The sequence below is a fragment of the Megalops cyprinoides genome, chromosome 2 (assembly GCF_013368585.1).
Source record: "Megalops cyprinoides isolate fMegCyp1 chromosome 2, fMegCyp1.pri, whole genome shotgun sequence".
NCBI lineage: Eukaryota > Metazoa > Chordata > Actinopteri > Elopiformes > Megalopidae > Megalops > Megalops cyprinoides.
The window spans coordinates 34,731,715-34,790,000 of NC_050584.1; the positions used below are offsets into that span (position 1 = coordinate 34,731,715).

A 58,286-nucleotide genomic window follows, 5' to 3' on the forward strand; every position below is an offset into this window, starting at 1 on the left:
TGCCGTTCGGTGGCAGAGCATAGTAGTCGGGAGGGAACATAGGGTTGCAGCAGTGATTTCAGGTACTTAGATGCAGTTTTGTTGGTCACCCTGTACATTCATATCCCAGATGATTGAATGGGAGCAAAATACATGAAATAACAGAGAAACTATACATGATAATGATTTGATAAATGAGTGATTCTAATGATTTTTACTAATGTTTGATATTGATTTCCACAATACATTTTGTAGTAGGATAAAAACAGAAACAATTGCACAAAAAGGCTTAAATACATTTGGTCCCACTTTATTATCCATTGGCATTGATTTTGGGGTATAAGAATACAATCCCAAAAAGTGCCTATTGTTGTATATATTTACAAAGCTTCCTAAGACACACAGCATAGATGCTTTGCCTCACTATGTAGGGCTGGGGCAGTCCTTATGATTGCAGCTATGGTCATTCCAAGGAGATAAGAGGCATGGGAGCAGTCTTGAATGTAATCCTGGCCAGCATGATGGATAAATACATAAACATTACATTACTGGCATTTAGCAGACTCTCTTATCCAGAGTAACTTGCATCAAGAGACAATTGTGGGTTAAGTACTTGCCCAAAGTTACAGCAGCAGTGCCCCCATGGGGAATCAAGCTGGCAACCTTTCGGTTACGAGTCCTGCTTCTTTAACCACTTTGCTAAACTGCCACCTCAAACATATGGTATGTCCAACAAATCACTCCCTCTTTTTGCTGAGGATAATCCTACTGTTCACTATTGTAGTCATAGTAATGACAAGCAATAGGCAGAATGCTAATATCCTCATATTTGTTAGTTGAAGCTTCATTCTTAGTGAATAGCAGAGGTTTTGGTTTCTAGTATTGGTGAATATGTAGAGCCTGATGCTCCATTAGCTGCAGTAATTCTAGAGCTTGATAAATCCTTAAATAATATGACTTTGTTAGAAGTAAGTAAGTAAGTAAACTGAGCAAAATAAATGACATGGGTGTTTGTTCCAGATTGCTGTGATACTGTTATCTCCTGATTGCATTATGGTGGGAAAATGAGGACAGCTGTTTTACCCCTTTTATATCCAACTTTGATAATTTCCAGCTGTAATACTTAAACGTGTCTCACCTCGATGAGCTTAAGGATTCTGTGCTTATTCGTGAGAGCACAGGGTGAGGCAATCCTGAAATGCAATCCTCCGACGCATCTGTATGCCAATGTGATTACTTTTGACATTACAAGTCCCACTACACACTACAGTGAATCGGGTGCTTATGGAGGAAAGGCAATACTCCACTGATGTCATCCAAGTGGATCACAGGTGGCCGAGGAGTTGCAGGGTGCAAAGAGAGGGATGTGACAAAGAATCCCAAACTGACCTAACCCAATACCCAGAGGAACAATATGTTCAACATTATGAACTCCAGATCATTGTCAGAGGACGCCACAGTTGGTTTTGAATCCCAAAAATAGGGCTCAGTCTGCACTCAACATGTGTACCTTGCTAGCTGAAGCCACCCTGGAGCTTACATACACATGTGAGTCAACTGGTGTACGAGGCATACATTTTGTATCGATTTTTAAATAAAACTTGCCAACAAATGTTTTTATATGTCAAAATGTATTAATGTAATAAAAACTTATGATAGTAGGGCACATATGATGAAATCTTAGGTATTCCATAAATAGTCTATTTATAATGTTAATATGCCACTGATAACATACAAAGATGTCCAGGGGAAACTTAAATATTTTAAGATGTTTATCATCTTATTTGTAAAAAATCAACATTTTCTATTAGCATAGCCAGCATAGCATATGTCATATTGTACATTTACATCACAAATGACATTTTTTCTACTTCTCATACACACATTCTTCAAATTAATTTTCAAAACTGTTGACACAACATTCAAAAACACTAATGCCATTTACAAAAGTCAGTTTGGCATGCAAAACCCAACTCTTATGTTGAATTTCTTTAAGACATCGTAGAAAAAAAGAAGCTATTTCAAAACAAAAACATTCAAAGAAATGACAATACATCATTCATTTAATCATCTGAACATGATACAATAATTTCATTATAACTAAATCACTCAAACCATAAAGTTTTCTGTCAAAATATACAGTAGTAAAAACAGTGAGATTAATGCATTTTGGTATTACTTCTATCATTCCTGCTGGTCTTCGCTTACATTCAAGTACATCCTGCCATGTTTACATACATTACAGCAAATGTATTCATTTGCCATACACCTTGGAATGTTTTACCCATGTCCAAAAAGACCTGAAGGTCTTAACTGAAGGAATATAATGTCAAAAATTGAAAAGGGGACTTTCAATTGCATTTAAATTTTTGATGTAAACTAATTACATTACATTACGTTCATTTAGCAAATGCTCTTATCCAGAACGATTTGCAGCACAAAAGAACAGAGGTGTATCCTTTCAAGTTCAATGAGCAACAGTGTCTAGGCTAACATCACTCCCAGACCAGTGAGTGTGAGCATAACATTATTCAAGCCCCACCACAAGTTAATGTGTGCAACCTGGCTAATCAAGGGAAGCCAAGTATACTACCATGCATTGCTCACTAAATCACAGAATCCCAAACACATTGAAATAGTACACGTAAAATAAACAGCAAGTAATAGAAGTAGCAGATGTTAGGAGGTGGGGACTGTGGTTGAACCAAGATGCAGTCTGAAGAGGTCGGTCTTCACTGTGGTTCAGAAGATGGCCAATGATTCCTCTGTCCTGACCCCTGTGGGGAGTTCATTCCACCACTGAGGGACCAGTATAGACAGGGACTGAGGACCTTCAGTGAGATAATTAAACTGTAAAAAGTTTTTCACATTGGGTGTTCAGTTTATAAATGGTGAAACTTTGCATATCAGGACAAGAATGCAGTACATTTTGACATTATAATCAAGCTAGCTAGCTAACAATTTCACTGACTGACTAGTGTAAGGAAAAACAAGGCGCAATTCCGATCTTCGCAGAAAAGACTTCTTTATTTACAGGAACGGCAGTTGTCAGAAATACGTGAAAATGCACTCTGGGTTCAGCTGAGTCGATCTGACCCAGAGCCCTTAGTGAAAGCATTCTTTATACTGATACAGAGCTTTGATCAGGATAGACAATAATCAAATAACTATCAATAAGGGTGGGAATACATGTGGTGAAATACCGGGGGTTTGGTAATGAGATTATTTCGTCTTTGATCAGGATAGACAATAGAGTACCGGTGGTGAAATACCGGAGGTCTGGTAATTAGATTGTCTTCCCTAGCAAGAACACTTCTCAATCACCCATCGCTGGTTCCTTTAGAAGTGTCAATTGTCGCAGCAACTAGCTGCCGCTAAAGTGATAGTTGAAGTCTATGAGCAGGACTGTGGTTACAATAAGGCCATCTTAGACAAATGAATACAGGTATTAGCATACCTTAAGTGAGAGGATCTGTGCTATCTTATGCTGCACTGAGTGAGCTGGTTTAGGGATCTAGACCAAAATCTTACACTAGTGAGCTAACTAGTAAGCAAGAGTAATCCACTGTCAACCTATTTTCTAGCTTGATGGTCAGAAAACTGTCTGTTTTGAAGCCAATGAGCTAGCTAACCAGTTCAATGTCTATACTGTGACTGTTGTTTAATGCACGAGCTAGTAATGTATCATTCATGAGAAAAATAGCATTGTGTATTAAGCTAATGGAGAAGACACATGAATAGATACTTAGTACATGTGAGTAGCTTGATATTTTTGTACGCTGCAAGCGGTTTTTTACATTAATACAAATAATGAATAATTGACAAATGTAAGTCAGTAATTACAAATCAAAGAAGAATCATACATTTACAAAATACATAAAATTGAAACAGTAACATTAAAAGCAGACTTAAAGTGCCTTAACACTGAAGAAGAAAAATGTCAAATATTTCAATTACTGTCAAATCTCAGAAGTAAATATAATTGACAGTCAAGTCTTGTGCAATATACAGAGGCATGTATAAATGCTTTTAGTTGAATTTCAGTTTTTGCTAGAGAAAATATATTATGGTACTGTGGTAAGGTTTATCACAGTAATCTTGGCAGTCTCATTCAAATGTAGCTGAATCAATTTTTGTGCCTGAAAAAGAGAAAAGATGGCATTAAAAGCATAAAATGCTATTCAGAATGTCAAACAGAACAAAATTCTTACAGCATAACAGTAAGCTTTATGCTATATCCAGGATTTAGACATTAGGCCCTCTCGGTAGCACCTTTGACGTAACACTCAATCAATTTCATTTCATGCATATTCGATGCAAAAAAATCAAAAGCTTAATTTGCATATGACACTGCACAGAAGCTCCAATGTATGGAAACACTGCAATGACTGGCCCACTTTCTTCTAAGAGGAAAATCTTTTCTGACTCATGAAATTTCAGAATATGGGAACTTTTACACATTACTCCTCCATAACTATTGGCCTTTCAGGCTTTTGCTGTAGCTGGCCTTCTTTGTTTCTTTGCATTTAACACTCAGCATCAATATATTTGCCCTGAGGGTTATCCTTTAAACAGTGCTTGCTCTATCATCAACACAAAGTTCAAAATGAAAACAAGTGAAGCTCACATGCTCTAGTATTAGTTAACAGGACTGAGGGTCATACACTGTTGCTTTATTCAAATCCACTTACACATTGATACTATCAGAATAAGGTCCATGTCACTAATATTGTAGGTATTAGCTAGAATTCTAATAAAAATTATTATTATAATTTGTGCAGTTAAGATTTCCCCCATTTTTTGTATATGTTGACTAATTCATAAACCTACTTCAACTTGAATGAGTACAAATTCCTAAATATTTATTTTACTAAAAAAGAACAGTCATAACAAAGTTTCTAATATGGATTACAAATGATGACAGTTATCAGTTAAAGTATTATTGCTAAAACGGTAATGATAAATGACATCCCAAATGGCTATGGTAGCCTTGTAATAGAAGTGCTATGAAACATGCCTAAACAGATATTCCTCAACAGGTTCAATAAAAACAATACACTGAGGCTATCATTTAATAAGTCAGACAAAAATGGAGGTAAAGTGAAATAATTCACATATTGTGAACTTACCTCTTCTACAAATTGAATAACTGTCGTATTAGGATCAAGAAGAGAAACTAGGGAAACCTCTACTCTTGCAAATGTTGTCAGGTCTGTAAAATAAGAATGATATCAGATTTGAAAAATCAATGTGTCTGAAAGAAAGTAACTGAGATTAGTTCATAATGTAACATTGTAACCTCTTGCATGGTTGGCACTGATTATTTTGTTTTCTGACTTTATTTAATCATTATGAGCTGTAAAGGCACATGGATTCAAATCTGGGATCAAAGCTAAAATTACTAATAATAACTACTACGGAAAATGTCATATTGTCAGTGCACAATTCCACTTAAATTGAATGTGTGTACAAAAAAGAAACATGCTCACATACTTGATGTAGGTAGATGTACAGTTACTGGATTGTGAGTTGCATTTGCTGCAGATGAAGCTAGAGTTGTGGTTGTTGCAAGCTGTGTTGTATGAGTTGTAGATGGCACTAGAGGTATGGTTGTTGGAGCTCGAGTTGTGGTTGTTGGAGTTGGAGTTGTTGTTGTTGGAGCTTGAGTTGTAATAGTTGTAGTTGGAGCCTGAGTTGTGGTTGTTGGAGATTGAGTTGTGGTGGTTGTAGTTGAAGCTTGAGTTGTTGTTGTAACTTGAGTTGTGATGGTTGTAGTTGGAGCTTGAGTTATTGTTGTTGGAGCGTGAGTTGTGGTAGTTGTAGATGGCACTAGAGCTATGGTTGTTGGAGCTTGAGTTATGGTTGTTGGAGCTGGAGTTGTTGTTGTTGTTGGAGCTTGAGTTGTAATAGTTGTAGTTGGAGCCTGAGTTGTTGTTGTTGGAGCTTGAGTTGTGATGGTTGTAGTTGGGGCCTGAGTTGTGGTTGTTGGAGATTGAGTTGTGGTGGTTGTAGTTGGTACTAGAGCTATGGTTGTTGGAGCTGGAGTTGTTGGAGCTTGAGTTGTGATAGTTGTAGTTGGAGCTTGAGTTGTTGTTGTTGGAGCTTGAGTTGTGATGGTTGTTGGAGATTGAGTTGTAGTAGTTGTAGTTGGAGTTTGAGTTGTTGTTGTTGGAGCTAGAGTTGTGGTTGTTGGAGCTTGAGTTGTTGTTGCTTGAGTTGTGATGGTTGTAGTTAGAGTTTGAGTCATGGTTGTTGGAGACTCAGTTGTGGTAGTTGTAGTTGGAGCTTGAGTTGTTGTTGTTGCTTGAGTTGTGGTGGTTGTAGTTGGAGCTTGAGTTGTGGTGGTTGTAATTGGAGCTTGCATTGTGGTTGCTGGAGCCTGAGTTGTGGTTGTTGGAGCTTGAGTTGTGGTGGTTGTAGTTGGAGCCTGAGTTGATGTTGCTTGAGTTGTGATGGTTGTAGTTGGAGCTTGTGTTGTTGTTGTTGCTTGAGTTGTGATGGTTGTAGTTGGAGCTTGTGTTGTTGTTGTTGCTTGAGTTGTGATGGTTGTAGTTGGTGCCTGAGTTGTTGTTGCTTGAGTTGTGATGGTTGTAGTTGGAGCTTGAGTTGTTGTTGCTTGAGTTGTGATGGTTGTAGTTGGAGCTTGTGTTGTTGTTGTTGCTTGAGTTGTGGGGGTTGTAGTTGGAGCCTGAGTTGTTGTTGTTGGAGATTGAGTTGTGATAGTTGTTGGAGTTTGAGTTGTTGTTGTTGGAGCTTGAGTTGTGATGGTTGTAGTTGGAGCTTGAGTTGTGGTTGTTGGAGATTGAGTTGTAGTAGTTGTAGTTGGAGTTTGAGTTGTTGTTGTTGGAGCTTGAGTTGTGATGGTTGTAGTTGGAGCTTGACTTGTGGTGGTTGTAGTTGGAGCTTGAGTTGTGATGGTTGTAATTGGAGCTTCCATTGTGGTTGCTGGAGCCTGAGTTGTGGTTGTTGGAGCTTGAGTTGTGATGGTTGTAGTTGGAGCTTGAGTTGTTGTTGTTGCTTGAGTTGTGATGGTTATAGTTGGAGCCGGAGTTGTTGTTGTTGGAGTTTCTGTTATGGTGGGTGTAGTTGGTGCCTGAGTTGTTGTTGTTGGAGCTTCATTTATGGTCATTGTAGTTGGAGCTAGAGATGCAGTTGTAGCTACTGTATTTATTGGAGCTTTAGTAGAAGAAAAAGCATTAGCATTTATAGTTGAAACTGTGGGAGATTTGGTGGCAGTTAAGGCGTACTCATATTTACTGGGGATATTGTTAATCTTTTAATCTTTTATTTGTATTGTTTATCTTAAATTTATTCCTGTTTCTCCAACTAGTTTTTGATATCCAAATCATCTCATACACTGGAACTGTAGAAACTTGAAATATGTCATTGAATGTGCAGTTTGAAAGGTGTCATAACCGGTGTTGCAGAATATGCTGTGTCAATGTACAGCTCATTGATCTCTAGAGACAGCGCTCTTTTTGTGAAGATGAGAGATGAGTACATGGACAGCTGCCATTTAGGTAGGCCTACAGTTACAAAGAAAGCACACTAACTATACTAGCTGTTTTGGACATTGCAAACGCCCCCCAATCCGAAAAAAATGTCATATTGATATTTATGCGTGTAGAAGGCTCCACCCCATATCTTTGCAAAACTCCATATATACTAAATCTGACGTAAACTAGAAGCTGGGCTGCGTTATCAGTTACCTGTACTGTCTTCCAGTTGTGACACTACTGGCCTCTACCTGCTCAAACAATTGCTGTTTCGTTCTCAGCAATGTTCGTTATGCTTCTGCTGACTGTAGTGTTGAACAAAGGAACCACATTTTAGCGTTAAGTATCCTTGCCTAACATTTCCCGAACGATTATCGCAGATAATAAGGACGTCTGCTCCAATTGTACGTGATTTCTTGGCCTGCGAAATGTGATGTGATGTTAAAAAGATGTATTTTTCTGTGCCAGCTGGTTGAAGTTTGAAAACACTTGCGCGCACACAGCGCACATTTAGGATAGGCTAATCAAAGGGATCTTCTTCCTGAAGGAGAAAGTAATACTTCTAATACTTGATGGATTTTTTTTTGCTTTGAAAATTGACTCACTTGAACTTCATGTCTTTGTCGGTTAGCTGGCTGGAAACATGCTCACACTTCGCCTAATGTTTGTGTGTTACTTTTCCCATTCTGCTTAGGACGTCCCCCCTGTCATTCCCTCACGGACCTCAGAACTACTACTACACCAAGAGAGAACCGCCGTATGACATTGTATGATAGGCTACTTTGTGCAGCGCCGAAAAGTAGCCATATTTTTATTTCGTGTTTTATTTTCATGTGTGATTTCTTTAATTGCGCACGCAAAATAGAAGTTCCTGGTAAATCATATTCTAATTATTTGAATGTAGTCTAATCTTTAGAATTTAATTTTTTAAAACTCGACTGAAGTTTAGCAATGTCTCCTTTTGGGAGATTCATGTGACAGGTTCCCGTCAGGCCAGATAAAAATTTAAGATTTATCTTTAACATGAGGATACATGTTGTGAATAATAATTTTCTCATTTCTCACAGAAAGTTAAAAATCGCACCGAAGTTATGTTATCACCCGTTACTATTGTTAATGAGTACTCTACACAACTTTGAGTGAATATGTAAAGGGAGCGAGGACAACCTACACCTAAAATATGGTATTGTGAGTTTTGTGAGCACAAAAAGACTATGACCATTATTATACAGAAGTGTTTCATTACATCGTCAGAAAAAAAATACATTTAATTTTCTAATACACTCATTTCAGGAAAATGTATTAACATTAAGATCGATAAGAGACAGTGGCATTTTCCAAAACTGAACTTTTGAATTTTGCATGTCAGCAGATGAGCTGTGTTTAAAGGGTACGGTTGCATAGAACTTTATATTGTGTCAACAGTTGGAAAATTATGCTGACAGTACATGTGAAGCTTCATGACAGTGGATTGAAATGGCATATGCACTGAATTTAAATTAAAAAAAAAATTACTCTATCATAACATTGCACCTGTGCATGTACTGTCAGCATTTTATCCTTTAGTGACACAGTTAAAGTAAAAGAATGACTGCTACTGTTATTCATAGACACATGAAATGTATTTTGACTTGGAGAATTTTCATTGTATAACTCCAAACTGTTAACTCTTAACCATTAAGGATGAATACATTTTACATGAATACATTAACTTAATACATTTAATAGCTTACTTACCCAATGTAGTTGTCTGCCCAGAGGACAAGGAAAAACAACCAAAAAACAGGATAAAATAAAACATTGTGTTTACTTTGAAAATGTGATGTGATTGTCTCCGTGAAAGCAAGCAAAGGCTTATGCCTTGTTTAAGGAAGTAAGTTTGCTATATATCACTCCAGAGTGATGGATGTTGACATTCATTACGTGCCATTCCTTTGAAATACAAGATGATGTGATTTCAGTGAACAGCACATGAAAATGCTGCACCTAAATATTTATTCCCATAACAGACAGAATATATTTTTTAAAAAATAGTTTTCGTTGCTTACTGTTGTTTCCCCCAGTTTGGGGTAATTGAGAATACATGGTTTTAATTGAAAGGTATGGTAAGAAGCAAACTGTATTGATGTATTGCTATTTTGGTTTCCCCACAAATAAGACAGATATTTCTTTTACCAGCCTAACTTTAATCTAAGAGAATGTTTTGGAACAATATGTTTCTAAGGTGCACCAGGAGGTTTCTCATTGTTGAACTCCATCAAGGTTAAGAAAAATTCACAGAAGCTTGAAATTAAACCAGTTGAACAGGTTAATGACAGCAGTGAAACTCCATTATAAAGGTGTTACATTTGCATAATGCAAAACACAATTCTCAAATTAAAATGAAAAATGTACATTTCAAAAATGTGTATATAAATCATTTTTGATTTCTGGGTGACTATACAAAACAAGCTTCATAAAACCTGCTTCATACAAAGAACAAAAGTGAGTTCAAAATAAAAACTCAGTATCACAAATGGGGCAATAAATCCATTCCAACCTTGAAAAGTAAAGATAGATGGGTTGAAAGAGGGAATGATGACATTGGAGGTCAGTATTTTTTCACAGGGATTAAAAATAAGGAAAGCTATCAAAAATCTTTCCACGCATGTTTAATTAACACAAAGATATACTGCGAACTTTAGTAGATATTTTAAGTGTTGAGTTACTGTTTCATTGTACAGTTTCAGGACAAATCTAATTCGGATAAATCGAAGTTGCGTGAACCCATATCCCGTCCATAGAAGTGAGTCTCTAGAGGGTGACAGAAGGTTGTGAGTCTGTGTTTGGTCATGAGTAGTGAGTTAGTGGGATAGGGGTCAAACATGAGAGGATCTGTCTGTTCCTTCTCTCCGTGAAGGGCGTATCCTTGAATGTTCGCATAAACTGTAATTAAATAGGAAATAATTCTAGAATGGAAGGTAAAAGAGCCTATAGCAAAAGTTGCTTGGCCCTGAATCATAGAGAAAAATATTGTGGCAATGGGCACTTATGTTTCATGCTATGAACATGTCAGTGAATTATGCATTCACAGTTCTTAACATCTCTGGAAATATATAGCAAGATGAAGGTTAACACACATTTACACAATTAAACAATTAATCTCACAAACATCAATAGTTTTGTGGTACTGGTGAAGGCTAGTTAAGAGGCTAGCCAATAAGGCAGTTTATCAGTTTTAATTATTATTTTATAGACTTTAAGAATATTTTCTTTTCTATTTCTATTCTTTTCAGACAACAAAAGGAAGTGACTGCATACCCAGCAGTCAGGAATTTATACCAGTCTGCCTGAAGAATGAATTGCCAGTGAGTGCACACATGCAGCTTGGCAATTTTCATACTTTATTGTGAGTGCAATCTGGTTTGCTGCCAGCTTTACACTACCTTGGAGGTTGTATGAGATCTCAAAAAGCTGGTGTGGAGCCAACCTTTTTTGTGGTACCCTTTTATACCGAAGAGATGGCATCTTGAAAAGTGGAGTGAAGCTGGTTTAACCTTGATCTGGAGTATAGAAAAGATGATTTTACAGCTGAATTTTAAAAACTCCCATGGAGAAAAAAAATGAAGTTTATATATGTAAAATGTCACTGTGGTTAAAAGTGAAAGTGCTTTTCAGAATTTAATTCTCTGAACAGTTACCTGATTTTAACCCAGGGCCACCACTGCTATGTATGGAATGCAATTTAACCTGTTTACTCTGAAACAAGGAAACATTTAATGTCATCTGGGGATTTCGAAACTTACTGATAAAATATTTTCAATTTATTTGTGCAGTACTTGTATAAATCTATAACCGATGTGCAATCTGAAAATACAACATTGAGAAGTCAATGAAGTAAGAAAGGTCCATAATTCTGCAGTACTTTTAGAATGCATATATTGTAAACATATAGATTATAAACATTATAAAAAAGAATATAAACTTGTGGAAACTAAAGTTTGGTATTTAAAATAAATTTTCAGCTATTAATAAGTTTTATGAATCATTCTGTGAAATCAGATGCATGTTGGTATGACCCTCTCAGAAAGTCTGGATGTACATTTGTGTTGTTTAAATTTCACCTTTGGTTCTTAAGAATTGAAGAAAAAAAAAACTTTAACTGATGTTATATTTTGCTGGGGTGATCTACACTTGATTGCAAAAGATCACTACTGGGATAAACCACATATTACAAATAAAATACAAAATACAAATGTGATCATTTGCTTTGGTGCTTACTTGTATACACCAAAAGTACATGTATATGCCAGCTCTTTTGTGGTCAAATGTGTGGTGGCATTATGATATTGGTCTGACTCTGTTTTAGATACAACTGTTGAAGTCACTAGAATATAGCCACAACGTTTTCCCTGTTTCTCCTTGATTAAAAATGATTTTCAGTGTAGCCAGTGCTTGACTGGAACCAACAGCCCATTTCTCCTCTTCTCTTCACTGAGCCTTTTAATCAGGGAAATGATCTGATAAATGTTTAAATGAATACATTTTAATTAAATGTTGACATTTGTTTTTAATAATAACACTCACCACCAAGTATTTGTACATTCTGTATTTATGTTAGTATTTATTTAATTTTATATTCATATATATAATTAATATATCCTGTTTAGTGTTATGTACTCCACAGTAATAGTTTTCGTTTTTACAAATGCAGTACGTTTCAGTAGAGTATCACATTTTTCCATATAATTAGCTGCAAGATCACCTGCATACAGTCACTTTCAGAACTTTTGTACACGCAGTAAACTTTTTGGACAATAGCCAAAGCTGTTCAATCCCACAAGTCTGTGCGAAATCCAGTTGGCCTGGAAGAGACAAACGTGGCGGCCTTGATAGGCGTGCTCGGAACGGCTCGCATGGTGTGAATGGGGTTTATGAACTGAATGTTTTAAAAGGCAATGTGCATCCACGCAGCTGGTAGTAAGTAGTGAACTAGTTAAATTCTAAATGAACGCATTTGTGTATCTATGGATGGATGTATTGGTAAATTAGTTCCTACGCTCCCTTGTTTCCCGTAGGACTGCAACCTCTGTGACACTTAAATTTCAAGGGGGCTGTTGAGGTGTTACTTTTCAGACCATGTAACGCGAGCTTCTTCGTTAACTAGCTAGTATAATCGTTTTTTAGGGATACATAAAAGGCAAACAACCAATATCTGTTCCGTCAGCTATGAAACGGAATATTAAGAAAAAGTTCCCCGGTGACTGTAAGTATATATGTGTAACGTTAGCTAGAATATAAATGTTTTCTTTCAATTAGCTGGCAATGTAGCTAGGCAAGCTAGCTCCTAAGGGGGTGCTCCCTGGTGGACAGAGGAGGATAAATGACCAGGCTAAGCTCTGCTTTGCTGAATATCCTACTAAATTAGCTAGTTGTATCGTTATATTTCTACAGGTTGTCTAGGTAAACTAATGCTAACGTTAATTGTTTATTATGCTTCAGTCTGGGTAAGAGTGGTTGGATTAATGCAAGCCATGATTCAGAATATATATTAGCTAGTAGTTAGCTTCTGTTGACTATCATCTGGTCTAGCAAAATTTCGCTATGAATTTGTCTATGAATTACATCGGATATGAAGACAGCTTGCAAACTAACTAATCTGACATAACGCCGCGAGAAGTTAATTAAGTAACAACGTGATATGAGCTTACGTCTAGTAAATAAATTAGCCAGTTTAGCTTTCGTTTAAAATGATTGATATATTCTGTGAACTTTAAACACACGTCATGTGTAAAGGTATTGAAAATGAACTAAGTCCATTTTCCATTTCAGGACGTCGAGCTCAAAACAGACATTGAGAAGCAAAGGACTGATAATGGATAGAGATCTGTTGCGACAGTCTTTGGCGTATCATGGACAAAGCCTGTTTTCACTTCTTAAATGTGAACAGAGTGAAAATCCAGACTTTAAGATAATTGCGACAGATTTATCTAAGGCCCCCCACCCAAGGTAACTGAAATATACACACAAATACGTCATAAATAGCACTTTTTCCTTGTTGTGACATTTTTCTCTACCTTCTCATTTTAGCTACGTTTTATAGAAACCACATCCTGTCTATCACATACCACCTTCGGGATTACACACACACACACACACACACACACACACATATACATATATATATATATAATATATATATATATATATATATATATATATGTATATGTATATGTACTCAAAACACACCTACTCCTGTTGATGACTATGGTTACCATGAAGCAGTATTTTAGTATCCCTGAATTCTTAACTGGAGTGCTTCTCTTCCAAAGGAAAGACAAAAGGACTGGCAGTACTGCCTTAGAGCAGTTCATTGCAAGGAAAGCAGACCTCCTGTTTGCACCCTCATGGAAGTCAAGTGTTCCTGCAGAGGATGAGTGGCCTGAGGAGACGGAGGGTAGTAGCTCGTAATTTTTCTCTATGCACTGCTGTGATGTGGGAGGAGATGCGGCTGCAGGGTTTGTTTTTCTGTGCAGAGTTAAGAGACTGTGGTCTTCACAGAGCCCTGTGCCATCATGCCCCCGTTGGAGCAGTTCATGGACGTCCCTTTTGATGAGAGGAGAGACCTCTTCTACAGAGATGTGGAGCGTGGGGACGCTGTTATTGGACGGATTAACTCCATCCGGGACTTTGGCTTCTTCATCACTCTCATCTGTCTGGGTGGAGGGTTGGAAAGGGACATCGAAGACCTAGAGCTGACGGTAGGACACCCCACACAGAGGACAATGTGTCACACATGCAAATGTAGAATGTTCACACAGTGCAAAACCGCTGTGCTGTCCCTCACCACCCTGTTTTTTTTTTTTTTTTTTTGCTTTCTCAGGCGCTATGCCCCATTAGGGATGTACCATCGAATGGAAATCACGATGACCCACTGTCCTACTATCAGATTGGAGATTTGATAAGAGGTGGGTGTGTTAAGTGATTCCTAAAACATTTATTGTATATGTCCTGTTGAAAATAGATTGAGTAAATGAAGCTGTAATACTGACTTATATATTGTATTGCATTATAGCTGGGGTGAAGGACATTGACCGGTATCATGGGAAGCTGACTGTCTCACTTCAGCCCTCATCCCTCTCCCCACATCTGGCAAAACTGAAGCTTGGAGTCATTAATAAAGATGATCTGCCATTGCATTACATGTAAGACAAGTAAACATCGCCCTGTTACGAATATGGCACTGTTTCCATACTCATTTCCTCTTTTCCAATGTTTGGCTTGAGATGCTTGTACATTTTGCCTTTTTTCCTGCTACTACTGTTCAGCCGAGGTGTGAAGATGGCAAGTAGCTGTACAGACACCTATGATAAAGTTCTGGAGCAGTCACTGGGATTCTCCAACCCATCTAATGTGGAGTTCCTTCTGCGGAAACTTGGAATCAGTGAAACACAGCCTCCATCATTAATGAGAGGGCTACAAAGGTAAGCTCTCCATTCATACATCGTGTAACCACTAAACCTTCTGTTTTCCTTGCCTTTTGATATGTACTTTTTCACTTTCTGAATTTCTTTTACTTGCAGCAAATATTTCTTGGAAGATGATTATGGAACATCTATCAGAAAGAAACAGTCTGCATCCTGGGCACTTAAGTGGTACATTTTTTTTTTTTTCTGAATTGGTAACATTATTCAAAGCAAAAGCAAATTTGACTTTTTATGAAAGTACTTAGACAAATAAGCAGACATTCTTTAAGAACCTGTTTTTCAGAGAAGGTGTCTTCAGATCAAGTGAGTGAGTGGTGATGATGCTGATAAATTCAACCAGTTAATGTTTTTTAATATCAAATCTCTTCTAGTGTGAAAATTGGAGTAGACCACTTCAAATCTGGACGCCATGTAGAGGCAATGAATGAGTATAACAAGGCCCTAGAGATAGATACTAACAATGTGGAGGCTCTGGTGGCACGCGGTGCACTGTAAGTATTTCTGTGTGACTGAAGACTCTGGCTTGGGAATTATTTTATAGCACTTTGTACTTTGTAGTTGCAATTTATCTCATTCGTTTGTGTAAGGGGCTGTGGAATATTATTCTTTAAATGGTCTTATTTCTTGAACTCTTTGTGCTGGCAAAAAAGTTTGAAGAAAATGTGTAATATTCTCCAGGTATGCAACTAAGGGAAGTCTCACGAAAGCGACGGATGATTTTGAGCTGGCCTTGGAAGGTTGCCCAACCCACAGAAATGCAAAGAAGTATCTGTGCCAGACATTAGTGGAGCGAGGGGGCCAGTGAGTCTTGTTTAGCAGGGAGCCCTTTCATTTCCTGCATTCCACTTACTGTTTTCTTTGGGACAGGACATATTGTAATAACCTGTTAAGAGTATAGTGTTGAACTGCCAGATTTGATAAACCCTTGAACTTTTCACTGCTGAGTCACAATCTCATGATACAGATGAAATGTAGCTGAGTGATCCATGATGCTGAATGTGAAGTTCCTATGTGCTTCCTGTTGTGTGCTAGGCTGGAGGAAGAGGAGAAGCTTGTGACAGCAGAAGGCCTGTACAGAAAAGCCTTGACCTTAGATGGAAATTTCCAGGAGGCTGAGGAAGCCTTGAAGAAACTGCAGCTACGCATCCAGGTGAGCCAGTATTCTGTCACCTGATTTCTCCTCCACCAGATTGATCAGGATCTTTTCTTTATGTTGAGTAAGACTTTCCTCTTGACATCTGTGGTTTTCAGTTATTGTAAACTGTGAAAGTCAACATGCTTTCTTGCCATTGTCCTTCAGTACAAAGATATCTTTACTTGACAGTACAGGACAGGACACTGTTACCAATTGAATAATATCATTACTGTCCCTCAGAACTGGGTCAGCCTGTTTATGTACAGCTTTTCATTCAATATTTCTCATGAATATGACCTGTTATGCATATGCTTTGTAAGTCCATGCTGCGTCCTCCATCTGGGAAGGCCCTGAAAGAGATGTTTCACATTTCATTATGTTCATGTAATCATACTGCTTCTGTTGTAATACTGATGAAGTGTTCTATTGTTTACGTGTCTCTGTGATCTGGGACCTTGCTCCTTGACTGCACTGGGTTGCTGTGATTGGTGTCTCCCCAACTGCAACCAAAAACAAATTGGGACTGGACTGAAACTGGTTTGTATTGTGACCCCGGTCATCATGTGGTAAATATAACCTTTTTCCGCTTGGATAAATGCAACCACTACTTTTGACTGCTACTATTTTTAACCTTGGAACCACAATTTGGTAAATCTGTGTGTGTGTGTGTGTGTGTGTTTTATTCATGCTTGTCATTTAAAATTTTTCTTGAACGATTCAATGGAAAACGGCAATCGACATTTGATTACAATTTGCACTGTTATAATGGGGCTGTTTTCACATGGTCAACGTGGTCAAACTGCATGCCAATGACCTCCATCTGAATATATACATTTTAACTTGGTTGCAATTTCACCTTAAAAATTGACTGCATTAAAGAAATCTCTGAAACTGAGAGAAGAAGAGATGGCAAAGGAACAGAAAAAGTCTAAAAGTGTGGAGACAAGTGCAGAAAAATTGCGTAAGATCTTAAAAGAAGAAAAAAGGTAAATTTGGCATGCAGAATTCAGCTGTTGGAGAGCCACACTGCTCATTTGATCTTGATCTTTATACACTGGTACCTGCTTTTCTGTTGGACCTTAGCTTTGTGTATTAACATGTTGTTTAGTAAAATGAGTATTGAAGCTTAACTGTTGAGGTTGGTCAAAAAGTTTAGCTTGTTTTTAAACAGTAGTAGATGTTAATCCCTCTCATTTGAACATCAACTTGCAACTTGGTGATTATGAGGATTATTCTCATTTTACTTTGTTTTTTCCCCATGTAGTTCAAAAAGCTTTGCAGTAATGTTTCCTGATTTACTTTATGCAAAATTCTAGGAGTCTGAATTACTGTAAAAAGGTGTTATTATTATTATTATTATTATTATTATTATTATTATTATTTCCAGCATGGGATTTGTGAAACTAAATTGTATTCAGTTTATGGGATTTTGCCTTTTTTAGAATGAAAAGGAAAAGGAGGCGATCCTCCTCAACATCTTCATCCACTTCATCCAGTAGCTCCTCAGACTCCTCTTCCTCCTCCTCTTCGAATCGTAGAAAGTCTAAGAAGAAAAGGCGCAAGCACAGGCGATCATCACGCAACAGTAAGAAACGTCACCGTAGGGTTTCCTCTCGTGACGACAGAAGTGTCGACAGTAAGGAAGAGTGGTACCCTGCCCCAGCAAACACATCCGCTTCCTTCATGGGTCAAAAGCAGGAGATAGTTAAAATTCTGGAAGAACATACCAGGTCAGAGGATCACAGTAGGTCACAGGCTAAAGGTAGAAGGTCACACCCTTCTGTGTCCTCATCGTCGGTTGAAATTCTGGACGACTGTCGAGGTAGGTTTGAAGATGACCCTTTCGACAGTGCTTCCCAACACTCTGAAACTAGCAGAGGAAAATACAGAAATGAGGATAGGGCTTTAGCCTCTCCTCAGAGTCACCATCGTAAGTCTAGTGAAAGGAGATTGAGTGGTAGGGAGAGGGATGTGGCCAGAGTCCCGAGAAGGGTAGAGGAAGATTGTGGTGGCCAGCAAGAGGTTTTCGACCCATCTGAGAAAACGAAGCGCAGGAGGTATTTCAGTTCCTCAGCTGGCTCTGAGTATTCTCACAAGTTGGATTGGCCTGCCAAAGAGCGTTCGTCACAGAGCTGCAGCTATGGAAGGTCTGATTGCGGGAGATATGATCGTTTTTCCAGTGTTGAGAAACCAGACAGTAGAGGCATGAGAAGGTCAGGTGGCGACGATAACAGTTTACCCCGTAGAAAATCTCAAAATGATCAGGAATCTGTAGAGGGGAATTTGAGAAAAGATCTCCCATCAAACTTGCTTGACATCTTTAGCCAGATAGCACAATTTGAAAAAGAGAAGTGTGTCAAGCAGAAAAAATGAACTGAATGTGGGTTCCATCAGGGACAGCTGTGTGGTACCCCCACCATTTTTGTCCTGATGGGAAAGAAACTGATACTGTAATGTTGTGAAATAAATGGCAAACACTCCTCCAGTTCTGGGTTGGTGTGGCATATAATCTGCTGAAATACTGGGTCATTGCTCTTATTTTGTGTTTAAAAACACTGCCTTAAGCACCTGATGCAGTTGATGTGAATGCACAAGGACTTTTTTAGAATGAGAAACTGAAGGCAAGTCTGCTTTGTCCACAGTTATGCAGAAAATGAGTTTATGTGTAATCCTTGGGAAAGATAGCCCTTATCATAGTGAGACCTTTTGCTGTTTCTGTGCTGTATAAATGAATGGCAGAACTGTTATGCTACATGTTTCACTCAGATTGCAATCAGTTGTAGTATTAGTGACAAATCAATAGTCCATAGGCATTTTTAATTTTTCATTACTAGGAACTGTTATCTTTTCAACGAATCATCCTCAGTGTCAATAAATGTGCCAAGTGATGTCTTATTTTCCAGCTTTTGGTCAATAGTTTCAAACTGGAACATATGAACAGAAAATTTCAGTGTATACATGCATATCTTCTAATAAAATACAAATTTCCCTGTTCAAACTGTTTGGCTGTTGTGTATGTATTGTTTAAAGCGATTGGTGAGTAGAAGTACTTTGGTGGTAGCAGCAGATAAGTGATGCAGTGACAGTTTAGGTCTCTTGTGCCAGACGTCTGGTCCTTGTGGCCCAATTTAAGGTACTTCCTAGACCAATGCGTGCTTTTTACTAAGTAGACACAGACCACATAGCAACAGTCAGTAGGACCTGTAGATAATTCCCACTTAATATTGGAAGGATTCTCCCCCTCCTCACCACTGATTCCACTCAATTCCTGGTTTTCTTCCGCCTGGACTACTGCAACTTCGTCTTTGCTGCCCTCCCTGCTTGTGTCAACAAACCACTGCAGTGTACACAGAATGCTGTTTCCCACTGGTCCACAAAGTCTCCAAATTCTCCTGGGTCTCTCCCTTCCTGATCCCCTTTCACTACTGATGGCAACTTACATCTGCTTCAAAATGCTGATGTTAGCCTAGCAAGTGGTGAGGGAAATGGCTCCTACTAAATTTCATTTGATCACCTGATTCAGTGTACTTGCCAGACTACTGTGCCCAGCCTCTTCGGGGTGTTTGTTTGCCCCCCCCCCCCCCCCCCCCCCCCTCTCTCTCACGTCCTGGTCATGCCAACTGTCTGTCTTGAGCCCAGGTGGTGAAACTGGTGCTTCCTGTTTTCATCAGAACAGCTGGAACTTTTCATGCCACTTTATTAGAGCATCTGATAAATGACAGTAATGTAACTACTGCTACAGACTTGCAGCATAGATGGGATTTGGTTTGTTGCATGCCCGGTGCTATGGGGGTGCATAGGGGTACATTGAACCCCAGACAGACCTCAGTGCACCCCCAGTTGTCTCCTTATATCCCAATGTCTGCATAGTATTCATGACTTTTTGTGCACCCTCGTGGGTTGCAATTGCACCCATCTGTATTTTCTGAGCCTGGTCTGTTAGGATTAGACATTTAATGTTTACCTGGCAGGAGAAGGAATTTTAGACTTTTTGTTTTTTAATCCAGCGGTCTAAGTTCTATTTACGCAGGTCATGAGGAACAGGTTAGACTATGATAAGACTTTCCAGTGTAGATAAGTTGCGTAATTTGGACCTGTCCTCGTGGAAGAATATGACATGCGTTTAACCCTTTGTTCCTACTGCTAAATCACTTCCTTGTGGGTGATATTACAGTATGGCATGCTCATGTTCTATGCTTGATTCTGAGCTGCACATAATGAGAATTATGTTAACGAGTCTAGTAGTTACCATTAGCATTATGAGATCTGTGTTTGCGAATCCCTGTTTATGTCACTGTGCGAGTAGATATCTAAGTTCATTAGATAAGTTCAAGATAAGTTCACTGTGTATTCCCTCAGGAAGCCATACTCTCTCTCTCAATACTAAAAAAGGTTTCTTCTTCAAACAACTAGAGCGAATACAGTATTACCATGAGGGCAATGGCAGGGATAGAATACTAGTAACAAGTTGACAGAAAAACATCAATAATGATTCCCTCATTTCTGTTTTTGTTGTTCATTTCCTAAGAACTGCAGTGTGTGGGAATTTGTCCAGTGTTTTGACATAAAATCACTGCAAGAGGTCAAATTTCAGATGGGATTTGCACAACTTGTGCTCTGGACTCAAACTAAGGAAACAACCCTACATTTACCAGAACAAGTCCCGTGAAGTTAACTGATCAACATGCTTGAAATACCTCATTTCCAAATGGCTCATTTCCAATTCCGCTGCTGAATGCAAGTCAGGGAGTTCAGTTGCATTTTGTCTTCCAGCTGACTGCAGTCAATATTACATTCTTCTGTAATGTGTCTTTGAATATTGGCCAATCAAATGTGCTTGTGTATTTATGATATTGCTAATTATGACACAATGGAGGGGCTACAAGACAAAGAGTATGTGCAAATACTGGTAATTTTTTATCTGTTAAAATCTAGACTTAAATATTTATAATACTTTGAAGGAGGGGAAAAAATGTTGTGAGTTCAGTACATAATGGCAGAGAAGCTGTGATGGAATACCTAAAAGACAATTAGCCAGGTTGGACCTGATGATAATAACTCAATGATTCGGGGTATTGACTGGGTATCACGGGGTATCACTTTCACAATGTTTTGGTCATTATGTGCAAAATGGATTTTTAAATTTTTACTGAGCTCTGTAAAACTGCACATTTTCTTATAGCAGGGTGCTTATTAAGAAAATATGGAAGTTTTTTTTTTTGAGCTCCCTATTGCAACACTAATAAAATAATTTTTAGTGTATGAAACTGCATATAAATTAGATGTGATTTCATGTTTTTATTTTAGTATTGTGAAACTTAAGTACTTTTGAGAGTTTATGCTTATATGAAGGAATACACAAATGTTTCAACCAGCAGTTTTTTTTTAGCCGAAAAACAAATAGACTTGAAAATGAGTGGCAAAGTGTCTTTAAGCAAAGGTACCTTAAGCAATGTACTTAAGTCATATTGCTTCACTAAATACCCAGTTTGTAAACATGATGTGCAAGTTGCTATATATCTGTATAGTATGCATATTATGATTTAGTAGACAGGGTTTATGCAGTTTAAATCCCTGAAATTGTAGTTCTGTTGATAAACACTAAGCATTTTGTGAAGTATTACCAATATTTTGCACATTTTTATGCTCTCCTTTATTCTACCAGGAAGCCTAACTATGCTTTTTCACATTTACAATTTACTTGAATTCCTCCACAACTACAACCCACCTACAATTTTTGAAAATAAATAATGTGGTCTAATATGCAAATTTCATCTTGTTTAGTCAGATATTCACACCAACATTTTGTGGCATGAGCAAAATGTTTAGAAATGGTCATTTAAGTCAAATTTGTGGTGGTCTTGACCCTGTGTTCAGTACTGGTACTTGTGGATGGTGATGTCTTTGTTTGTGTAACATTTTGTGTCATTTGTTGGATGCACTTTGTGCTTGACTTTGGAAGTCACTGTGGACACAAAAATCTAAATGTATCATTAAATAACTCAAAATGTTTAGTGGATTCTTCAACAGAGGTCGCACACAGAAGGAAATATGACTATAAGCCGATCGTATCACAATATTTTCACATTTGAATGCTCACTGACTTGTCTTTCCTGGTCCCATGATCAGATTATGCTTCTGCCTCTGTTTGGCTACTTGCCGATCTACCCACAGTGTAGTGGTTCGTGTTCACAACTTCTGTGTTGAATTTCCTCATTAATTTGTCTTTTCCTCTGTCTCTCTGATCTCATAATTGACCTAGGATTGTAACTGGGTGGGACACAGGTCATGAAATTGTTAGCTTCATAATTAGTGGTTGTTGCATTTCCGTTGCAACTGGCAACCACTGGTATTGTGCAGGAAGGGCTGTGGTGGAATTAATTGATCAAATACAGTTGCAGAGACTGCTCCTCATCCTCAAAATGTTGTGAGTTCAGTGTATATAGTATGGTTTGTTTAGCAGGAAGAAGGCTATATGGTAACTACAGAGGTGTGGAAAAACAACTATAGCACAATGCAAGTTGTACAAAGTAAACAGTTACCTACTGGAGTGGAAGCCCTGTTAATGCGCAAAGCCTACAGAGTGCCCTCTGCTGGTGGACATCGCAAAATACATCCTAGCGTCCGTCCTTCCCATTTGCTCAATTGATGAATGAGCTCTCTATATTAAAGTGGTCCTTTAGAGTTTACTTTTCAGATAAAATAAAGATGTTGTTATAGGAAAATCTTACAAGATTGTGCAAAATAGCTCTTACTCAAATTTATGAATAGGCTCAACAGCACTCCACTCTTGTCGTCTTGGTCTTAGGGACAACGACAGTGTGCTTTAAAACACTTGTTCATTCATTGACATATCTTGGTTCTGTTGTTCTCAGTTTAGCTTCCCTGTCAGGTCTTTCAGTTTCTGAATGACTTTGAACATGACCAGAGAGAAGGCACTCAGAGAGGAACATTTCTGCGAAGGTATTAGTAACATAAACTCTGCCAAGTGATGTGTCCGTTATCTTCTTTAAATGATCAGTCATTTACATTTTGCTTTACATATATACATAGGCAACATCTTGTCTCCGTTTTGTTAGCAGGTGGGATGTGTTGTTCAGTCAGTCACCTTCTGCTCACTTTGTATATTTCAGAATTCAGATGAAGGTAGGTGATCTGTAGTGCTTTACAATAATCCTTCACCAGCCACGAGGGCCGGGTTCCTGAAAGCCTCTCAGCACAAAATTTCGGCTGGCAAATCGAATCACAGCTACATCGTATAAAGCCTGTTCGTTCATCGAAACACAGAATAAAGCAAATGTCACAGTGTTCAAATAACATGCGTTAAACACGAAAATAAATGTGAATTACACGTAGCTACACGTACCTTTTCCATAGTCTCAATTTTCTTCGCGGTTCTGAAAGCTGGTTTATGCTCCAATGCCTTGTCGTCACTAAACTGATAGAACAACGACATCAATAACTAAGTTCAACAGTCGGAAAGTAGTTGCAGTCATTTTTAAGAACTATCAATGCAAACCTACAGTAGGCTACTTATGTCGTAGTTGTCACTATGAAGGCAAGCAGCAAAACATAGAAACAGATGCACGCAATCATGTGGCTAGTTTAATTCCTTAAACTAGTAGAACGTACTGTGAATCACCTGAAGCTGACGTAGCCTGCCGTAGGTTTAAATAAATAAATAAATAAAGTTAACCCGCGAGCTACCAAGTTAGATTTCAGAAAGGATTTTGGCTGAACTGAAATTTACAGACAAGCTTTTTCAGTGGCCACACCAAAGTTTAAAATTTGTGTTCTCCAGAACGCAGCCAGCGACAGTTGTCCAGAAACAAAACAACAGTATCAACCAGATATTAATGTAACCACTGCCCATCGCCACATTACTTGTGGGGCAATATAAAAGAGCGCAAGGGCACCCCGTTGGTGCTGTGCTCTCCCTGCTTGCGAGCAATTCAACTTTTTCATGATGACTTGGGATTTTGGTGCAGTATTTGAGGGAGCAGGAGCGGCAAATGGCGTGTACATTAATTCTACTGGGCGTCGCTGATAAAAATGTATATCATTTAAAATCGGCGATTCGGAAGCAGTTGCTGCATATGTTAATACAGTTAGATCATAATGCGTTTTCTTTGCCTCACTTCTTGAGCTTTCTGCTCATTGAATCCCAGTTGCTCTCCATACTGGGGCTTTGAAATGATCCTCTCCACTACTCCATGGCTCTACAGCGAGACAGACAGCCTACACATGTGCAGTCTGTCCCCTCAGTAGGGCTAGGATATATCAAATCACAATTTAAAATCTATTAAATATATACATCACTTGACTTTAGAAAGAGTATTGACTGTTTGTCAGTTTACTCAGCCATGCGCTCAGCCATTACCGTGTAGTTCCACTGTCAGGAATAATATGTTGTGTGTGTGTGTGTGTGCGTGCGTGCGTGCATGCGTGTGCCTACTACGTCTAATTTAAAAGGAATGCTGCTAACTGTTGCTCACTCAAACACAATCTCTTCAATATTTCTTCCGTCACTTGTTTGACAGAGACGATAAAAGGACGTGTCTTCGTCTTTCCTTTTGAATACCTGAAAAGCAATGTCTTTGTTTCTGAGCTTAGTGTATAATTTACCTCAGCGCAAGAGAGCTCCTTTATGATTTTACGCAATTGATTGATGCTCGTATTTCAGATTTGATTCTAGTGAAGCTGATGAAGCTGATTACATTAACTTCTTTGTTTTTATTCTATTTATTAGTAAGCTAAAACGTCTCCTCTTCTTTGACTGCGAAGCTAGTAAGCCGACAAACATTAGTTTGACTCACGTCATTGTTATCTTATAGAGCTTCGTTGTCTACATATGGCACAGAGATAACAAAAATATTATAACATTCACAATTATATCCTTGCTCAGATATACAGGGCTTACGTTTTTTATATTTGATGCCAGCTCATCTTCTAATGTGGGGGAAACACGGTAGAAACACTTGTTCACGATACATGCGATACATGCTCATATTCCCAACGAGGAGCACTTTACTAAATTTGTTACTGACCAATTCATGACTGTGACTAACAAAAAAATACTGTTGACGCGGAGGTGAAAAAATTATCCAGTAGAGGGCAGTGAAATACTAATTCTCCACTGGTGTATTTTTATTTGTCCCCTTTTCCCGTTTATTTTAATACTGTTTGCAGCAGGTGATATATCTAATGTTGAAGTAAGACTACTTAGTTGATGTCGTCATTTAATCGTATAGACAATCATATTGATCCAGCTAACATGAACGATATCATGTAAGTGTAATGTCAAATGATTAAAATTGCCTTTTGCATGAGTCCAGGAGATAACCTTCTGTCAGGTTTTGCATTTTGACAAATTCATCACTACCCCACGAAGAATTTCTTCAAATAATTCAAAATTACCTTTTAATTTCAATTTTTATGTTATTTATTTATTTATTTTGCTTTTCAGGTAGGTCATGATGGCAAAGGTCATGCAGTTGAATTGTACATTCTAATATTTAATCTGCAATTATGTGGATTGACATGGAGAAACTGTAAAACATTTTGATATTCATTTGCAAATATTCTCAGCACTCATTTGTGTATTTGTTAGATAAATAGCTCTGTCAACAATATCTCTTTCAAAATAGTGTGTGCTGTTCACTGAAAATTATTTCATTTTTTTTTTACCACCATGTGCTTCATTTTGATAACATTTTACTTTCTTTCAAGATATGCACACTGACACAGATGTGGGTGCACACACACACACACACAAACACACGAACACACTATGCTCTATAATGAAATCAAAATAGTTGTGACCCCTTGGCTCTGGAATCCCTGAATGAATGTAGCAGTTCACATCTGCTTTACCTTGGCTCTGAAAGATAGAGTTCCAATTCATAGAGAAATGAGTCACTGTGCTGTGAGTGGGCATTATGCCAGGCAACAGTATCTGTGCAAATTAATACAGAATTCCAACTAGTGTTTTTTGTCCCAGCCTTTGTGGGTACAGGTAAAAGCATCTCTCCCCAGTGGCACTTTAGATGTTGGAGATGTGCGTACATGGCAATGAACTCAGGTTCAGCCACTAACAAAACACACAAGGCTTTTTCATCACAGTGGCAGAACTGACACATTCACTGCAGTCCCTAGTATCTCACATTATTTAAGACTGACCTATGGAAATGTACGGCTTTTATTAAGCTGAACCTTCAGGCTGTTACATTTTGTGCATGGAAAGCTGAAAGGTTATTTCTGTTATCATTTACAGCCCTGCAACTAAAAGTTTTCTGCTAGTTTCAGTGTCGAGAGATATAATGTTTGGGTGATCTTTTTAACTTTTACTCTTTTAGAATGTTTTGTGGTAGATTAGTCCAGTTTTCCCCGAGCTTGGTATATTTACGCTCCTTCACAATCAATATTCATGTTTTTTGGAAAGTTGAGTCTTGAAATGAAAAGATAAACATATTAATTCAGAAGGAACAATTTTGTTAAAGAGTAACTAGAACAATAACAAGTTCAGATATGTCGTTCCTTTCCTTCAAGACAGATCTTATGTCTACCCTCTTTTGTATTTCAGATTAGTCCCAGGAGTCCAGGAGTGAAACACCCTCTGAAAGTATCTGTGTCACACAGACTGAAAGTGGTGGATCAATGTAGATCCACTAACCATGTCATTGTCGGGTTAGGCTGGGTGCTGGCTCAGAACATGAGATGAGCCATCCAGACAATTTAAAGATCAGTGAATCGGCACAGCCTTTGTCTCTGGCTGGCATAGATACTCTGAGAATATGTTTCAATCATGCAATACTGATGGTAAGTGTCTTAAAGGTAAAGGACAGCATCATATTATGATTTTTGGTGGAATTTGTCTTTAAAAAGACATGAGACAAATGTGATTCAGTGAAGGACCTCCACATTTTGAGGACACCTTTCAGTTGGCCGGTGATGTAGACGGCAGGGGTAGGCTTGACTGCGTTTGATGAAACTGCAGATTTTTCCAGGATGGACTCACACATTCACTTCTGTCCACATTGTGATGGAAAACTGCTAACCCCTTTCACCAGACTGCCACAGTTTTATGAAGTCATTCTTTGGGAGAAATATCAAAGGGTTGAACATGCTGAAAGCGATGAGAAATTTCAAATGCATGTCAGAAAAAGACATATCTCTCAGCTTAAAATAAAAGTAATATATTGGATTCTCAGAGCATGACCATATGATGGGAGAGTGAACGAAAAGTAAAATTTGACAGGTAGCTTTAAATTCCGCCTTAATTAGATGAACAGGCCCTTTAAGCCGTCAGTAAAAAGAATACATTACTTCCAGGAATTGTAAAAAATGTTCATGGACAACCTTTTTTGTTAAAGTTTTTAAAACCTAATAAAAAGATGCTGAAGGATGGAACTTCATCAGTACCATTTCCTTCTGGTGCTTATTGTACTATGTCTGTCATTAAATACAATATCAAGAACAATAAGAACAGTATCTTTTCCAATTAGAAACATGCATAATGTTCAATCCTGTATATTCCAAAATAAAAGACATTGGAATGCTTTATTATTTTGTGATAAGTTAAAGGAGCATTTTAACTGTACATATTGAGCTAATATGTCTGATCTGCACAACAGTATATAGAATTGACACTCACTGTCATTGAAGACTTGCTGTTGTGGCCAACATTACATTTTTCAAGAGGTGTCCCAGTAATCAGCTGCCCTTGGCTATTTACCTGCAGACAGAATGTGCTGAGTGCATTTATTGCTGCATATCATGGACAACCCAAGAAACTCAGGTTCTCAGGTCCCTCTGTCAGGACCTATGGGCAAACTACACCAGCATGTTGCTGAGGTATTAGACTATTTAATTCCATTCTAAATGTAGGTTCAAATACACAGAGCCGATGGACTGTCTCCATGTGTCCACATGCTGTATTGTTCAGATGCTTGAACCTGTTTGACTATTGATGGGAATGGCATATCTGCTTGGTTAACACCCCCAAGCCACCCCCACTTCAATTTCAAATTCATTGGTCATCTATTTTAACTTCCTATCACTTCCACTTGTCTGCAAAAACATTGCAGTATGAGTCAGAAGATAAGCTACAAATGTGGACCTGAAGAAATTGATTTGAGGAGTGCGGAGGCACTCTCAGATTTTATAACACAAAAAGTCACAGAGCAACACAATCAAGAGGCTGCTTTTAGATAGATGGCACACTTTCTCAGTGATCTCAACAAACAAAAATGAACCTGTGTTTGGAGCTGCTGCCTCATTTGGTTAGTAAAATAACCTTGTTCATGGTACTGGCACATAACCAATGTACTTTAATGCAAAACCCCCTTAGCTGAGCAAACCTAAGATCCAGCTGATGGGTACGCTCTCCATCAGGCACCTACAGTTCCTGGTGTGATTTGGAGAAAGCAAACAGACACAAGGAGGAGACGTGTGGAAGTGATGGGTTTCCAAGGAAATTTCCAAGGAAATTGCATGATGAAAGCCAAAAATATGTAACATACTACCACGTGTGTGGATCTTAAACCTCATTCTGATCAATTTTATGTACCCCCTGGCTTCTGGAGCTGGAATTTATTTGAGTGGGCTTTGGAATTTAGCAGCTTTCTAGGGTCTCAGCAGTCAGACTCTCATACTGTCCAAAGAATGCCATTTAATGGGATAGTTGATTCTGTTTAACTGCAAATGTTGTTATTCTGCCAATGTTGTTATCAATTCAGGAGCTGGAAGAAACAATGTTGTATATTGTATTAACAGCAGCTTTAGCTGGGCAAATACAGGCAAATTGTGCCATTCAAATGCACAGTGGTTGAAAATGAATGACCACACCGTGGTTTTTAAAAATGTTGTATAAAAAGATGAAATGTAGAGAGTTTTATCTATTGACTTCAAAAGGGATGTTTTAAAATATTTTCAATGTTATTTATAATGTTTTATCATGGCATTCATTTTTTCTCAGTAGTAAAACCATTATAGATATTTTGCTATCGCTATTTAGACATTTTGTTATTAACAATATTAGTGACAGTATCCCATTCATTTCTGTTTATTTATGCACATACACATTTTCATGTTTCATTGTGTCACAGCTTTCATTAGTAAATTGTTTTATTGATGTTATCATCAAAAAAAGAGATTTTGAGTGGAGATCACACAGTTTGTTCTACTGCATGTTGTACTTTATGAAACCTTGATCAAATAGAATGATATCATTGTTATGAGCTACATAAAACAAGAACTATGTATAAAAATATAAACAACATACATAACATATGCCTATGCATGCATGCAGATTCAAAAGAATGTATCCACATTTATTGCAGTGTTGATGCAAGGATAAACAGGGCCAGAGCCGCTTCGATATTTTTATATGACAAGATTTCTTCCTCATTTTCCACAGGCAGATGTGTTCTGATGTGCCCTCATTTTTAAACAGGCTTAGATGATTTCCCTCTGTCTACTTCTTCTCCTGCCTGTGAGGCAATAAGCATTCAAAGTGCTCCTTTAGATGAGTATCTTTCCAGTGTTGAGCTTTTGCTGTGTATCTTTGTAATGAGAGCAACTGCAGGGGTACATGTTGTAAGGCAAAGGGAAATTCAAATCTGGCAACAACTACATTTGAATATACGTATATCAGAAAGTCTGCAAATTCCATTAAGCTTGTAAACTAGAAAAGATTTGGGTTAATTTAGTAAACACAGGGTCACAGCGTTTACAACAGAGGTATAGAAATATACAGAGATGTGGAAAAAAAATTTCAAGAGAGCAGAATTTCTAAAAAACGCTGACTCTGTCGACTGCAGCCATGCCTTGGCTAAATCCAGTGGAGAGATATGAAGACTTTCTAATTTGCTTTCCCCCTATTTTAATAATAGCTGTGCATAAGTAATTTATGAAAGGCCAACCAGGCAGTGGGCAACGGAAAATTAAACTCATTTTATCTGAAAGCAGGTGAAATTCTATTTATCATTAGCATGCATAGAATTTGCACAATGTTATTTCTCGTACTGATGGAATGTAACCAAATAATATATGAGTTTTTTGCTTATGCACGAGTGAAATTCTTAGATAAAAGTGCCGGCCTTTTGCAATTTTCTGCAAACGGAAACTAATTCTGGGAAGCTTCTTATTACAGGAGCGACTCATTTGGTTTGCATTAAAGACTGACATAAGTGACATTAGAATTTCTCAAACAGATTTGATGAGATGCGCCATATTCTGTAATATCATTAGGAAATTCCATTTCTCTCACCTTCCTAAAGTAATCGCTTAAAGATTTCATGCCTCCTATTAAAGAACTATCAAAACTTAATTAATTTATCCGGTATAAAAGCTTAGACACTTCTGAAGATGTTTTGTCACACCCGAACAGACTATACATTTCAAATGTATGTGGTAATAGGAAAACAAGAATCCATACAGTCTGGAGACAATACATCTGTTAACATGTCTGATTCAAACAAAAAAGGCTGTTACTGCTTGGCAACATCAAAGTAGAATTTAAGGTTGTAGAAACTTAACCATGTTTGTGAGGTTAACACTATCACCCATTTTAGTTCCACTTCTCTAAAAAGCCATTATTCTATCAAAAGTAGGCTACTTCAAATGCATGAACACTATGTTTTCCCTCAGAGAAAATACTACTTCAGAGCTTTGAGTCCACATACCAGATTTGTGGGGATTGTTTCACCCAAGACATTCAGACTTGATTTCTATACATTATATTAAAGGAAAATGTCAATGTTTAAATCAACATTTTAAGTGCTTAAGAGAGGATAAAAGAGTGCAATTTGCAGCAGCAAAAAGCACATTGGCTATGGACTTTTAACACAAGTTTTAATGGTAATAGATCATGCATTGGATCATTGTTTTCTTATATTTCAGACAGTCTATAGTTGTCTCATTACTCTAGGACAGTGTTTCTCAATCGTACTCCTAGAGCCACCTTGTCCTGCACATCTTCTATCTATCTTTGCTCCAAACACACCTGATTGAAATGACTAACATGCTCCTGATTAAATCAGGTGTGCTCAGCTAATCAAAAGTGCCGCTGATGAGTTCAGTCAGGTAGGTAGAGCAGGGAAAGATGGAAAATGTGCAGAGCAAGGGGGGCCTAGGACCAGGATTGAGAATCAGTGCTCTAGGAGATTCTCTAAAATTTAGCTGTGTTAGCATGATGCAATGTAGGCAGTCTAAGATAAAGTAGTACTTCGTTTTCAAGCGTTAATCTATCTGATATACCCTATAAAAAGCTGCCAATATTCTAATTTACCATTTTAATGGATTGTTTGTAGGTGACATCCTACTCCATGTAGCTCATGGCTTGTCAGAGGCTATTGAAAATCTCACAATTGGATCTGCAAACTGTTCCGATACAGATTACTTATGCTACCTGTAGAAATTTTCCACCCAAACTTAGACAATCCTTGTTCTGTTACGCCGGGGAGAGCTCAAATGTCCTTTATCCAAACTCCAAGTCCATCTGTTAAACATGCCTGACATGTATTTTGCTTTGTGATGTGTTGAGGGATATCGGCACTCATGCTCTGTAAGATGCTTACGATGTTACTGTGGTTAAAGTGAAATTATGCTGTCGGCACACTCAGTACAAAGAAGCCCGTGGGACATCTGTAGCATTTCTCACAACAAAAGGAATATGAAACCACATGCTGGAAAATGTAACTGCTCACCTCCTCAACATTTTTTTTTTTGCTCTGAGTTACACAAATTTCAAAAGAAGATGAACTCTCTGACAAAGGTAGAAACAAACAAAATTGCATTTCTGTACAGCAAATTTGCAAAGCTGTTTTTATTTGTCTTTAAACTGATAAACCAAAGGGCCTTAATTGTAGTGTTCATTTGATTTTTTTTCAGTGTTTCCAGTGTGGGAAAGGGATGTGCTGCTTGGCATTTTACAGTAACAAGGGAATTGTAGAGCATGGAAAGGGTATTCGTGTTCTTTTGATACACAATGGATTAGTAGGCTGCGTGCCCTGCATTGCATAATGTTCTTATCTCATTTGAATGAAAATAAAGGTGTGAAGACCTTTCTAAGAGCATGTTACAAGAACAAACTTATGCAGTATACACTTAACTCAAACCAGAATTACAATGGACAGAATACTAGTACACATATTAATCAGGGATTAAATTGTCAAATTAGCAGTGTTTCAATGCAGCTGTGTTTATATAGCGTTTCTGTGCAGTGCTGTACATATGCGCGCGCGTGTGTGTGTGTGTGTGTGTGTGTGTGTTTGCGTGTGTTTGTATGTGTGAAAATCACAGCCTCTCAAATCATGTTCTCATTCTACTTGTTAAATGTGCAAGTTTTGCTCGGTCATGACTGTGTAACATTTTCTTTAATGGAGGGAAATATTAATATAAAATGTATTTGAACCCAGGCCCTAAGTAGATTATAAACATTTATTATAGAGTGTTATCATAATATTCAGTGCAGCATATTGCAAACTTCTGTCACCCAGTTTTAGCTGTGCTGCTGAAGATCATAGTTAATTCTGCTGATTTATGGTAATGCTGCTGCGATATCACCTACAGCATCAGAAATACTAACAAGCTTAGTATAAGCTTTAGCTGAAATGTTATGAGGTTTGAATTTCTGGAACGACTATGAACTGCAGCACAAAATCTAGGTTCAGCAGAAATAGAATGATTCCTGTGCTTAAAAATTAGTACTACTGCATATATTTTTGCAAGGAAAGGAGGTCTGCTGGTTGTTGAAAATGCATTGCATATGAAATTCTGGGGAATCAACAATTTTCCACTTAGAAGTAATCAGTTGAGTCTTCCCCAACAGTACTGTACATTAAAAAGGTTTATGAAATTGGTTACAGTTAAATCTGAAATAATTGGCTGTTCACTTTTAATCTAGGTGTTGCACATATCCCAAATTTAAATTTAGATTCCAAGTGGCCGAACAAAACTCTTGGCTTTGATGTGGTGATACTTTAAACGTACACACATTGATTGGTCCAATAAATCAACATTTTAGCTCTTTCCATGGCATTGGTGATAAACTGGAGAACAGTTATGCCACGTGTTCAGTTTTGTTGGAAAATATATGAAATTCAAGTAAATGTAGATTTATACTTGCATTTAATGATTTTGAAATATGAAACATGACAAAAGTTGATAATATATTGAGAACAAAACAGTTGAGTCTGTATGTTGAGAGTAATATATTCTTTATATGTGCTGATGTCACTTTAAAGAGCTCACCAAATGTTATACTTTCAACCAAGCATGACATTTTTGTGAAATTATTAATATGAGAAGAACAGAGGAATGCCAGGGGAACACTGTAGGGGGAAGCAAGACTGGCGGGGAAAATAAAGGAAACAATTGATATGATGTCCCATTTTAATGGAAGACTCCTGCTGTATATGGTACTGGGGCTACCTTAGGTGGACCACTTTCACCTGCTTTTCAAGACATGGACCATAACGCTAGATGATCACTGATATTTTATGTTAACAAGTCACTTTTCTCAAGTATTGAGGTACAGTGTGGGAGTATTTTCAAATGTTTTAATGCAAATAAATTTGCCATGACTGACCCAAAGGACATTTACTAAATTATTCTCTGCTGTGATATCTGGGGTATCTATGAAAAACACTTCTGATTTAGGCTAAAGCAGAATATTTACTTATATAATATAATTTCATATTTTTGGACTGTGTTTACACCATATAGAAATCCATCTTTTAATAGCTGATTGACAAGCAGCATTGTTATATGCACGCAACATAAATGTAAAGAAAAGTAATGTATTTGGGAGGGAATTGAGAGGTATACTCCATAATAATGTTCTTAATGTAACTGTGTATTGCACATATACCTTGAACATAATATACACAGAAGCACTGACACTGAAAAAAAAAGCCCTACAACAGCTCAGGAAAAAAAGGTAAAGAGGGTATAATACTTTCCCTCAAAAATTGCATATCCTACCTGGCAAACAAACTGATATACTGCCAAGTTTAGTGGTGAGGACAAATAATAGCTTATACAAATAAAAACGAACAAACAGCCTGGTGTCTGTACAGCTTTAGTCTATTCTGTCAATCTTAATGAAGGTTGTCTGAGTTCATCTACCATTAACTGATCGCCAGTGCTTTTTAATTCAAGCAAAATGCAAAATGTTTCACAGACTTTCATGATTTCATATCAAAATGACCTGCAAAGTCTTCCCCTAGAAAGAAAATGAGCCCAGCCCACAGTCACGTTTTCCTGCAGGAACTATTCTTTCAGCCCCCTCATTCATCCAAAACCACTTTTCTACTCTTTGAATAATAATTCAGCACTAGACAGAATAGTCACTTGTGGCAGGTAACTCGAAAATTTCATTAAAATAAACTCTCAGTATTATCAAAATTATACATTTGGAGCTGTTAGCACAGCCCACAAAGAGACAAGGACAGTCTCATCTCATTAAAAGAGAAGAAATAGTGGAATTAGCTTGAATCTAATTACAAGCCACACTATCGAATGTAAAAACATGCCTGTTTTTTCACTCTCATTCATTTTGACTAGTAATTAGTTTTGGCCTCTAAAATGCCACCCTTTAATCATCTGAACGCAGATGTGATTTGCAGTGCAATTTAATCTTGCTTTAATGAAGAACTAATGGACGCATTGCAAATTACTTTTTTCTGTTGAGGAAAAAAAAAATCTATTTCCTGCTTTTGAAAAGATCAAGAGTATCTTTGATAATAGCCAGAGCGGCCCTGGCAGCTCCACTGCACCGAGCAAACAAGCTCTTTTACTCGACTCACAATTCAATAGAGAGGAGGCTACAATTAGCAACAAAGCAGTGAAAATGCATCACTACAGCAGAATTGCTTACTGTGGCGCCAACCCCCAGCAACCATCGCCTTGTTAGAGCTGGGGCTGAAGTGTCAGGGATGAACAATGTGGCATGATAAATTACTCTCCCAAAAAAGCTGTACTACTAATTTTCAATTATACCTATAAATGGCTCACAGATTGGAGGAAAATTGGACATGCATGGGGAACAAATACTAATAGATTTTGAGCTATTTCTCTGTTTGCTTTGCAGGGACAGAGAGAAGAGAGAAAGAGAAAGAGAAATGGGGAGGGAGGGAGGGAGAGAGGGAGAGAAAGCTTCTTTGGAGGCAAAGACAAAACTCATGAGCTGTTTTTATACAACAAATAATGTTTGTGAAAAAAAACTTTATCCTGAATTTTCCCACCCATTTGAAAAACTTTTGAATTCTGAAAATGCACTGAATGTCCAGACCACTAGCTGTGTTGTTTAAAACTTCCTTTCCTGAAGAACTTGTTGTGTCACACATACATCTGAGACCGGTTTTGAGGCAAGGATATGATATGTCCCTAAACTGTGCCGTTCAGAATGGATTTAACAACAGACGCTGGGGAGCACTGTAACTGGGTTTTGTTCTTCACAGATGCAATGTTTTGGCTTTGGCTTTGGCTTTGGCATATCAAATACAAGGGCCGATGCTACCTCAAAAGTAACATGTTATGTTTTTTACAACATCATTGTAATGATGTGGTGATATAATCATGCTGTTGCAATATTTAGAGAGGACTGTGTGCAGGTTGCATTGTACTGCACTGTACTGCACTGTAACTGCATCTAATTGAGACACTCCTTCTGAAATAACACCTATCAGTGGTGGCGGGTGAGCTGGAAACAGGGGAAGCCCAAACACTACCTTTAACTCTATCATTACTTTCAACCTGTTCTCCTTTATCCTCCTTGATTAACAATAAAACAAATAATTCACAGAATAATCGACATCAATCGCGTAATTAGAATAAATGAATATGTTCACAAAACACCGCAGATTGTCTAAAATTTGTGTGCTATTGCGGAAGCTACAGCATGAGATTGTTTAATTAACAAGGATAACAAGGATAAAATCTCAAAAAGCACCATTTGCTTCCACTTTGGTTTTTCTATGTACTGAGAGCCAATGGAAGATTCTTTGGAACAGGGGGTTATCTGCCATACTTGACCTCAAGGAGTCAAAAAATTACCTGTCTTTTCTACATCCTCTGCAAGAGCATGTTGTTCCATTTGCTAAGGCGAATAGTTCACTGTGGCAGACCTCAAGGGCATGCCCTTTCATGTCAGGTGTCATTCCTGAGCTAGTTTTGGGATGCTGGGAATCCACCTTTTCATCCCTACAAGGACAATGCACTACACTGTGAACCTTTCTCTTAAAAAAAACATGGGATTCCTCTAATCTCTTCTACTGGATGGATGTGGTAGCCAATGGCAGGTCTCCAGCACCACACTCCATACTATCTTCTCTTGAAAAACACTTTGTGTCCAGCCCCCCATGCATTTGGTCCAATAGAGACAACACCTTTTCTGCCTTTACTCTGGAAGGTTTGTAATGATAACTGACTAATATAGAATATGAGGATGTTTACCAAGCAGATGCAATAGTTTCTGCAGTTTCTGGAATTATGCTTTAGCTCTTGAACCTGATAAAGTCTGTCAAAGTTAAGGTGATTTACTAAAAAGAAAACATGCCTTACAAATGCATCATTCCACTACAGTATGACGTGCATCAAAACGTATGTACAATAAATATTCGCCTTTCTTATTATTAAATGTTTGTATATTATTACATAATAACAACAATTAAATGTTTGAAACTGAATGCGGACTGACAAACAGTTCCTCTTACGAGAAACCCTCCCATATTACCACATTTGAGAGGTGAAGCCATTTTGACAAATAAATACAAGCATTCAACACTTGCTGTTCATAGTAGCAAAAATGAAGAATTTTAGTATACCAACAAAAAAGACATAACAGAATAACAAGCAGAACTTGAAAGGACATTGTTGTATCAGTAACTATTTTGTTAAATTCTGTCAGAATAGTAAAATTAGCCTGAAAGGGCTCATTTTCGGATTAATGGGGGTTTCACTCCTTTTCCTGGTACCTTTGGTGCTGCTACTTGAACTGATTATGTATGGTTTTATCCCATGTCTGCCCCTGGCCCTTCATGAATACACTACTGTGACATGTATTCTATAAGTAAATATAAATACTGTAGTAGTCACCCCGAGCTGCCTTATAAAGTTTGGTGCTGGCATTTTTAAGTGCTTTTGAATGTCAAGATATACTGCTATATTCAATCAGTCATTCAAGCTTTGTGCTCTTAAGATGTCTAATATGCTGTACAGAAGGCCACTCTATTCTGTAGCATGAACTTTAAGCTGAATAAAAAAGATGCCATTACACTGGCAATATAAACTGACATGGCAATATAAACCTTTACTTTGATCGGGGAAAAAATGCAAAACATTACATTTATATAAAAATGGCTGAGGGCAAAGCTGGCAGCAAAACTATGGAAGACATAGTAAATGCACATGTGTGTCTGAGAGTGTCTGTGTGTGTGCACTTCACTCTGTAAGAGAAGATGAAATTCTAATAGAAGTGGCTTAACTCTGGAGAAAGCTCTGCTATATATCTGATTACTGGGCCAGTAATTTTCTTTCTTAAATAAGGAAAAAAAATTGGGTGAGATGAATGAAATGTCGCTGTCATACTGCAGTGATGGCGCCATGGAAGATTACTGAATTCCATAATCATTCATCACTAGCACTGGTGTGCAGGCTTAGCATAATGGAATCCGTAAACTGGTTTAAATCTGAAAGTGAGGACAGACTATCAGTTGGGCCATAAATGCCTATATGGTAATGTATCCTCAAACCAGTAGAACTCACTAGTATGCACGTCCTATTGGTTTGATATAACATTTTGTACACACACTCGTGCGCGCGCACACACACACACACACACACACACACACACACACACACACACACACACACGCACACACACACACAGACACACGCGCGTGCACAGACACACACCCTTGAAAACTAAACCTTGCTCACTGTGTTTTTTCATGCTGGGGGAAATATTTTTATGCATTAGGTACCACTACATCGCACGATTTGCTCGCTTAGCAGACGCTCTTAACCAGAGCGATTTAATATGTTTTCAATTTTACACCCTGCACATTTTGTAACCCATTTATCCATTTTCTAGTGTAGTAATGGAGTTACTCTGTGCAAGATGTACAACACCATCATCTTGTGACTCAAATTCATGACCCTAAGGTCCAGTGCCCCCCAACCAGAGTGCATGCTTTCTGAATCTAACCAATACATGAAGACACACATACACATAGTTCCTCGGCTGTCAAACAAAAGGATCATACTCATTATAAAAGTGCAGGGAGGCAACAAATATTTCAGGTGCCTTTGTGTTTGTGTAGTTTAAAAGTTTTTGGCTCAGAAATCTGTCTCAGGCCAGTCCTGAACATTTCTCAACAAAAATACCCATGTTTTTTGTTTTTGTAAGATATATCAGCAAGTGTCCTATCCAGCAAAGCAGTGCCTATGAAGCTCTGAATACCATAACATATGATTTTGATGATATCATAGTAGACAGAATCCCTAGATGTAATTCATACTACTGTTCATTGCCTGGTCTGACACCCCCAAAGTGGGACTTTAAGAGAATGACACAGTGACTTCATAAAAGATAAGCATATGAGGGGAAAAAAGCATACTAAGCTCAATCTAAAAAAGACAAAACCTTTAATAGAAACACTAACAGTTACAGGAATTTTTTTTAAATTTCATATGTCCAGTTATGTCAAAGTGTTGCTCTTACTAAATTCATAAACACGTCTGACACGGGTCATTGTTCCCCATAACAATTTTACAGTGCTTGCAATGTTATGATGACCAGAACACTGGTAGTTCCTCATTTAAGAGTTTTTATTTGTGAGACTTGAAATGCTGAAGAGGTCCATGTGTCTGTGTATAGCTATAATTTATTTTCAGTTCCTCAGAGAAAATCCAGTTGTCACAAATACACATTTTCCAGTAAAACTGTTTCCTAAATAATAATTAGCATTCTTCGTTCCCATGTTTACACAACAGAGACAAACAACTGTGGATCAGGAGTCAGGCAGTGATGACAATCAAATCAGATGTCAGGGCATTTTCTTCCTAGACCAACCTTGAAACTGAAATGTTTACAAACAGCCTGCTGCTTTTTGAAGAGCATAACCGGTGCAGTGTCTTGTGAAAGTGCAGGTGTGAATATGATAAAATGCAAACACAGGGGACACATTCTACCTTATTCTACAACAACCCAACATTTTATTTTATTGTCACTCTTATACGTCACATTAGACATTAGACAGGAAACAGCACAATCTAACCACTAGATGTCACTACATAGTTCAATGCTTTTTGCCATGACATGCTTTATTTAATTTCAGAAAAAAAAAAATTTCAGTTACCCCTCTGCCCTATTTAGCTCTTTGTTGGGATTGGAAGTAGTAGAGAAATCATAAGTTGATTAAATAAATGAAACACCAGGTATTTTGTCCATTGAACATAATATATAACTATGATAACAATATAATTTTTATTTGTATTAAATGTGTTTTATCGATGCATTCAGCATGATTATATGTAAAACCTAAGACACTTCTTTAGATGAAGGTGAACATAAAATATTCTTCTTCGATGAGCCCTGGCCCTGTCCTTTGCAATGTGACCTCAAGATGGCAGTAGTATGCCAGTTTCACCAAAGCAGCAAATAAAAATGGAGATTGCTCCAGAAATATTTTACAATACTTTTGTACATTTCAAATAATTTCTTGAAGGAAGACCATTTCATAGAAATCCATAGAAAGTGCTGTAGTTATGCATGTCTAAAATGACTACTTGTATGTTTGAAACTATTTACTATTCGAATACTTAAGACTTGAATATTATACATTTCAGAATGGTCATTGGTATAATGTTTCATTACCTCCACCACCAGTAGGTGGAGTGAGGTTATGTGATCACCCCTATGTGTTTGTCTCCCTGTGAAAATGTTTCTCAAAAATGTAATGACACATTATTTGAAATGACTGTTTATCAGACAAGGAAGAAATGACAGACTTTCCACAGTAAATTTCCCACACTAGAAGATTAAGCTAGCATCTTACAAAGTTCTGCAGCACAGAAGTTCAACGCTATGTTTTCATTGTAAGAAAAGTATGTCTACAAGGGCATACCATTACATGTTTTTGCAGAAGAGGCATTAAATAGAAATGATTCATCATATGATCAGCCCTTTATCATTACTGGTATATCACCTACTGCTATAAATGAAAATATTGGCATTTTTAATAAACATGAACTTGAGATGCTGTTTCAGCCTTATCAGTTTGTGAGTCATGTGATATAATTACCTGACCTATACCTTAATCATGTAATAATGATGTAAGCAGTCATGCAGCACATATCAGCCTGGTTCCTTTCACTGCATAAAACATACACTTTTCCAGAGGGACTTGACTTTTGTTGTCCTTAATCTACGTCAAATACTATCCTGCCAAATGTTAAAATAAATCATAAAAAAGCTAATAAATAATTTGACGTGAAAAATTCACACAAATTACTTCTGTTGTTCATGAAAACATGAGTATTTCATACATCAAAAATGTTTGATAAAATCAGAAAATTCTACCACTTGTTTTGGTCCCATTTTTAAACTAATTATATTTAAATTAGGAACAGTATTACGAAATATACAATGTACCATGTCTATGTACACCAGATTTGAAATTGACAGCACAGCCCAGGGCTGACTGACACTCAAGAGGTTATAATGTTTCAATGCTTACATTTGAAAAAAAAAGAAAGAAAAAAAAAAAACATTTGAACTTTGGGGTGAAACAATTCATAACGCTCTAGCAATTGTTGCAATTTCTTTCCCTTCTGATGCTATACCATTTTATCAAAATCGAACCAGATACGTCAACATTGATGATCATTAGATATGACCCATCAACCACAACAAACTATTCCTGGTAAACTTAGCCAAAGACTGAGAGATAGCAGTAGCATAGTAGTAGCAGAAGACGAATAACAGGAAGACAGCTAACAAAAACAGAGTACTTACATACATACAGTGCACTAACAGCCACTCATAAAGCTGGTTTTTATCAACAATGATGCAACTATAATACGAATTACAAAAAACTCTTTAAAGTTAGCCAGCAAAACTTAATTTGCCACGACAGCGAAATTGGGGATTAAATAAATGCAGTTTTACGTATTCAATATTTGTTCATAATACCTGTTTATATAATTTCTATTGTATAGCTGTCGCGTTGGTAGGATTTCACGAAACGGGAGACGTTTAAAGTCCAAGAGGCATGTTCAATGCTTTGCAACGCGGTACATTTCTAGAATCCTTTCCCGGCATACACTGCGTGTTCAATATGGAGGAACTGACAGTAGAGGTCCGTGGCTCCAACGGAGCATATTACAAGGTAAATATTCATAGCTACCCAATTAACACTTTAGGAAATTGATACAGTTGGTATTGTAACTTAAAACAGAAACAAAGTGATTTTGACTATAACTACTTACGTGCTGGGACACGTTCATGTAAAAGAAAACTGTTTTGACGTTTGTGCTCAAAAATGTCTGATCGTCTGTTGTCTAACGTTGCCTGGCTAGCTAGCTAACCTGCTAGCTTGAAACTGTAAAGATATGTTTATTTTTGGCTAGCAAAGTAACTAGCTGCCCATATCCATATATGCCTTATTTCATAATCTTATACTAACCCATTCGATCACGGTGCAGTGAGTTGTTCCAAATTAATATGTATGCACTGCCTTTGTTCTGGATAAACTTAAACAGCGGACCAACCTCTTTGTTGTCATGTTGCTGGCCTAGCTAACTAGCACAGAGTGTCGCGTCTGCCTTGTACCCTGCCCCTTCGCTTTGCTGCAAAACAATTAACCAGTTAGCTAGTAAGCTATGATGCAGATAGTGGTTTACTTTCTATGTGGGGTGTTATCGATCCAGTCCAGATCGGAGCTACGTTAACAATCACCTAAGTAGGTCTACCAAATGCCTCCTACAAGTAGATCGCTAATGTTAGCTAACTAAGCAAATTTATAAGAGGAATGGGTTAGATAATCTGCTAGCTAACATTAAGTTGGACTAAAAGTTATCTGTCTACCGTAATGTAGTAGTTTTCCTGAGGGAAGAAGTAAAGTAGCTGTTAGGAAACTTACATTTATTTAGGTAGCAAAATGAATATTGATAATTATGGCTGACTCTGTAGTTTAACCATCTAAGAACATGACCTCTGCGTCCCAGTTCTCAAGACATCTTAATGTTAATTCAAGGGAAATTTTAGAGTACAGAGAAAAGTAGTTAGCAAGTTCAGCTATACTAACCAGCCAGCTGAGAAGTTGCAGGTTCATGTCGCTAAATTGATAACTATCTACCTGAAATAATCTCCGCTATAAGATTAAGTGTGTAGCTAAATTTGTGATGTGATGTTTGTTGGAAGGATTTGGCAATAGGTAACAAACTAAGCTAGCCACTGAGCAGGGGTAGCCAACATTAGAATATCTGCTTAGGACCTGTTGTAGGTGAAAAGAGGTATGACGGGTTGCAGGAGAGTTCGTGGACAATGACAAGCACTCCTTTGACATTTTAGCTAAAGCACGCGTTATACGTCACATTTCTAGAATATCTCAACCACAATATAGGTGAATGAAACTTGATATACCACTGCACGCTGTATCTTCTGCTTTGTTGGTGGTCAAGTAATTTGTAAACATTTTTGAAGTCAACACAGCCCTTACAAAATTATGAGACAAAAAGAAGAAAGCCTGCAGCACTGACTATTGTAATATAGTAAAGCATTCTGCCCCAAGTTATTCTTTCAAGTGACACGCCTTCAGTGAGAAATTTCAACAGTTGAAGCTATTATGCTATTATTGTGTCATCGAGAAGTTATTCCCAGAATGCACCTCAGGCTCAGCCATCTCTCTGCATGTCAGCTGCTCACTGTCAATCTCCAGCTGTCCTCAGGTTCAGCAGATAGTTTAGAAGCCAGGGCTATTTTTGAATCACTGGTTAGGAGATAGCCACTCTTACCAAAGAGACACTTACCATGACTTTTTTAACTTTCAGATAGCAAGTAGATTTTTTATGTGCTTTGGCTGATAAAGGACTACATTTAAAGAAGTAACCTAATTTACGTTATTTTGTGCTTTGATCCGTACAATATATCAGGTTGTGCAGTAGATTGATCTATGACAAGTAAGAATTGAAAGGAAAGAGTCAGTGAGTTGAAAAAATGTTTTCTTGCATAAGCATTGAAAATACTAACACACACTGCACACAGTTGAAATTTGTGTGCAAATTAAGAAATTATTGGCAAACTCTTAATGCAAATTTCATGTGTTTGCAATGTAAGTAGCTGATATAAAGGTCCTCTGTTTGAACAGACTTTGATATACATCCCGAGGACAAGCCTCTCTTTTAATAGTTGCCACTGTTGTTTAATTAACTGGTTTGGTTCTTTTGTTAATGTCACGTTGCCTTTGTTGCCCTGTAAACAAGTTTGTGTATACATTACTGTTGTCATAAAGGGGGATGTCTTTTTCCCCACTGCTTGCCCACACTAAGTATTGCTTTTCATCAGTCAGTTTAAACATAATTTCAGCTTTATCATCAGGATTTAATATTGAAATATTGATATAGAAATTAATGATGAATTCAGGGAGCACCGCTTTGTCATATGTTCCTTTCAGCAGAATGACACTACAGACATTTGGAATACAATGAGCACGTGAAAAGGATCTGATTTTTTGATAGATGACGATGAATAAAAAACTCTTTTCTAATCAGAAGGTGCCTTTTGTGTTACAGGGGTTTGTCAAAGATGTTCATGATGATTCACTCACCATTGTCTTTGAAAATAAGTAAGTATGACATCATTGGCTGGCATTATAATTCATCTTGGTTTAAGGTCCATTTCCTGGTGACACAGAACAAATTTCATTTGAGAGTTTTGTAGGTCTCTTTTAAGTACTCATATCACAGCTTGGGTACGTGACAGTCTGTATTTCGTCAACGGTAAACAAATCCCGTGTTCAGAGACCAGTGGAGCGAATGTTGTTTCGGTTTTGTTTTTTGTGAAGTTGGCAACCAGAGCGCCAAGTTCCCTTCAGTGACATACGATTGCCGCCCCCCTCCGATGCCAAAAAGGACATTGGTGAAGGCGAGGAGGTGGAGGTAGGTACCCTCTTTGGATGCTGAGTTCTGTCCCAGAAGGGCTTCCTACTGCTCTGTAAAGTTTTCCCTACTTAAAGGACTAGTTAACAGCAACATATACAAGGCAATATGCAGAGCTGTTTTTTTTTTCTTTTTTTTGAGAAAATGGTTTCTCTTTTTGTCTTCTGCAGATCTTCTCCAGAGCAAATGAACAGGAGCCATGTGGCTGGTGGTTGGCTAAAGTGCGGATGATGAAGGGAGATGTATGTTAGCGTTGGCCCAAAGCCTGCGCCTTTCTGTGATGCAAAGCTAAAAGAAGTGCTTGGTGTTATGTGATACGGTTGCTTTGAAAGAAGTAATAAGCACATTTTATTTTTACCTTGGGAAATAGTTCACTATAAAGCACCCTGCGAGAATTTGACCATAAAGAGTGCTATAACAAATTAAGATTGATTGATAGATTGTTTGTGTGTAGTAATTGCTTGTTCCTGTGTTTTGGGCAGTTCTATGTGATCGAGTATGCAGCTTGTGATGCTACATACAATGAAATTGTCACCTTTGAACGCCTCCGGCCTGTGAACCTCAACAAAGCAGTGACAAAGAACACCTTTTTCAAGTGCACAGTTGCAGTTCCTGATGATTTAAAAGCAGCGTATGTACACACATATCAACATTGTCAATGAACTGAAAGGAAGAGATCATGGATTGAATTCATGCAGCCATCTTTTCAGTGTTTGGGTTCATAGTCATGAAAATGGACTTGTCAATTGCTTTTAGGTGTGAGCATGAACAGGCCCATAAAGATTTCAAAAAGGCAGTGGGAGCCTGTCGGATTGTCTACAATTCAGAAACGAGCAAATTAGTCATATTGGTGAGTCACTGTTCCTTTTTTCTTTGCCACAGGTATCTGTGTGTGTGAGTGTTTTTAAGAAAACATGCAAAACTTACCTTTTTCTTTTCTGTCCTTATATTCAGTCCACAAATGAAGCCACAGTTAAACGAGTTGCCATATTAAGTGACATGCACCTGCGTAGCATTCGGACGAAGTTGATGCTCATGTCTAGAAATGAGGAAGCTACCAAACATTTGGAGGTAAGAATGAGGTGCTACACCTCTAGATAGACCTGCTGTATATGTCTGTATAGCAAGAGTTGTTCTGACCAGTTATAATTGCTCTCTTTTCTTCTTGTTCATGATACTATGACAGAAATTAGGAGGGTTTCTTGTACCTCCGAGAGATCTATTTTTGGCCTTTACTGAGCATAAGTCAATTTATGTGGCATAGTTTCATACTGTAAGTGTTCATTTCCATGCTAGGCAGAGCATCCTCTGAAATTACAGCTGTGCCCTAATTTATGACCTTTTGAGCAAATCTGAAGCCAAATTATACAACCATTTCAGAGCACAAAGCAGCTGGCCTCTGCCTTCCAAGAGGAGTTCTATGTCAGGGAGGACTTGATGGGGCTTGCCATTGGGAGCCATGGCAGCAACATACAGCAGGCCAGAAAAGTGCCGGGAGTCACGGCCATTGAGCTTGATGAGGACAGGGGAACGTTCCGGATTTATGGAGAGGTGGGTGGAAGTTCCTCTGCTGTTCCCAGTCCTGTGGACAGAATAAAGAATATCAACACAGAGACCTGGAATGACCCAGCTGTTATGCTGTGCTTTTCATCCAGAGCGCTGAAGCGGTACAGAAAGCCAGGAGTTACCTTGAATTCATTGAAGACTCAATTCAGATACCAAGAAACTTGGTTGGTAGGTGAACATTTCTGTTCTTGGTGCTTGAGTGTTCGCATTGTGAATGTTCCTCACTGTTACTCCATGGTGCTTTATAATATTCGCAGGCAAGGTGATTGGCAAAAATGGGAAAGTTATTCAGGAGATTGTGGATAAATCTGGTGTGGTTCGGGTACGGATCGAAGGAGACAATGACAACAAGCTTCCTCGACAAGAAGTAAGCCCTTACTTTCCTGTTTCAGGTAGAACAAACCTTTTCAAAACTTGAATGGTTTTGGAGACTTGTTTTATCATATTTAATTAATATTGTTTGTCTTTACTCTTTCTGTATGGCTACAACTGTGCTTTGATGTAATTAGATTAAGTTTAAGTTAAATATGTGTTTTGTGGTTTATACATGTTTTCAACAAGAAACATCAGTATGGATGATCCTCTTATTCACCCATAATAACATCTTTATTTGAATTTTTGACACAGGGAATGGTTCCGTTTACGTTTGTTGGCACAAAGGAGAGCATCGGGAATGTCCAGGTTCTCCTAGAGTACCACATCGCCTACCTTAATGTAAGCAGTCAACAACAAATACCTGTCAGAGGTCACAAATGTGCCGCCATCTCAGGTCAGCAGAATGTGTTTGTAAAAGCCCATGGTCCGTGTTGGCCCTTTGCAGGAGGTGGAGCAGTTGCGACTGGAGAGGCTGCAGATTGATGAGCAGCTTCGACAGATTGGGATGGGCTTCAGGCCTCTGTCGGGCCGCCCTGCGGAAAAGGACAAGGGCTACACCACCGATGAGAGTGTGTCTGCAGCCTCCCTGCACGGCAGCCGCTCCTACAGCGGCAGGGGCCGCGGGCGCAGGGGCCCCAACTACACCTCCGGTTACGGTAATACCCCAGCAGCCAGTTTTCAGACACAGAGACAGTCCAGTGACACTGCACAGCCTTGTCATGACCGAAGTGATTGTTTGGGAGTTATGTCATAAAAGCAGGTTTGACATCAGAGTTATACAGTGATCATTGCCAAATACCCAGTGTCTAGACATCTGAAGTTCAGTGGAAAGAGACAGATTTGCTGTTGTTGCCCTGATACAAATAAACATTGTAACAATTGGATCAAAAAGAAAATAAAGACAACAGTACGTGCTGACAATTGCTGGTGGTCCACCAGTAATTTTAGATGCACACATCGGTGGTAATTTGACTGGACATTGGGTAGGATTTAATTATTTGTAAATGGTTTCTGTGGCCCTGACAGGCACAAATTCTGAGCAGTCTAATGCCTCCGAGACTGACTCAGAGCGGAAGGACGAGCTGAGTGACTGGTCCCTGGCGGGTGAGGAGCCAGAACGGGGACCTCGGCAGCAGCGGGACAGCAGGAGGAGGCCTGGGGCGGGGCGGGGACGTGCAGGCCTCAGCGGCAGAGGCCGGGGAACAGGGAGAGGGGCATCCAGCTCCTCCATCAGCTCCGGTACATTCCCCAATGTAAATCATGTGCACCTTGTAAAAGGTTTCAGTTCTGTATTTAATGAATTATTTTCATTGACGTGCCCTTACGTAAAAATGTCTGTAATCTTTTACTTGTCAGAACTTCCACCTAAAACCCAGAGTGTGGTGACTTTTTTTGTGTAGTACTGAAGGATCCAGACGGCAACCCTTACAGTGTACTTGACAACACAGAGACAGACCAGACCGCTGACACAGACGCCAGTGAGTCTCACCAGAACACCAACCGACGCCGCCGATCACGCCGCCGCAGGACCGATGAGGATGCCACCCTCATCGATGGCATGAGCGAGTCTGACAACACCTCTCTCAGCGAAAATGGCATCGGTAAGCACAGCGAGTGCAGGTCTATGATAGGGCAGCTCCGTCCGCCTTGTGGTGACTTCCTTCTTGAAAGAGCGATCTCCACGAACTTGCTTTTGTAGATGACTTGGAAGCGAAACCCCAGCGGCGTAACCGTAGCCGCAGGCGGCGTTTCCGCCCCCAGGAGGAAAGGCAGCCAGGTAACCAGAGGATTGTGGGATGCATGAGCTCCATACCCAGCATGCTGAATGTGCTCGTACTGACCCCTGGGTTTTATACACCTGAAGTGTGTGAGCTTTGTTGTACACCCACTGCCAAGGGTTTGATGAGTTGTCCTCCATGAATGGAAAAAAATAGTATCTTGCTGTTTTTAGATTATCAAAGAATGTCTCTTTTTGGATTTCCTGCCCAATGCTTTGTGAAGGATTTACATAAGTAATGTTCCAGACAAGTGCCTCTAGATAAACCTTTTTTGCTTTTAAAGCTGTTACAGTGCAAATGTAGTGAACAATGGAAATTTCTGTGTTTTCATTATAATCGCAAATTTGGGGGGGGGGGGGGGCACAGAAACAGCCACGATCATTACTGAATGTGGGAAGTGTCTATTAAGACTGTTGTTCAGATAGTCCCGACTACCACTGGAATAGGCAGTTGTGAAGTCACAAATAACATATCACTCACTGAAGACATCTGTATCCAGAATGTCAATTCACATCATTTTCCATTTATTTTTCATTCCTTCAGCAGTGAAATCAACTATGAAAGCACAGTGTAATCCACTTAATAGCCACTCTGCCAAGCAGAACAAGTATGTGTTAGTGGGGTGTGATTTTTAAAAGGGGTGCAATATTATCCAAAGGCACCAGCACATGACAATGTATAATATTATTTTAATCAAGCTCATCTGTGTTACAGTTAAATATGTATGAAATGGGTATTTTGTATATTCTCTCAACTCTCACTTGGGGGTAGAATTTAAACTTCATATGAGGTGATTAACAACCAAGTGAGGTGATATTAACCGGGTTCATCTGTGTTTAGATTTTGTTTGGTTTTAGCTTATTCTGCTGTGATAGAATAATATCATAATACTGTCTTTAATTTCTGCTTTTTGAAAAACATAATTGAGATATAGTATATAACTAATGCATAATTTGATTTGAACCTGTGTGATTCTTTAATAACAATAACATGGCATATAAAAAAGTAAATAAACTTGATTTTATTATTAATTTGACTGTTGTGACTTTAGAGAAGATTTCTAATATGCATGCACAGGAATACTAATTAGGAATTGTGTGAAGACATTCAGCTTGTCAGATCTCTTTGGTTTAACCTAGTTTTTCATTTCTTGCTTGCTGACTTCATTTCTAGGAATATTATCATGGGAGTATTTTTAGCTCCAGAACAATACAGATCCATTTATATTAAGCATTTTTTTTTTTTGTATTTCAGTTACAGTGGCCGATTACATATCACGCGCTGAGTCCCAGAGCAGACAGAGGAACCCAAGGGATCTCAAAAAGAACAAAAAAGAGCTGGTGAGATTTCAATCCGTGACTATGCTTGTTCAGTTCTAGTTGACAAAGCCGTCATTCAACATATGTTTTCAGTGCTTACTTTCAGGCTGACACCACAAAACCAGGCTCTGATCATAATCATTTTTCATCATTTGAAAATGGACAGTAAAATAAATCAAATCAATCAGTAGATTAGGGATGCGCATCTCCATCACTGGGACCGAAGCGATACACATCTCGATGCATTGCCAGTGATCCGATACATTAAAGATACATATGAAGCAACTTGTAAGTGATCCGATCCGATTCACCCCTATTGCGTTGCAGTGCGATTTGACACGATTTGATTCAACACAATGATACGATGCAATGCAAAGACTTGGCCGAGAGACTTGACGAGAATTGGCCGCTGACAGCAGTGGAGATGAGAGAGCGCGTTTGAGAAAGTTTAGAGAGGAGGAATCAATCTAAATATAAAATTATTGGTCGCATTTCTAAATAATAAAGGCATAGAGCCTCTACTAATAATTATATATAAATAAATCGGATTTTACTGATGCAAAGATGTTAGAAATGATGCATCCCGAGGTCATTCCAAATTGTATCTGGTGCACACTTTTTTAAGCGAGGAAATCGCATCGTGAACTTTTATGCCGGTGCACTTATATGAATCGGTGAATCTTACCATCCCTACAGTAAATCATCGTTATTTTGTGAAGTTACTGTTCATTTCCACTTTTTTGTTTTAGTTTGTGAATTGATCAACTTATTACCTTTCCTTCTAACTGTTCGTTTAAGGCCTCTGATATTTCTCAGGACCCCTGTAGGGGCACCCATTTGCATGGGTTGGCTTGATAATATGGCAGGATGGCATGCTCAAACTGCTATAATATTGCTCAGACTGTCAGTATTTTCAGTTTCATCTGGTTTCATTTAGTGGTGTTAGCAGGTAAATGAAGGTGATGTTTATGATGGATTCATGGAAAAAATATAATCCTGGCAAACACTCGCACAAATACTTGCACATTTATAAATGCATACCTGAAAGTTAACAATAGCTGTGACCATGAAGTGTACCCATGTATGACTGCTGTCCTGAATATACACAAGAGCAATTCCGGTACAACTTGTATGATTTGTTCTTTACACACCTGTTTGGGAACATGCTTAACATTAAACTAATGTTTAATTTACAGACCTGGTTGGGTACTGGCTCCAACAAAAAGGGCAATATTCACTAGGGGACATTGGGTCTAAATTCAGCATGTGACACAGCTGTTAATCCCAATGTTTCTGGGTGAGGGTGTCTTTCAAACAATAGGCTAATGCATACTAAAGCACTGTGGCGGAAAGGTGTGAGGTCACACTGGTGTTTCCCTCTCTACACTCTGCAGGCACAGGTTGATTTCATAGAGGAGCACGGCCCTTCCACTGCGACGAGCAACGGTCCCAGCAGCAAAGGCAGCGAGTCGAGCAAAGTGCCGCACGCTCCTGCGGAGAGAACCGCAAAAGCCAGCTACCAAGGCGAAGGAAACCAACAGGCGGTGCTGAATGGGGTTTCCTAAATGGTCACTCCCAGTATAAACCATAACTTCTACATTTAAAATAGTGCTTGTACAAGCTTGCCAAAGATAGTCATGTGGACTTCCAGATTCTTTACCGCACTTTTCAGTTCCTTCATATTGGAACACAGAGGGGATGGATCCTGACTAAATACTGAACAGAGACAAAAACAAAAGTTACATCTAGTACATATGTTCTAAGTACATGATCAGATGTTGTGCCTTCAGAGAGTAGATTCAACATTAAAGTTGGCTGGCTGTAGAAAACATAACTTTGTCAGATATGGTGATGATGGGAGGACCCCAGACATCCTAATATTTGTTATGAAGACCGTTAGCGGCTTTTGTTACGTTTTAATATGCAACCATTTCTTCATATGAGGAAAAACTAGAAAATGCAGTCTGAAAGAAAAAAATTTGCACTGAATTGTTACTATCCCATTAGAGTAATGTTAGTCTGGAAACTGGTCTGTTAACTTTGTTGACCATTTTTTAATGCTGTCAGAAAAACCTGCAGAGTACTGGAAGATTGGATTTTATTTCTCATTCATCTGCAGGGACACTGGATTGATAATGGCAGAGACTGTTTCGTAAAACTGGGGCTTTGTTTGGTTTATTTATTTTAAAATGTACAGTATTTAAGAATTAAGCTGTTCTTTAAACACTAAACTGGCAGAAAGTGTTTCGATGCAGGTGTAATTTGGACTACTGAAAGATCAATTTCCAGATTTTGTTTCTGTTCTGTAAACTACATATGTTAGTCCTTATGGTTTTTTTAATGATCATTTTGGTTGTTTGATGTGCAATATGTTTTGTATGCAGGTAGTTCTTAAATAAAACTTGATCTTCCATCTTTTGTTTTGAAAACATTCTTTTAAACTGTTGATTATTGGAATAAAGATTTGCCATACTAACTACTAGATAGGTGCTACTTCCAGTCCCTTTAAACTACTTCCTGTGTCATGTATGCAGACATCATATATATATAATGGTGCAGTTCACTGCACTGTGCTGTTGTTTTACCTTGAACCAAAACGAGTTATGTAAGTAAAAATTCAAAAGAAAGCAAACTGATGTGGAAGATGTTTTCTGTATCCTAAGGCTGGACTTCTGCAACCATGGTGGTACAGTGTGCAAATAAAAGCAAGTTAGGAACACAGAAATGGAACTCATACCCTTACAACCAATGTAAAGTATCTATAGTGTTTGTTTTTTTATTGGAGATACATAAGGTGTAGTATTGACATAATAAACAGACCCCCCCCCCCCCCCCCCCAACAATTAAGTATAATGAAAATGCAGTGACGTATTTCTTGACTGGCCCATGAAGTCTATTTTTATCTTCATAATTTTTTGCTTAATTTATTCTGTTGGTGATCCACCTGAAACAATGGGAAACTGTAATCATCTGTTTGGCATGAATGTCATAAGGACAAATAGTGTTAAACCTGTTAAAACTGTTTTCTAAAAACAAACCTATGTAATGAGAAATGCTTTATGAATATGGACTTTTTGCTTGGAAACTTTCATTTCTCAGACAACTAAATTATAACGGACATGACTGACATTATTTAGTCTATTGCTCCAATCACACAATACCTCTGTCCAGATGATTCAATACCATTATTTGTGCTTCACTTACAGTATCTTGATTTTGTTAGCAGTGGGACTAAAACATTATCATCAAGCATTTAAAAGGTTGTACTACTCTAGCAAATGTAGACATGTAGGGCTGATTATACCCGTCTCAGCTTCAGCTTGCAGCTTCTTTTTTGGTCATTTTGATTGAAACCAACCGCCACAGTACACACCACTAAATGGCTGTAATGTAGACTAATTAAACCACAGCATTTTGGCACTCAGAAGTACTCTGTAGAAAAGGTATACGCACTTGATCATATTATTATTGTTTAACATGTATCAAATTGACAATCATGTTAAGTTCTGTAAAAATTAACTGAATTTGAACATTAAAGCCAGAATGGTCATCTGCAAATTAATAAGTGTTTGAAAAGCTGGATGTACAAAGCAACCATGTGGCCAGTACACTACAGCATGCTCTCCACTCCTTTGTCTGTGCTCCTTCAGTCAGTGTGCTTGATAAATGCTGGCTACATCCCTAGGTATGTGCCCTTCAGAAAACCATTCAAGTAGCCCTTTCAGTCTAACACTTAGAGCAGCACATTTTCCCATCGCACTGAGATTGGTTGAAATGTTTCAATTTGTTACAGATTTTCTGGGATTTAATTCTTGACTGAAACACTGATGGTGATGCTGAAATGACTTACAGATTTCAGGAAACCGTTACATATGTTTACTAAGGGACATTTTATATTGGAATGCAAAATCATGTAATATTTCACTATGCTTTTCAGATCAGTATAACCTTGGACATATAGCTGACCTCAGAAGGAAAAAAAGACGTTTATCCATATCACCATATACCATAATTGCTTCCAAATTACCAACCTGCAATTCCTGCAGCTGCTATTGTCAGGCCCACAGCCACCATAGAGCTGGCGTGAAAACAAAAGCAAAAAACACAATACTCCCTGATTACACAGTCAGCTTAATTGATAGATGAGAAAAAATAATTACAGTTTAATCCATGAAAATGAAAAGATGTGTCGATTACCAACAATAATCAGTGGCATCTGCATATTAAATGTTCTATTCCCTACTTTCATTTGATCCCAGTATTTCAGTGCATCATATTTCCAAATATACCAAATACTGTCCATGCATTAGTAGGCATATGTCACATTATAATGTTTTAATATTGTACATATATTATACATGTATATTAAAATAGCATTATCTGAAGCACGTTTGTCAGGTCTATCAATCTAACTTTATCTTTTTGCACCACTTTGAGCTTGTTAGGCTATCAAATGTAAAAAAGCAGTTTCCTTGTCAAAAATTACTTGCAAGAAATATCAAGTTCCCCTACATCAGTCTGTGTGCTGTAAGAACAAAATAAGGACAGGAAATATTGACTGAGTGAAATCTGCAGTTGTTTAATCTGTTAGAAAATATTTTTCAATAGTGACTTTTACAATTTACAATTATATCAAAGGCATGAGGAAAAGACATTGTTGAGTGCTTTACTGAGCATGCACATATTCAGAGGTGGACTATTTGTACAAAAAGAGAATTATTAAAAGCTAGACGGGTGCTTATCACATTTTGATGTCACTGTCTTCTCTGTAAATAAAATGTGCTCATTCTTGAACTCTCATTTGTGGACCTCCTCTTGGAAAATTTCAGTTATGCCAGACAAAGGAATCAGCTTGTATAAAACTCAACATTCACCGTGCATTATTATTTTCACAATGAAAGAACTGATATGGAGTAAATTAGTTTATCCCAGCCCAGTGGCTGCGTTACCCCAGACCGTGACGCACTGAAGTATTTTTAGGTTTCTCCCTGTACCATGCCCTGTCCAGCAATGTAACATCTTCCAATTGCAGCAGCTGTTCGACAATAACCCCATGGTGAGTGTACGTAAACCTACAGGGTTTATTTAAGGTAGCCTTATCATGTTGACTTTAAATAATATTAACGTTAAAGTAATGACTGACTCAACATTTTGCTCTCCCATTTCTAACATGACAGAACTAAATATACAGTATACAACAGAAGTGAGTACATCCCTGTGCAATATCACTTAAATATCAAATGATTCAAAATTGTATCACCTTACAGTAATTGCATTACTTCTAAGTTGAACAGTAGGGTATTTGCTCTTACGTAAAATTAAAAAACTAACAGCTTAGATTTACTATATTAAAAATACAGGCCCCACAGTAGGAATTCAATGCAACAAAAGTCAGTACACCTTTCATTACTGAGATTCAAATCTTTTATTTTTTCAAAACTTCATATGTCCTCCTTTATTTTTGATGACAGACTCAATCCTCCTCAGCATGGAGGATATCAGTGTTGCACAAATTTCTGGAGAAATGTGCTGCCATTCTTCAGAGATAATTTTTTTCAGCTGCTCTTTCCTGGAAGGGTTGTGTTGCTCTACCTTTCTCTTTAAAATACCCCAAAGGTGTTCTATTGGATTCAAGTCAGGTGACATACTTGGCCAGGTCATAGTTTTCACTTTCTTCTTCTTTAGAAACTCTTGCATGACTTTAGCAGTGTGGTTTGGATCATTATCATGCTGGAATATTCGTCTTCTGTCAAGCTTTTGGAGACTGGGAGTCATCTTTGTCAGCCAGTATTTTGGTATATCCACAGGCATTCATGGTGCCATCTATAAATGTCATCTCCCCAACACCTTTTGCGCTCATGCAGCCGCATATCATCATGCTCCCACCTCCGTGCTTCACTGTTGGTAGTCCTGGCCAGGTTCACGCCAAACATGCTGGACCCCATCTGAGCTGAACAAATTTACCTTGCTCTCATCTGACCAAAGAATGTGCTTCCAGTATTCATCAGGCTTCTTTTCATGTTCTTTAGCAAAGTTTAATCTTGCAGTTTTGTGCTGAAGAACAAGCAAGGGTTTTTTTTCTTGGATGCCGTCCATAGCGGTTGACATTATACAATGTCCTTCGCACTGTCTGAGCTGTCACAGAAACTCCGATTTCCATTGATAACCCCTGTGCCAAGTCTGAAGCACTTGCCCGTCTGTTTTTCAGAGCTAGATTGTGCAAGTAGCACACTGTCCATGGTGTCATTTTAGGAGGACGGCCACTGCGGCTCTGATTAGTGGTACTATGGCTCGTTCTTTATCTCCTGATTACTGCTGCAACTGTGTTTTGACTGATCTTGACTTATAAAAATCATGTTTTGCATTTGCTTGCTAGCCAGTAATTGCATTATCAAAGAAGAGGCTGGCTATATTCATGGAAAGACATCTATCATCTATGAGCTATGCATTATATAGCTGCATGTTGTATAATGGATCTATAACAAAAAGTTTTCTGCATATAAACATGCCAAGTAAAAATGGGATGGCAGCTGTTCCGTCTGCCAAGTTACAGGTTGGTGGGACGTACCCCTTTTTGAGCTCTCTGACTCCTTACAAGCCTTACCCTTGTCCCATTATATCTCATTTGAACAAAAACGTAAAACTTAACATGGCTATATAATAAATGGAAAACCTTTGACCATTTTGCATTTTTCCTTATCGTCTGCCTCTTTTCAACATTATTCTTCCTGCTGCTTTATGTCATTATGTAATCTTCCTGATGCCCTACTCATTGTCTTCAGCTATGTATTTTAAATGTAGCCTACTGCAAAGCATTATGGATAATACCAATTACAGGCACCCAGTGTGGATTTCACAGTGAGGCCACAATATCCTGTGAGAGGGTTCTGGCTTTAACCAGGGCAACATAGTTTCACTTGGTACAGATAAAGAGCTGCCACACCACATTAAATCAGATTTCTCTTCATCTGTTCCATCACGGAAAATTGTGCCTAACTCACTCCTGTGTCCCAGGAAGGCCTGAGGTCTCTCAAATTGTTCCTTGGACTAAAAACACAGTACAAATGTAAGACTACTTGTATAGATTATAGCTATGATGCTTTATTAGATGTAACATGATATAATTCTACAACAGATGTGACTTTGGGATTTCTTTTCATTTTTTGTCTTTTGGTGTTTCCTGTCTGATGTCCAGTGTTAGCTTTACGCCACACATACCGCTTAGTGTTTGAGCCAAAAGGTTCTACTTTAGTCTGATCAGACCACAAGACCTTCTGCCATAACTTTGTAGTATCTTCCAAGTGATTTTTTGGAAAGTATTTATGGGCAAGGATGTGCTTTTTTCCCAGCAAGGGCTTCTTCCTTGCCACTCTCCATGAAGGCCCTTTTTGTGCAAGAGCTTGGAAATTCTTGACCCATGAACATCATTTTCAGTTGCAGCCACTGACTTCTGTAGCTCGGTTAGAGTGGCAGTTGGCATCACAGTAGCCTGTCAGACAAGTACCATTCTTGTCTGGGGACTAAGTTTAGGGGGTGGCCTGCTCTAGGCAATGTGGCTGTAGTGCCATATTTCCTCCACTTCTGCATGATGGACTGCACTGAGCTGCGAGGTATGTTCAGTGCCTTTGTAATGTCCTTCCCCACATTTATGCTTCTCCACAATTTTAACCCTCACTTGTTTTGAATGCGCTTTTCTCTTCATTTTGGTTTGTTCAATGGAAAATAAACCCACACTGTCCTTACAGAGAGGTAAGGTACTTATGCTCATGAAGTAATTCAAAACAGGTGACCCACTAATTTCCTACACATGTGGAGACCATCAACAAACTGGATATCTTGCACTTGAGCAAGGTTAGCCTTACAATTACAAAGGGTATGAATACTTTTTAAACCTCAAAGTTTTAGTTTTTTCCTAATTTTTTAATGGTTTTGGACATTTCTTTTGATTTGTCATGATTTACAATACTGTGTAGACGAGCTGGAAAAAAAATCCTACTTTAAATATATTTTAAATATGGAATCGGAGTCAATAAATTTTGAAGACAGTATAGGGGGCTAATTACTTTTTCCAGGCACTGTATACAAAACACAAATTTTTGTATATTGGTATTGGGGTGAAAAGTGGAGCCAGAAGTAACAGCAGCAACTTAGCTATCAATACAGAACAATGAATATGAAATTAAGTTTTGATATACTCACACACTTCATCCAAAATACAAGGAAGTTACGGCAGTAGCACAGCCACTGATAACAGAAGACTGATCTCCACTCCTGTATTAACCAACGTTTATTTTATTAGCAGTCATGTTGCATGGACACATTGTTCATACTGTATATAACAATTGTATGTATGTTGGTGTGTGGACACAGTAATAAAGGATTCAGCATGCCCATCTAAAACATTTTGACCTGTGAATCTAGACAGCTAGCTACCTACATAGCTACGAATAAATAGGAAAAAGACAGGTAAGTTAAACTATAGTAGCTAGCTACTGTGACTGTAATCATTGTTTTAATGTATAGGTAGGCTAGCTACTGTCATCACGCACCAATGTAACTAGACACTATCCGGCACTATCTGACGAACAATGAAAATAGCAATGGCTAAGATATAGAGGTAGACATATAAATATTTTGCCTGTAGCCTAGCGCGATTTCGTAACTTACTCATGTATATGAATATCCAGGCAATTACAATGACTAGTTAGGTAACAGTTAGTGATATAGACAGCTAGTTAAACACTGTGCAAGGAAGGCACACATCACCTTTAACCTGTTTATGATAACGTTACTTGCTAAATTCACTAGACTACAGAGTTTAAAGAATGATCTTAATAAGAACTCATTTAACTTACCACATTTTGTACTAACGTTACCTAACGTTAGATGCGATTGTCGCTTCATAGTGTATGCAACTGCGTTAAATGCGAAATGTCAGTTTCCCAAAGCGTTCCATAAATGCACAAGGCGAGCAATTTTCAACTTCTGAATAGTTACGACAAATATGT

The 58,286-nt window shown here is 38.2% G+C and overlaps 3 protein-coding genes and 1 long non-coding RNA gene across 8 annotated transcripts; 2 read left to right on the plus strand and 2 right to left on the minus strand.

Annotated features, from left to right (window-relative positions):
- Positions 1-4,043: 4,043 nt before the first annotated feature.
- LOC118771039 (mucin-2-like) lies at positions 4,044-6,484 on the minus strand (the record flags this gene model as incomplete). The annotated part of the gene is made up of 3 exons (XM_036518887.1): positions 4,044-4,118; positions 5,109-5,191; positions 5,473-6,484. Coding segments are annotated over 3 exons (1,170 nt in total), but the record flags the coding sequence as incomplete, so codon positions are not given.
- Positions 6,485-12,325: 5,841 nt separating this feature from the next.
- Positions 12,326-19,060, plus strand: ttc14 (tetratricopeptide repeat domain 14). 4 transcript variants are annotated; one of them, XR_005004701.1, is made up of 13 exons: positions 12,326-12,720; positions 13,287-13,463; positions 13,787-13,911; positions 14,016-14,215; positions 14,338-14,422; positions 14,530-14,659; positions 14,783-14,938; positions 15,038-15,109; positions 15,313-15,432; positions 15,620-15,742; positions 15,974-16,091; positions 16,956-17,414; positions 17,519-17,576. XR_005004701.1 is itself a non-coding variant. In XM_036520859.1 (13 exons), exons 2-13 carry the CDS (start codon positions 13,330-13,332, stop codon positions 18,447-18,449), a joined length of 2,301 nt encoding a protein of 766 aa, XP_036376752.1. In that variant the 5' UTR covers positions 12,326-12,720; positions 13,287-13,329; the 3' UTR covers positions 18,450-19,060. The 4 variants fall into 4 exon arrangements, 3 of the variants coding, with proteins under 3 accessions (XP_036376752.1, XP_036376753.1, XP_036376754.1); XM_036520859.1 differs by having other exon boundaries at positions 16,956-17,062; positions 17,519-19,060; XM_036520860.1 differs by having other exon boundaries at positions 12,326-12,434; positions 16,956-17,062; positions 17,519-19,060.
- Positions 16,128-23,689, minus strand: LOC118772486. The gene is made up of 3 exons (XR_005004702.1): positions 23,443-23,689; positions 16,511-16,576; positions 16,128-16,426 (listed from the first exon to the last, which is right to left on the minus strand). It is a non-coding gene; the product is annotated as an uncharacterized LOC118772486 (long non-coding RNA).
- Positions 23,690-41,376: 17,687 nt separating this feature from the next.
- Positions 41,377-51,792, plus strand: fxr1 (fragile X mental retardation, autosomal homolog 1). Of its 2 annotated transcripts, XM_036521886.1 has the most exons (17): positions 41,377-41,470; positions 43,875-43,927; positions 44,147-44,240; positions 44,411-44,482; positions 44,723-44,871; positions 44,997-45,090; positions 45,195-45,311; positions 45,621-45,791; positions 45,896-45,974; positions 46,064-46,173; positions 46,434-46,520; positions 46,627-46,837; positions 47,208-47,420; positions 47,582-47,782; positions 47,881-47,958; positions 49,214-49,299; positions 50,673-51,789. In XM_036521886.1, the coding sequence occupies exons 1-17, from the start codon at positions 41,420-41,422 to the stop codon at positions 50,841-50,843; spliced, it is 2,037 nt and encodes a 678-aa protein (XP_036377779.1). In that variant the 5' UTR covers positions 41,377-41,419; the 3' UTR covers positions 50,844-51,789. The 2 variants fall into 2 exon arrangements, with proteins under 2 accessions (XP_036377779.1, XP_036377780.1); XM_036521887.1 differs by lacking the exon at positions 47,881-47,958 and having other exon boundaries at positions 50,673-51,792.
- The last annotated feature ends 6,494 nt before the right edge of the window (positions 51,793-58,286 follow it).

Coding starts and splice junctions, on each gene's coding strand:
- fxr1 (XM_036521886.1), top strand. CDS start 41,420: ATGGAGGAACTGACAGTAGAGGTCCGTGGCTCCAACGGAGCATATTAC. Junction 45,091..45,194: donor CGAGCAAATTAGTCATATTG/GTGAGTCACTGT, acceptor CCTTATATTCAG/TCCACAAATGAAGCCACAGT. Junction 49,300..50,672: donor AAAAGAACAAAAAAGAGCTG/GTGAGATTTCAA, acceptor TACACTCTGCAG/GCACAGGTTGATTTCATAGA.
- ttc14 (XM_036520859.1), top strand. CDS start 13,330: ATGGATAGAGATCTGTTGCGACAGTCTTTGGCGTATCATGGACAAAGC. Junction 14,423..14,529: donor GATTGGAGATTTGATAAGAG/GTGGGTGTGTTA, acceptor ATTGCATTATAG/CTGGGGTGAAGGACATTGAC. Junction 16,092..16,955: donor AACTGCAGCTACGCATCCAG/GTGAGCCAGTAT, acceptor ACTGCATTAAAG/AAATCTCTGAAACTGAGAGA.